The sequence below is a fragment of the Neovison vison genome, chromosome 1 (assembly GCF_020171115.1).
Source record: "Neovison vison isolate M4711 chromosome 1, ASM_NN_V1, whole genome shotgun sequence".
Taxonomy (NCBI): Eukaryota; Metazoa; Chordata; class Mammalia; order Carnivora; family Mustelidae; genus Neogale; species Neogale vison.
In genome coordinates, this window is record NC_058091.1 from 31,197,355 (window position 1) to 31,269,443 (window position 72,089).

Consider the following 72,089-nt stretch of genomic DNA (forward strand, 5'->3'; position numbering starts at 1 on the left):
GTGGTGCTCTCCTTGCAAACAGGGAACACGGGAGAAAGAGCAGTATATGGAGGATGATTAAGTTTAATTCTTAATGTATATTATTTGAGGTGCCTGTGGGAAATCCGAGGGTGATATTCAGGAACAAAGACAGAACTCTAGAATTGAAACACGCAGTGCAGGGTGCTGGCTGACAGTGCACGATTCAAGGCCAGACTCTTTGGCCAGTTCCTGACTCTGCACTTATCTGTAAAATAAGATCAATAATAGTTCTACCTCACAGGCTCACGGTGATGATTAAACCACTTAATTCCAATTAAAATTCTTAAAGTGCAGGACGTGTAGTAAGACCTCAGTCCATATCTTCTTCAACACCATGATTATCTTTTAGCAGCAATACACACATATGCATGCGAACACACACAAAATTATTGAAATCAGGAAAAGATAAGATCTTAGAGAGGAGGAGGAGGGGTAAGAGGTAAGAGGTAGTGGCTTAGGACCAAACATTAAGGTGTGTCAACACCTTAAGGACTGAGGGAAGAGAAACAAGCAAAGGAGACTGAGCAGAAGATGGAGACAGTAACAAGAAAACTAAGCAAGGTGGTGTTAAGGAAGTCAACAGAAAAGAGTGTTTTAAGGAGGAATTATGCAATAATGTTAGCTATTGCCAGGAAATCAACTAAAATAAGAATTCACTGTTTGTAGTCAACCATCAAATTATATAAGCTTGACAAGGACCGTTTCACTGGAGTGATGAGACAAAAGCTAGACTGTGACCATCTCAGATTTTCTGTTTGGGGTGGCCTGGGTGGCTCAGTTGGTTAAGCATCTGCCTTCAGCGCAGGGTCATGATCCCAGGGTGCTAAAATCGAGTTCCACATTAGACTCCCCACTCAACCTGCTTCTCCCTCTAACTCTGCCTGCCATTCCCCCTGCTTGTGCTCTCTCTCTCTCCATCAAATAAATAAATAAAATATAGTTTTTAAAATAACAAAAAAATTCTCTTTTTGGAACAATTAGGAGAAGGCTTGCTTCTAAAAGTTCAGAGTTGCAGACAATGATAATAAAAGAGGAGAGGGCTCTAGTTACAGGAAGGACAATTGTCACATGTATTCTGCTGCTGTGGATAGTACTTTGAGACATAATTCTCTACTCATGACATCTTCTATGAATAAACATCTAAGCATGAGGACTCAGAAGCAAGAAAAATCCTTTTCTAAAAGGGGTCTCTAACATCATGGCTGGCACCAGCTACATACACCTTGAGGAAGACCACTCTCCCTACAAATTATCTCACTACAAAGTACCTTTTGAGATGCAACATTTGTAACATGCGTTGGTACTGTTACATTCCTGAGCAGTCAGCCTGAGTAGAACTGTTGAAGAGGTGAGCTGATGTGTGTCATTAAGGTTTCCCTAGGAGGCAGCTCTGACATGGACTAGGAAACACTGAGGAGCAATTTTATTGTGGTGGGAGAGGAAGGGCCTAACCAAAGCAAGAAGAGGGACTAAGAGAAGGAGAACCCAAAAAAGGCCCATCTGAAAGGAACACAAAGATGGTTGGGGAGCAAGGGGTCTCCCGCACCAAGAAATCACAGTCCAGGATGTGGAATTAGATGCAAGGTATATGGGAAGTTGTCAGGGGGAACATGGGTTGGAGAGAGAAGCTATCTGTTAATTCAGTCAAAAAGCAGATGTTGAACATATGCCACATGTTTACAGTAACTCACAGGTTGGGGGAAGAGGATTGTGAACATAGCACTAAAAATCACAAGATCTGTACAAAACCTGAAAGCAAAGAGGCAGGTAAGACTTACAGCCCTCAGAGGAAAAAAAATGGAGGGTATTTCTCCAAGAAGGTGAGGCATTCCTAAAAAGAGACATTCTCCACATCACCAAGGAGGGACAGGTACTTTCATGCAGAGAGAACATGAGCAACGGCATAGATAGAAAATTAACAATGACAACAGCAATCGCCAGCACTTATTTCACGCTTCCTGCATGCCAGGTGCTCCCCTATTCCAACTCATGTCCTCAAAACAGCCTTAGGAAATGGGCTCTGTCATTCTCATTAAACAGGTCGGAAACTGAATTTACAAGACATTGAGAAATTTACCCACTTCTCAGTCCTGGCAGGGTAGAACCTGGATTCACTCCCTGCATCCCCAGTGGTTTTTTTTGGGGGGGGGGTTAAGATTTTATTTTTTTGGGGGGGGAGAGAGCATGAGAGAAGAGAGGTCAGCAGGAGAAGCAGAATCCCTGGGACTCCAGGATCATGACCCGAGACAGTCACTTAACCAACTGAGCCAGCCAGGTGCCCCCAGCATCCTCAGTCTTATACCCATACTCCACTGGCCAGGTCCCCTTTGAGGACAAGGCTTTTCCCAGAGGCCAGACTTTAGTTTTGAAGAAAACAGCTCAGGTCATAGGCTGATGCCCAGGATTAGATTGTCTTTTCTTTATGGCCACCCTTTTCATTTTTCTTGAAACTCTTACCTGTCCACAAAGAAGGGGTGGCTTATTTTCCAGTCTTTGTGCAGAAAAATACCAATTATTTTTATCTCAATTCTAGTAAATAAAATATCTATAAAACCTCATATACTGCCCTTTAGTTCCACAACAATCTCCTAGATACACAGAAGAAGAAGGAATTATAGAATATGGAGTTGGGGTAGGAGAAGTGTCCCTCTCCATCTACAAACACTTATTTAATTGACTAGTCTTTTTTTTCCCTCTGAAACCTTTTTTTTTTTTTTAAAGATTTATTTATCTTAGAGAGAGAGAGAGCACACGTAGGAGGACCAAGAAGAGGAAGAGAGAATCTCAAGCAGGTTCCACACTGAGTGTGGAACCCGACATGGGTTTCGATCTGAGAACCCTGAGATCATGATCTGAACCAAAACCAAGAGTGACGTAATTGACTGTGCCTCTGAGGCACCCGGCCCTCTGAAATCCTAAAGCAGCACAGGGAACTTGTGTAGAGGCAATTCTGAGTGAGAGAGAGATAGTGCCAGCAAAAGGAAGGCAGAACCACAAAGTTTGGGGAAAAGAAAAGAGGCCATTATAGCAACAGATATCTTCCTATCATTGGAAATTCAGTGGGCTAAGAGGATGCTAAGGAAATATATTAAATAAACTAATAGTTGTCAATTTCATTTTCTACATCAACACTTTAAAGATTGCGGGCATAGAGCCATGAGGAGAATTAAATTATTCACTTAATATTTATGAACACTAACTCTACATCTGTCATGATGCTTTAAATGCATCATTTCTTATAATCCTCAAAACAACCCTTATGGGGTAGGTACTAATATTATTCCCCAATTTACAGGTGAGGATTCTGAGGCATAGAAAAATGAAATGACCTGCCCAAGGTCACAGATAGTGTCAGAGCCAGGATTTAGTCTCAGGCACTCAGGCTCCAGAGCTTACACTCTTAATCATGAGACAAATCTCTAAGCCCTCTTACCTTTGTGAAATTATTTTAATAATTTAGTGGCTTCAGAAATGTTTCCTAGGCTATGGCTGGGTTCATATTAGGCATTCTTTCCCATAAGCACTCCTTATCAGGGGGCACCATTCAATTCAGGAGAGAGAGAGAGAGAAGGGCCACATCCTAAAAAGCCTGGGATGAAAACCAAATGTGTCCTCCCAAAAAAATGTTTTAAAAGGCACTAAGTTCACATGAGACTACTTAAATAATGCTAACAGAGTTTCAGCAACAATCTTTTTTTTCCTTTCCAGGATATGGGCTCAGGTGCCTGAAATGAGGAAGTTAGGTGCCCATGATTATTTTTTTAAGATTTTATTTATTAAAAAGAGCGAGAGAGAGAGCACAGCGGGGGAGAAGAGCAGAGGGAGAGTATGTCAAGGAGACCCCCTGCTGAGCACAGAGCCCAACACCCAGCTCGATCTCACCAAGTCAAGAGTCAGACACTCAACCCGCTGAGCCACCCAAGTGACCCGGTAATTTTTTATTATTAAATAAAACATCTTTATTTTTTGTCTTCCGTATTGAATAGGAAGTGATAAATGTATGAATTCATAACTTTTTATTTGGACCATGGCTTAGAATAGTCTGTACTTTTGAAATTAAAAATAATAACAATAATAAAAATAAACAAGCTGATGAATCATTATCTTTGATGACCAAGTTAAGAATTAGCAGTGAGGAAGACCCTTGTTTTTTTACTGTAGTAGATTTCTCATTGTCAACTAAGATGACTCTTATTTTATAAGCATTGACCTATTTGAAAGAAGTGTAACTTAGCTAAGTTTCTTTTGTTATTCACTACCCCATCCTGACATCTATTCAAATATGTAATAACTTTTTATCAAAAAACCTGCATACTAACACTAACGAGTACTAATATTTCATGCATCCATTCTGGGATTATACCGTCTGAATGAATACATCTTTTCTTTGACGTTTTGGAAATTAGTTTTATGTGAGCAGTACCTGCAGGTGGACCACTGAATATCAACAGAATAAAGGATTCTTCCACGCTGTCATTGCTGTTATATATCTCACTTCCACTTTTTAGGAGAGCTGGTGTTTGATTCAACCCTGAAAATCCCAATATGGATGCTGTTTTATTGGCGGTAATGTCTAGCCCTTAGAAAGATTATGTTTTAAAGTTCCCTCTCTCTCTCTCCCTCTCCCTTCTTCTCTCTCTTTCTCTCTCCATCTCTCTCTCTCTGCCTCTCTCTCTCTCTCTCTCTCTCTCTCTCACACACACACACACACACACACACACACACACACCAAGCAGCTTCAATCTCAGCCTGCCCTCCCTGACCTGGCAACCAGATGCCCCCAGGTAAGCTTGTCTCTCTTTAGCATGAGAACAGTCCAGATTCAAAAGAGTATATTGACCTTCCTTTGGTCCATCTCACTCATGCCCAAAGGAGAGTCTGCAGTGGGAAAAGTCATATATCTAGAAACCTGTATTTAGCATAGGTCCCTAGCTGGTTGAATAAAGCTTGCTAGTGTACTTTTAGAATGCTTACTTTCTTATTAGTTTATAGATAAACTACAAAACAATAAACTATTACAAAATAATAAAGCTCTAAAACCATAGTCATTATATAAATTGAAATGATCAAATTAAACAAAAATCTGTACCAAACATGAGTCACTATGTTCATATAAGGCTACTTAAATAATGCTACCAGATTTTCAGGAGCAAACAACATTCTTCTCCAAATAAAAACTTGCAGATCATCGGGCAAAGTGCCAACCCATAAAACAAAAAATTATTTTTTCTTTTTAACTTAATATCTTCACCATGAAGAAGCATCTATTTTTCAGAAATTTTCTTCTTTAACCCTATTTAAGATTATGCCTCATATCATTCCTAAAGATAATATGAAGTAGATCAGAATTATACTAACGAAAGGGTATTAAACTGGTGATAATGTAAATGATTATTGTATAAATTATTATCAAGGTTTTTTTTCTAGTCAGATTTCTAAGGAAGAGCTCTGTTCAGCAGAAATATGAGCCACCAACGCAAGCCACATGTTAAAGTTTTCCAGCAGCCACATTTAAAAAGTAAAAAGAAACAGGTGGAATTAACTTTAATAACATATTTTATAATAGTATACTTCAGTTAGCCCATTATATAAAAAAATTATTATTTCCATATATAATCAATATAAACTAGTTATTGAGGAGTTATTTTCTATTTTTTCACACGTTGTCTTAAAATTCCAATGGATTTGACAATTACAGTGCATCTCAATTCAAACAAGCCATGTTTCAAGTGCTCAGCAGTCACATGTAGTCAGTGGCTACTTTGGTTCTGGGGAAAGTTCAGTTTCATATGTAAACTACACTACTATATTAGGTGATAGGAAAAAATGATGTCAAAAAACATGACTCCTGCCCTCAGTGAGGACAAAATGCAGGAATTCTTTCAGGCTGAGGAATTTTCTGAAAGGATACAGGACTACTAGCATAAATATGCCTTTCTGCAATTTATAGACTTCCCCAAGACACTTGACATCCATCTGTCAGAAAGTGGATAAAATATGCCAATTTTATTAAAACAAAGCACTCTAATACCATCAGCCAGAAAACTGTTTTAATAAATATATAAACCTATGCTGTCTACAAAGTAAATAAACCACCCCCCCCTTAGATGTGGCGCCCTTGGGCAGTGCATGACCTGCACAATTGTAGCAGGAGCACTACTGGTTCTCTTGGCCCAATTCTAGCCATGGCACCTTCTCCTCTCCCCAAACTCTCCCTGCTCACACTCCAACCAACATCAGAAGAGCAGGACTCTCTAACACTGCTTCAGAAAGTCCACTGCCCCCTCATTCTTTTTTTTTTTTTTTTAAAGATTTTATTTATTTATTTGACAGAGAGAAATAACAAGTAGTCGGAGAGGCAGGCAGAGAGAGAGAGGAGGAAGCAGGCTCCCTGCTGAGCAAAGAGCCCGATGCGGGACTCGATCCCAGGACCCTGAGACCATGACCTGAGCCGAAGGCAGCGGCTTAACCCACTGAGCCACCCAGGCGCCCTGCCCCCTCATTCTGATGATAGTACAAGTTACGAAGAAGGGTACCTGGCTTCCTTTATCTGTATCCCCCACCCCACCCTCAACATGCCATTCCTCCTTCAAGGAAGGTCAATGGATGACCTATACTTCTACTGTCTTGACTTCCCATAGCCTCTGCCAGAGTCTAAAAGCTAGGCAAAACTGGAACATTCCCCCTTAATGCAACCTGCTTCCTGAGAAAGTTCAGATGGCAATCCTTAATTCTGCATCCTGCATTTAGTCCAATACTTTGTTTTCTCAGGGGTGTTCACGTGATAAGCAATATTTGCGCTGTGGATATGAAAGTCGACATTCTCAGTTAAGTTTGTTTCAAGATTCATCAAGCATTCATGGAGGGTCATCTTCCGGGAGCTGCTGAATGCTTGTCTTTGGGTGGGGTCCTGGCAGACAGGCTGCTCAGTTGTACTTTCTTCCTTCACGTTTCTCCATGCCTTTGCCACCCAACACTAGACCCTCCGCTGAGTTGACTCTGAGAGCGCTTTCTTTTTTCTAGCCTACTTAATTTGTGGGTATGATTATTGAGCTTACCGCACATTAAAAGTATTTACATTCAGTTTATATTTATTTCCAGAAATAAACATATGATATGGCCCAAGACTGAATGTTAGCATGATAAAGTATACTCATCATCTAGACTTCACTGTGGTTCCACTGACTGGTAATAATAGTCTTTCTTCTAAGTAAGTGAGTCATCTTCGCTCAAAGCTGAGGGAACAGCATGACATTTTGAGTTTCTAAGTCAACACTTTGTTGTACTTTTTTAAATATAAGGATAAGTGGAATTGACTTACCTAATTGCACACAGAAGCCACAAAGCCCTAGGGCCCAGAAAATTTGTAGAGGCCAAAGAAAATGTTTTAATTTTTTCTAAACTCAAAAGGGAAAAGGAAATAGAATCCAACCTGGATTATATCTGTATTTATACCAAGGCAATTATAAAATATAACTTTTAAGTTTTAATGGAGGAAGAGGCTTAGGAAAGCAAAACTCTCTAGGACCCAGCAGAATACTGGCACTTCCCTACTCTGGCTGATACCACAACTCCTGTGAACAATCTCGTGGACACTCTGTTCTTCATAAATGAAGAGTATATTTCCTTCAAAATTTATTTCCAACTACTGTTTAAAAAAAAAAAATTTTCTTTAGCAAAATGATAAGCTGGGGTTTTCCAAAGCATCCGAAGAGTTTAGAAAAAGAAGGCCTAGAATGTGAGAGTCTAGACTCTCTAACCTGTTTTGAAATCTGCAGAAAACATTCCCTTCCAGCTATACAGTTCAAGGTCAAAGGAGATTTTGAACGTGCTAATTAAAATGTTAGATAATGCTTGAGCAGAAGAAGACTCATTCTTATTCACACATTTTGAGAGTGATTCATGAATGAGTGGGTAACATGTCAGACTGTATCCCAGACCTTAATCGCTTATCAAAAGTTAAGCATTTACTTACATCAAACCAAATTTACTAAATATAACTTCATAATAAAAGTGAAATTAAACTTAGAACAAAATCAGTAAGTCAGGTAGGTGTTAGCATTATGGTCTCTATAAGCTTAAGATTGCTCTTGATGTGGAATGTGTGAGTAGCTGACAGAGAAATGTGTGCGGCAAGAGGCCAGCAAGCATATGAGGCAAGAACTCCAGCAAAGGATGCAAATCCCTCAAATTAAAGGTAAAACAAATTTGAGCAGCAGGCCTTGGATTCCAGCCAACGCTCCTTTCCTTAGCAAGGCCTGAGCAGTCCAGATGCAGAGACTGAAAGGTGCTGGTACAAAAGCAGCTGCCAGAAAGTGAGCTGAGAGGACCCAGGGTCTCTAAGACCCTAGGTTCATCAATAAATATGAGGTAGTTGGGGAGAGCTGTCAAAAAGCTATAGGTGATGTTTCATGAAAGATGAAAGGCTTGGCGAGCCTGCAGCAGCCAGAGCTAAGGTAGCATTTTGGAACAACAGCATGGGCAGCTGTTGGTTTGAAGGACTGAGCTGTGGAGCAGCTGAGCCCCACAAGCAGTGCCTACCACAGCCAGACTCCTTCACACCATTCCTCACCGCTGGCTTCATCTCCTAGAGCAATAATGCCAACCACAGATGCCCTAAATCCATGCAGAACTGGTGTACCAGACTATAAGTGGTTTTCACTTAGGCTAAAAAAAATTCAGACATTAAAACGTTGAGACTTGGGGCGCCTGGGTGGCTCAGTGGGTTAAGCCACTGCCTTCGACTCAGGTCATGATCCCAGGGTCCTGGGATCAAGCCCCACATCTGGCTCTCTGCTCAGCAGGGAGCCTGCTTCATCCCCACTCCACCCCCCCCCGCCTACTTGTGATCTCTGTCTGTCAAATAAATAAATAAATAATAAAATCTTAAAAAAAAAGAAAAAAAGAAAGTTGAGACTTGTGCAAAATCACATAGTTAACAAAATGCTTAGGTGGCTCAGTTGGCTAAGTGTCTAACTCTCATTTCAGCTCAGGTTATGGTCTCAGAATCCTGGGGACAGCTCAGGTCATGATCTCAGGGTCGTGGGTTCAAACCCTGTATCAGGCTCCACACACTATGGATCCTGCTTATCCCTCTCCCTTTACTCCTCCGCCCTCTCTCTCTCTCTCAAATAAATAATTAAAATCTTTTAAAAAAGAAAAAAGAAAAAGGTTGAGACGTGCAAAATCACAAAGTTTTCTAAGGCTATAGATTCTGAACTGTAACAGAGACAATATTTTGTAATTGTTGTTATTTGTAGAGATAATTAAGGATTATGCAACCAAAACATGTAGGAAACAGGTAGTTGTTAAGCAATTAATGAAAACAGTATGCTGTTTTCCTGGATTTTGTGTTTAGGGTATTTTCACCTTTTAAAAAATTTGCGAAGTGTCATGCCTTCTCTCATTCTAAAGAAACATCTACACTGAAATGTGTATTGTGACTTTGTTTTTACTTAAAGAGTACCCCCCATTGAATAAGCTAAATCACCCACAAATCTGCATGTGTTCCTGACCATCTGCATACCCACCACCAGATGTAAGGTCCAATTCCTTCATCATCCCAATGAAGAGAACCTTCTCTCTGGTTAAGTTGGGAAAAGAATCCAAATGAAGGGTGGTGTACATATTTGAACTAAAAAGTGAAATGTCTTTGTATCAATCAAGGGTGAACATAAAGTTTGGTTGGTTAGGCTGCATTGATTACAGTGTTGAGCTACTACTTACCCAAAGGAGACAGGTGAGAGGGAGAAATGAAGTGGTGTGTATGCTGAAAACACAATCCCAGCCAATCTGGCCATATTTGTTCATCATCATCACCAACTCGTGATATAGTCATCATCAGGCTAAACTCTGTTAGTCCCTTCTCTCCAGCTTCTCCTTGTCACTTAGAGATATATGGGAAGCTCAGAAGTGAGAGTAATCCCTAGAAAGTTTTCTTTCTAGATGTGAGAGGTCACCAAGCCTGGCTTCCCATGCTTAGATCAGGTCATTGTAGCTACTATCTAGGCAATAATGACAGGGTCAAGGGAGTGAGCCCTTTTCTTCTGGTTCTCTTTATTGTTTGAAGTGTTTGAGCTAAAATTACTGGTGCTATGTCTTGTTAAAGTGATTAAACAAGGAGGCCATTTGACCGAGGTGGTCCTAATGTCTTGGTAGCTTATATAATAAACTTCAGCCCTAAGCTGAAGTCAATGCACTTGAATCCACAAAAATAACACTTAAGAATCAACAATCAAAAACAACCAATGAGGCTTTCCCAAATAAAACAACCACAAGCTACAGCCAATTAAATAATTTTCTTGTGTTGCTTCTGCATCTTCTCTAGAAAAACCTTTCCCCTTGCCCCCGTCAGTGGGGCACTTCTAACCACTTTCAGTTTGGTGTTCCTTGATTCCAATTGATGTCTGCTCAAATAAACTCTAGAAAAAAAATTTAAATGTACCTCAGTTTATACCTTTAAAGAGTTTCTAAAGCCACTCACTGTAGATTAAAGTTTAAAAAGGGTGGGGGGGAACACCTGGGTGGCTCAGTCAGTAAGTGTCCAACTCTTGATTTTGGCTCAGGTCATGATCTCAGGGTCTGGAACCAAGCCCAGGGTTGGGCTCTGCACTGGGTGTGGAGCCTGCCTAAGTTTCTCTCTCTCCCTCTCCCCACACCACCCTTATTCTCTTGCTCTCCTTCTCTCTTTCACCCTCTCTTCAAAAAAAAAAAAAAAAAAAAAAGGGTTGATCCTTAACCACAGCCCTGCCTTGGTTCACAAATCTTTTTTTTTTTTTTTAAAGATTTTATTTATTTATTTGACAGAGAGAGATCACAAGTAGGCAGAGAGGCAGGCAGAGAGAGAGGGAAGCAGGCTCCCTGCTGAGCAGAGAGCCCGATGCGGGACTCGATCCCAGGACCCTGAGATCATGACCTGAGCCAAAGGCAGCGGCTTAACCCACTGAGCCACCCAGGCACCCACTTGGTTCACAAATCTTAATCCTACAACTCTTATCACTCCATTCCGTGCTCAGGTTCTACACTCTCATAAGGAAGCTCTACTGAATTTGATGATGATGATGATGATGACTAGTTTAACAGAACACTTACTAGAACTCAATATGCTTAACACTTTTTCATATGATCACATTAATCATCACAACCATACTTTGTGATAGATACTATTATTATTACTGTTGTACCAGTGGGGGAACTGAGACTTAGAGAAATTACTTCAACAAAGTTACAGATTGCAAGTGGCAGGATTCAGTAAATTTTAATAAACCTTAAACCTTTATATATTAGAAAAATTCCAGGAGGTGGAAATTTTGTTGATCTTGTTCTTTGCTATTAGACATCATAAAATTTTTTGAAAAAATAAGTGAGCATGCCTGGAGATAATTAAAAGAGAGATTCTCCAAGATGCCCGGGGGGCTCAGTCAATTAAGCGTCTGACTCTTGATTTCAGTTCAGGTCATGATCTCAGGATCTGAGATCATGGAACTGAGTTCTGCAACAGCCTTCTTGCTTAGCAGGAAGTCTGCTCAAAGATTATCTCTCCTCCCCTTCTGCCCCATGCCCCATTTGCACTCTCTTTCTCTCTCTCTCTCTCTCTAAAATAAATAAATAAACCTTTAAATAAAATAAAATAAAATAAAGATTCTCCAAAGAGAGGTTTTAATAGAATGGAGGGAGATATTTGAATTAGGTGAAAAATAAAGAACCCTGATGAGTTGGGCCATAACTTGGAAAATAATTCTATATAACTTGGACCTATAGGTGATGTGGGGAGGGTCAGGGCTATAGTAGGTAAATGTATGTGTTATATTTTGTGCCTCATGACCACTGAAACATCCTTATTGATGTAGCTAGTTAGTAGAAGCAGAACTTTTTCCCATATAATTGTTTTTTCTGATATTTAACCTGAAAGGAATGACAAGACAAACAGCCATAAAGCTGGTTCATCGGATTCACTTAATCCCATCAACATGATTATGTTCATTGAAAAATTGTCAAGGATTATTATTTTAGGATTCATTTTTTAAAATAGTTGAAATTGTGTGAAATATCACTGCAATGTACGTGAATTCATCATCCGTTGATTTATTCTCTGCGTCACGCTCTTCTTTGCCATGTACGTTTTCCTACCACTTTTTCAGACTTAACACTCTCGCTTTTTCTTAAAAAAAAATCTAATTTCCTTTCTGTCCATTCCTCCTTTTGCTTGTCCTAGTCATCATGAATAAATTGTGTATGTATGAAGATGTCAGTGTACATAGATGAACGATGTGAATCAGAATACATTAAACTGACACTGTCAGTCTTCTCTCAACACCAACCTCACAAGCATAAATTTCCCCCTTTTATTTTTTTAAGAAGAAAATCTTCCTACAAAAAGATGTCTTCAACTAGTTAGGACCAGATTTCTGGAGTTTTATTCCACATAAGTGTCAAAACTTGCAATTTAATAAATGAGAAAGAGTTTTACATCTAAAAGTTTCAAGGGGAAAGTACTTTCACTTAATACCTGGGTGGAAGGATTTACCCTCGAGGTACCACATGAGGACCAACAGTGGCCATACAGATAGTTTTCTGCAAAGGAGTATTTATAAGTTAATCTTTTTTTAAATTTTTATTATTATTTCTTTTGAGAGAGAGAGAGAGAACTCAAGCATGTGAAGGTGGCGGGGAGGGACTGACGGAGATGGAGAGAAATTCTTAGGCAGGCTCCATGCTAGCTCAGATTCCAATGCAGAGGCTCAATCTCATGCCCTTGAGATCATGACCTGAGCCAAAATCAAGAGTCAGACATTTAACCAAATGAGCCACCCAGGCGCCCCAAAGTTAATCTTATTTAAGTACTGATTTTCCTTTTTTTTTTTTTTTAAATTTGTATTTAAATTCCAGTTGGTTAACATATAATGTAATGTTAAGTTCAGGTGTACATTTTAGTGATTCAACACTGGGGTATAACATCTGTTACTCATCACAACAAGTGCACGCCTTCATCCCATCAACTGTTTTATTGATTCCCCCCACCCACCTTCCCTCTGGTAACCATCAGTTCATCCTCTCTAGTTAAGAGTCTGTTTCTTGGTCTGCCTCTCTTTTCTTCCCCCTATGATCATTTGTTTTGTTTCCTAAATTCCACATATAAATGAAATGCACCCTGATATTTATAGCAGCATTACTAATAATAGCCAAAGTATGGAAAGAGCCCAAATGTCTCTCAACTGATGAATGGATAAAGAACTTGTGGTAAGTATCTATGTATGTACACACACACACACACACACACACACACACACACATACAAAGAACTATTACTCAACCATAAAAAAAGAATGAAATTTTTCCATTTGCAATGATGTGGCTGGAGCTTGAATTTTAATGCTAAGCAAACTAAGTCAATCAGAGAAAGCACTGGTTTTCATGATAAAATTAGAAGGCATTGTCCTGGATGAAAATGGCCATTAGATATAATGAATTCTTACCTAAGAATTGAGAGATTCTTACCTAAGAATTAAGAGATTTTACACAGATTCTTTTTGTAAAAGATTTTTTAAAAATAACCTTCTGAGTACATATTAACAATATTTAAAATATGAACATAATTTAAATAAATAATGCTTAAAACTTTTTCAACAACTAATATTCCACAATAATCAGTGAATTAATATTTCATTTCTGTATATTTAACTAGTGAGCAGTGTCTATAAGGATTAGATAAGAATACCGTATAAGGATAAGAAATAAGGATAAGAAAGATAAGAATATGGTACTTGCTGAGCCTGGTGAAGCACCAAATATTGTTGACCAGTAGCTTTTCATGTTTAGCTTTCCTCATGCTCATATACTAGAGGGAAAGCAGGCCACTGCCTGTCACAGGTAACAAGACAAGGTAAAGGACAAGAAGGTTATTTTCCTTGACATAGGTTTATTATTCAATTGATGCATTTCTCAAATTTGAAATTAGGTGAGTTGGTAAAGCAAGAAATTTTTTATAAATATGACAGAAGGACTCATAAAATTTTAATTGCATAGAACTTTTACAGATTCAGCAATTTGAATTCCAACATTTATAGGAAATGCTATACAATGGTTTTAATTCGCATCAGGAGAAAAACACTAACTGCCAGAGTAACAGGGCTCTTCACCTTGTCAGGTTTTTAATGACATGAGCAAAGATTATAGATTAAAGGTTATGGTTTACATTCAGGGTTCTTTCTACATATGGTGTTCTTTCACAGATAACTTTTTCCCCATTCTCTGATGTTCCTTTCTTCCTCAGAGAACTTGAGAACTGGGATAAATAAAGGAAGAGGTACAGAGAGATGGAAAGGTGAGGCTGAAGAGATTTGGGCTGAGATTTTAATAGCTCAAAAGCTGTTGATCACAGGTGAGCCTTCTGACTTTGCAATTTTTTTATTAAATGCTAAAAAAAAAAAAAACCACACACTTATATCAATTATACTCCCAAATCTTAGACATGAGATCATTAGTCTTAGAAACATTTATTAGCATGACTGTTGGCTAAAACTTGGGGAGTCATATTCCTGTAAATTATATTTGGAGAAGAGATAATTAAATACATAAATGATTTGGGAGATAATAGATAATGCTCTACATAATTCATTATGTAGGAAAATGTTTACCTACATCTTAAATTTTAATCATTTCTATAAAATACATTTATGTTCCCCAAATCTATTATTTTGAATGTATAATCCATATCTTCTTTATCAAACTTGCTGAAATGCTTAAAACAATTGTTATAAAAGTTCATTTTCACCTATTAAACACTAGATTTTTGTGTATCCCCCAGAATCTTTCTTAAGGATTGGTTTTTCATGATCTAAATAACAGAATGAAGACTGAAATAAATTAGTCATCTTGGCTTTTTCAAATAGCCACATTTGTTGCTTTTAAAACAACATGAGGTACCTGACTGTGAATATGTTTCTCTGTATGAGATCATTTAATGAGTTCAGCCAGTCGGTCATATATAACTGTTTTGCTTGAAAATGGCTTTTTTGCAAAATTTTTGCATATGTTTTGACATGAAATTTCAGCATAACAGAAACTCAATCAAAGTTAACATTTATATTTGCTGATTTTTAATGTTTGAAATAACAGGAAAGAAATACGGAACAGCACAGAGGCAAGGTAGAAAAATTAAGCATAAGATAAGTATTAATAAAGAAGAAAAACAAAGATTCAGATTACTGCTTTGAAACTGTATGGTTAGGTATTAGACTGCATTTTAAAAGCTCTTTTTACTGTTAATATAACCTGCAGAGCCATACATAGAACCCTCCCATCAATCTGACTTTTCTAGTTATCACTCCTTTGCTTTTCTTTATATTTTCACTATTATATCTATCTCTAATTATGTAGATTTGTTTTGCCTGTATTTCTAAATTCTGTGTAAATGAAATCATACTGTATGAATTGTTGCCTTTGCCTAACTTTAAGTCATTAGATTCAACCATGCTATTGTGTGTACTGGTAGTCTGTCCCCTCTAGTACTCAAAGTGTTTCATTGTGTGAGTCTATCACACTTGATTTCTCCATCCCGTTGTTAAGGGCATTTTAACTATTTTCAGTTTAGGACATTTAAAACAAATATTTCTATGAGCACATGAGAGCACTCATTCTGATACATATAAACCTATCTCTAGGTATGTCCCATCTCGAGGGAAGTTTCTGGGTCATGGAATAATACATATATATTCAACTATGATGATTAATGCCTCCTTGTTTTCCAAAGCAGTTTATCAATTTATACTCCTACAGTGGGGGTTGTTTCTGTGGCTCTGTATCCTCACCAGCACTTGGAACTCTCAGACTTGAAAGTTTGTACCAGTCTGATAGTTATATGCAGATATCCCATTGTGGTTTCTATTTGCCTTTTCTTTTTTTTTTTTAATTTTTATTTTTTATAACATATAATATATTTTTATCCCCAGGGGTACAGGTCTGTGAATCGCCAGGTTTACACACTTCACAGCACTCACCATATAACACACCCTCCCCAATGTCCATAACCCCACCCCCCTTCTCCCACCCCCCTCCCCCCAGCAACCCTCAGTTTGTTTTGTGAGATTAAGAGTCACTTATGGTTTGTCTCCCTCCCAATCCCATCCTGTTTCATTTATTCTTCTCCTATCCCCTTAAGCCCCCATGTTGCATCTCCACTTCCTCGTATCAGGGAGATCATATGATAGTTGTCTTTCTCCTATTGACTTATTTCGCTAAGCATGATACGCTCTAGTTCCATCCACGTCGATCTATTTGCTTTTTCTTTATCACCAATGATACTGAATACCTTACAAAATGTTTATTGACCATTGGATACCTGTTTTGTAATTGCCTGTTGAAGTCTATGGCCATTTTTCTGCTGAGTTGTCTATATTTATCTAATTGGTTCTAATATTCAGAACAAGAGCCTTTTGTTGGTTGTATGTTTTAGAAATACACTGTGAGGCTTACATTTTTGGCTATCTTAATAATATCTTTTTTCCCAATTTCCATGTTACCTTTTATTTTTTGTTAACATATTTTACCAATAGGTCACTGACTGAATTATTCCATCTAGAAAATGAAATAGTCACTCTGCCCCATTTTTCAAATATCCATTTTGTCCTTTCACATACATTTTTTATTATTGAGGTACCAATCCTTTTAACAAGTTTTTAAATGAATGGTAGTGTTGAATATTGAATAAGCACAATGTAATACAGCAGACCTCTAGCACTTTTTCATCTTGCACAACTAAAACTTTATACCCATTAAACAGCAACTCACCATTGTCTCTTTCTACTACCATTGGCCATCATTGTTTCTCTGAGTTCAGCTTTTTTAAGTTCCATATATAAATGAGAACATACTGTATTTGCCTTTGTCTGACTTACTTCACTTAGCATAATACTCTCAAATTCCATCCATGTTGTCACAAAAAGCAGGATTTCCTTCTTTTTCATGGCTGAATAATATTTCTCTCTCTCTCTGTGTGTGTGTGTGTGTGTGTGTTTGGTGTTTTCTTTATTCATTCATCCATTAGGTTGTTTCCATATCTTGGCAATTGCAAATAATCATACCATAAACATGGGAATACATATATATCTTTAAGATACTGATTTCCTTTCCTTCAGATATATACACAGGATTGTGATTGCTGGATCTTATGGTAATTCTTTTTCTAATTTAGTAAGGAAACTCCATATTGTTTCCAATAGTGGCTGTACTAATTTACATTTCTTCCAATAGTGCAAAAAAAATTCCCTTTCCTCCACATCCTCACCAACACTTATTTCTTGTCTTTTTTATTTTAGCCATTTTAACAAGTGTGAGGTGATCTCATTGTGGTTTTAATTTGCATTTCCCTGATGATTAGTGATGTTGAGCATCTTTTCATGTGTTTATTGGCCATTCAGGTGTCTTCTTTGGAAAGGTGTCTATTCAAATCCTTTGTCCATTTTTTAATTGTACTATCTGTATCTTACTACTGAGTTGTATGAGTTCCTTATTTTTTTGATATAAACTGCTTATCAGATGAAATGTTTGCAAATATTTTCTGCCATTCCATATGTTGCCTTTTCATTTTGCTGATAGTTTCTTTTGCTGCTCAGAAGCTTGTTAGTTTGATGTAGTCTCATTACTTATTTTTACTCTTGTTCCTTGCACTTCTGGTATCATTTCCAAAAAACTTGTTGTCAAGACCAGTGTTGAGGCACTTTTTCCCTGCATTTTCTTCTTGTAGTTTTACAATTTAGGGTCTTACTTTTAAGTTTAATCCATTTCAAGCAGTATATAAGTAATGCTTATATCTTTGACTGCTTGCTGCCATTAACCTCAAAAAATATTTTGAGAGTTCCCTGGGGCCTTGGGATAACTGCTTTCCCCTTCAAAAAGAATTTGCATTTGCATCTGCCCAAAACTAGGGGCCTCATACTCCTGGACCATAAATTCAAGTCCTGAGAGTCCCTGGGCTAATTTGAGTACTCAGAGTACAAATCTGAGAGAGGATTCTTCTGGACCCTCCTAATGAAGGGTCTCTGGAAGCCACAACCCCAGAGATCCATTTTCTCCTCCATTCCGAATATAGCAAGGCAACCATCTGAGCAGTTTCCAGTGGTGGCAGAGGTAGGAGAGAATAATCTAAATCCAGTTCATCCATACCTGAGGATGTAATGTCTGGGGCTCCAGCTCAGGAGAAGCATTCTTCTGCAAAATCTTCCACCTTTGTAAGCTGTGGGCCTTGACCTCTCTCTGGACATGATTACAGACATGGAACCAGAGCTCAAACGGCTGTGGCAACAATACATGCCTTCTGGATAAAGACAGCCATGGTGCTTTAATATTCTGCTTACCTCCCAGTTACAGGATCTCATCCAACACTGGTCAGATCTTGAACATTTTTAAACTGCTGTATACACACACATACACATATTCATACATATACATATCAACTTTTGTCCAGCATACTATATTGTTTTCAGTGGGAGGGTTAATCCGAGTTAGCCAATTTACCATTACCAGAAACAAGACTTAGAAGCAAATAATTTTCCAGATCTATTTCAGTTTCTTTACTTGTTTTTTAGCACACTTTTCCTGTGCCATAATTATACTTTGTATGTGATACTCCCCTAGCTATAATACTTTTTCCTTCCCGCATTGTCCTTTACTGATCTGTTTTTTAAACGTATGAATTTATTTTATTTATTTATTTATTTATTTATTTATCTTGAGAGAGAGAGAGCGCGCCCTGGTGGTGGGGTGGGTGCAGAGGGAGAGGAAGAGAGACAATCTTAGAGAGTCTCCACACCCAGCACAGGGCCCCACACAGCGCTCGATCTCAGGACCTGAGCCAAGATCAAGACTCAGACACTCCACCAACTGAGCCACCCAGTTACCCCTAATGAGCTGACTCTTACTCATCCTTGAAGATAGCCCAGGAATCATCTCAGGAAATCTTGTTGCATTCCATTCCCAAATCATCAGAGTTGGTGTCCCCAGCACTTTACTGCAGACAGAGAAGAGATGTTTAACAGTGTAAGTATTGCAGGGGTTCTAGTCAATACTAGTAGATACGCAGACAAATAAGAACAGATGCCAGCTGTAAATGACCAGTACCAATGTGTACTGAGTAAGTATCAGCAGTGTTCAAAGAATGTACAATAAGGTGTGATAACATATGCATATTATCACAGTGCACTGCTCTGTAACCTGCTGTTTACATATCCCCTTTGATAATCTGTGAGGCCAGAATGCACAGAGAACAGTCCTATTCACCTGGAATCTTATGTTGCGTGGGTTATTAATACAAAGAAGGCCCCAATAAATACTTTTTTCAATGAAGTTAAAGAAATGTTATTTTCGTGGAACTGCTTAAAAAACTCATTAAATAAATCACTTCTTATCCTTTCACAGCTTTAACCACTGGAAGTTCATAAACAATGAATTCACTTCAGTCATCCTGTTGGAACACCTCTGCTGAACTTTTGAACAAATCCTGCAATAAAGAGTCTGCTTATCAAACCCTCAGAATTGTGGATACAATTATCCTCCCTTCTATGATTGGGATTATCTGTTCAATGGGGCTAGTTGGCAATGTCCTCATTGTATTCACTATAATAAGGTAAGAGCTTCTATTGTTTTCCAGAATTTAGGCACATTCCATACTCACTAAATGAATCCTTTTCCCTCTATAGGATTTTTCTTAATGAAATCGGTTTTGGAAAGATTTGGTTAAGAGCATTAAAGAAGGTTCTACAGATATTAGCATCACATATTAAGTAACATCTGAGTTGCAAAACTCAAATTGAAAAGACGGAAACAATGCTTCCTGCTGGGTTGGTAAATTTTTAGAGCCATGATTCTCAATCTTAGCCCCTTATAGGATTACCTGGGGAGCTTTCAAAAACCCTAATACATAGTTTCATCTCAGACCAATTAATTCAGAATCTCTAGAGCTGGAGCCCAGGCATGGAGTAAAACTACAACACAACCATTTTATTTTCAACTTTCAACAATAGGAGTTATCCTGTGTACAGCTCAGAGATGGTTATACAGCCAATAAAGATGGAATTTCGATATTTATTCTTAAAAAAAAAAAAAAAAACTCTGCCCCCCCCCATCCCAGTTAGTTAAAGAGATTATTTTGCACTCATTTGGGCAAGAGAAAGATTCCACCTGATCACCCAAAGATTCGGGCAGTCACCAAGGGTGAGCTGTTCCCCTCAGTGTAGACCAGCCCTATGTAGGCCAAACTGAGAGCCATCTGTTCCCAACACCTGCTGGCTTTGCTTCACATCTCCCACCTCACTCAGGTAATTCCCTCCGTCCTCTCAACCCTGTGGCATAAAGCTCAACCTGGAAAATAATAATACATTTACTTGTTTCCCATGGGTTCAGAGGTAGTGTGCAGAGTCAGTGTGCCCCATCACTGCTTGATATCTTTGCTATCCTGATAATTTTTACATTTAAGCTTTACTTGTTTTAATCAACATAAGATCTTAAATGTTATTGCCCTAGTCTCTAATCATGCTTATAATCATCATTAAAGAAAATTTCATCCATGCTTCTATATAAGAAAACACAGTTGAGAGTACCTCCTAGTAGGTCAATATTAACACATAACTACAACAGTCTTTTGCGTATCATATTACACTTACAAAGCAGATTGCAACTCTGTTGCAATCTCATTTAATCCTGAAAAGAGCAGTACTATTATTATACCCATTTAGGGAAAGAGACTTAGGAAAGAGAATAACTTGTCCAGCATCACACAGCTAGAAAGTGATAGTCCTGGAATTGAACTCGGATCCCATGATTGAGAATCCCAGGCTATTTTCTCCACACTAATAAAAACAAACAAATTGGGGCACTTGGGTAGCTCAGTTGGTTAAGCATCTGCCTACCACTCAGGTCATGATCCCAGGGTCCTGGAATAGAACCCCACATTGGGCTCCCTGCTCAGTGGGAGCCTGCTTTTTCCACTGCTCTTCCCTGCCTGCTTTCTCAAATAAATAAATAAAAATCGTTTTTTAAAAATCATCAAAACTAGAAAGATGGGTGTATCTACCATGTGGATAAAAGAATCATCACAGAAGCAATTAAGAACAAGAGCAGCCATCATGATGGTGATAGAGATGACACTCACCCTCCCTGAGAAAGCTCATAACTGGTCGCTTTCCCCAGGTGGCTTCTCATCAGCATGCCCACTTTCAAATTTTTATTGTCATTATCTCTGCAGCTAAGTGTAGCATTATGAATGGCATTTTTTACATCATCCATTACTGAAGATTTATTTAATATATTAGAATTTTACTGTCAATGAATTCAAGGCATTTTGTATTGTATTCTGTAAAGTCATTTGTGAACATCAAGCACTTTATTTTTTTTTATTTAAATTTTAGGTAGTTAACATATGGTGCAATATTGGTTTCTGGAATATCAAGCATTTTACATTAATTTTTTTAAGTGCTAGAAGTAGTTCAACGCAGTATGTATTACTAATACCTATTGCAAGCCCAGCACCAAGGGTTATGAAAATATCAAAGAAATGTGGCAGCATCTGACTCTAAAAAGTTCCCACTTAGTGGAAAAGATAAGATTTAAACACATAATCAGGGTGCCTGGGTGGCTCATTTGTTAAGCATCTGCCTTTGGTTTAGGTCATGATCCCAGGGTCCTGGGATCCAGCCCCACATCGAGCTCCCTGCTTGGCAGGAAGCCTGCTTCTCCTCTCCCACTCTCCCTGCTTGTGTTCCCTCTCTTGCTGTCTCTCTCTCTCTCTCTCTCTCTGTCAAATAAATAAATAAAAATCTTTTTTAAAAAAGATTTAAACACATAAAATTGAAAAATAATATAAGACATCAGAAACAATCAAGTGGAAAAAAAAAAAAGATGGCTCAAATAATGAGTTCCAGGAAGGAAAATAGAGGTAATCAGATATTCTCAGGAAGGTTCAAGGAGGAAATAATACCAAGTAGAGGGTTAATAGTCAGAAACATGAGAATGTTTCTAGCTCTCTCTTGTTTGCCTGTTGCTCCTGCTCACTTCTCCTTCCATCTTCCTCTCATACTCCTTGGTATTTTTGCTGTCCTCTCCTAGAGATACATGCAGCGTACCTCACACCCATAGATCTAGCCTTGGCCTCCCTGGGGAGAAATCAAGTTCTTTGCAGAACTGGTTGCATTTTTTACAGGCAACATTTATATGCAAAGACTCTTCAATGTTAAATTTCAGACACTGTGAAAAGCTATTGAAGAGGTATATGGGGACACAGAAAATTCTTGGTTCCCCTCAAATTACACCAATAGATAATGGTCTGACCCTATCTACCCATCTGGAGACAAAGCTGGAAAAAAAGAAGAAATGTGGAGTATGAACTCTTCCAAAAGTCGATACTGAGCTATAATTCCTGGAAACAGATTCTCAGCATAAAACAAATAACCATTTAACTAGAAAAAAGAAAACCTGTGCCATCATACTGACCAATTTATTTGCAATGACTGTGAAAAATCTGTCCTTTGTATCATTACCATTTTATAGATAATATGTGAGAAGATATATGTTAACAGAGCATTTAAGATGAATCTTTTAGTCTCACAAAAAACATTTGGAAGCAACTTAATTTTAACTTTCATTACTAGGACTTTAATATTTTTCTTTGCAAATTGCTCTCCAAAAATGTATTCATCTTTTAAAAGTCATGTGGAAGCAAATTAATTTTAATTTCTTTTTTGGCTTGGAATTAATCTAACACTTTTTTTAAAAATTGCTCTCCAAAAATTTTAAGGCAATTTGATATTAATATTTTCAACATGTCTTGCCATGATCTTTTACTTGTTGCCTTCTTAACAGATGGGTGGCCTAATTAGAATACTAAAACTACACTAAAAATAAGGAGAAATAGATACATTTAAAGATTTAGGGACTCTCCTATTTATGATGAATATTTATCTCAGAAAATGAATAGAACTAAAATCAGTAAGATCATTAGTGATACTGGGAAGAAAGCAATGAACTAACTTCTAACTTTGCACAGGAAAACTAGAAACATGTATAAAAAAACAGATTTGAGGAAGACGGAGTTTCCAGAATAAGAGGTTCTGTGTGGCTATTTTTAAGAGTAAGAAGCAATTTGTGCATTAGGAAGGTGACTATAAAGTAGTGAGGCCAGATCATTACTAGTCTGTCACACGTTAAATTCACAGCTAGTCAAAAGGAAGCTAGATTAGAAAATGTAGGAGGGAAATTGGGCCAATTATAACATAATCATTTCTCCCTTTTAGTCTTCAGAGAGAGACTAGCGAACTTAACCCCATTACATAACTATATTTCCACAGTCTTCAGTGGGCCCTGGGAAGCTACTTCCACAAAGAAGAGGATGTTCTTCTCCATCAGTCCCTCATCACTACCTCCTGAACACATCATTCACCTGTCTGCTGACAGACAGCTTCATGTAGGCAAAGACTCTGAGGGATGCTCTTCTTCCCGATAAATAAAAAGTCCTGTTCTGTCATTCCCTAACCTCAACTCCCTATAAAGTCAACAAATTCACACTAAACCATGAATTATTAAAACACCTTACTTTAAACCCTCCTAACGACGTCTACATTTTATACAGAGATTACAAGAGGGTCAATGCTTTAACCTGAAGGAACACTAATAATCTGATGGTGGAAGACCATTTGCTAAGACAGATGGGGAGGGGAAATACTTAGAAAAAGGCTTCTTTCTTTCTCCAAGCCAGCTTAAATCCTAACTACTGGCTCCCTGTGACCCAGCCCTCAGCCATTCTCAGAGTATCAGTCATACGTAAGCTCTTGCTGGGATAGACCGTACCCTTGCTGCACACATACCTTATGTTTTAGATACTGCAGAACTTTTCAGTCACATCTATTCACCTGAAATGGAAAGTTGTTCAGAGAGCCTCCTTGCGGTGGTGCACCAAGTGCACCAAAACAACTCTGGAATGTAAAGGGGTTGAATGCCTTGCCCAAGGACACTATGAGGGCATAGAAATGAAAATGGAATTCCCAGGCAGATTCTCTTTCAACTGTATTACACTATGTATCTAGAGCAAGGCTGACAAATATGTCCCTTGACCCTAAACTTTCCCATCCATGCCAGTCATCTCCAATCTGAGCACAGGTTTGTCCTGTAAGTAGTACCTGGGTGAAGATGAGGAATTCTTTCCAGCACAGTGTGCTCCACAAAATCACTACTAATCCATTGGAGTTGGTTGGTTCACAATAGGAATTTAATTCAATTAGAGTTAAAAACCTAACAGGGGTTGGTAAGAAAACCCAGAGATACACAAAAGCAGAAAGCTTCTACCCTGTCCTACCACCATCTCCCACCCCAACACCACTTCCCTTCTCCTGGCTCCTGAGCTGGATGGAGAAAAAAAGGCAGGTGGTTTTACGGACCTCAGGAGTGTGGGCTGCCTAATGGGAGCTACAGCCAGAATGGGGTCTGGGGCCATGGAACAGGGACTACGGGATGAAGGTGGAACCATAGATGGAATGCAGCCACTGCCCAGAGATGCCAACAGTAGAAAGAACAAGGAATTGCCCTGGCTTCTCCTCTCCTCCATCTTCCAGTTTCCCCCCAGTAGTGCTTCCTATTGGCCAAAACCAACCAAAAACCAGTTGGCAAGGACACCTAGGAACACAGTTGGAGGAGGTGGGGAATGGATTTGAGAGCAAACTGACCAGTGAAACGGCCTCCTGTGTGTGTGGTATTGTATGTTTCAGCAGTTTTCTTTAATCCATAGCATATATTCTCATTTCTGACTGTAAAATGTAAACACATATTTAATAAAAAAAAATTTTTTTTAAGATTTTTATTTATTTATTTGACGGACAGAGATCACAAGTAGGCAGAAAGGCAGACAGAGAGAGAAGGAGGGGGAAGCAGGCTCCCTGCTGAGCAGAGAGCCTGATGCGGGGCTCGATCCCATGACCTGAGCTGAAGGCAGAGGCTTTAAACCACTGAGCCACCCAGGCACCCCTTAATAGAAAAATTTTAAAGTCAAAATCAGTCCTATTACTATTACCCAATAGGTAATCACTGTAACCAATAGATAAATGATTGCAACATATTTTTAAACACATGTTGCCATACATTATTTAGATGTTACATAAATGTATGCTATATACATAATTAGGAATTTTTTACTGAATCAGTATGTTTCCCTTTTGATTAAATATCCTTGCAAACTATGATTTATAACAACTATATAATTTATTGCAGGGTAATGAGGAAAACCATAATTTGTTTTATCATTCTCCAAATTAGTGAACATTAGATATGGCCATGTTAACCATATGGAAAACATGTTAGCTAAAATGATCACGCTAGTCTACATTTTTTATTTTAAAAGTTACATGAGAGATAGAAATCTAATGAAGCCTGGCAATGGAAAATCTGGAAATAAATTAGACCTAAAAAAAGAATGCAAGTTATATAGGTAGAGATTTTACAATTTCTCTTTATTTGTGTTTTAATTTCTATGCTGTCACTTTGAGTAAAGAAAGCAGTAATAGATATAATGTGTTATTTTTGTTGCCCTATTATCTTATGCCCAGATCATCTTTTGCTTCAGAATTCTCCTTTTCTATACAGAATATCATTTAGAAACACTTAATTTTTTTAATTGCCAGTTAATGGCCTGAACTGTCCTCAACAATGGAATTACCATAATTCATTATCAGTAAATGATGGGTCCTGTCTGGAGAAGAGTAAGGGCCGTGAATCTAATTGCTGTAATTAGACCCTAAGCAAGCACTTTATATCCCAATTCAAATGGAAATAACATCTGCTTATAGGCTAAGATTTATGGGAGTTTTTGTGGTGTTTCTGCTTTGTTTTTTTGTTTTTTGTTTTTCAATGTGGAAATTTTTCTACCTGACCTCTAGGGTCTATCCTTCATCCCTGCCCATCTCCCATTGCCACAGGCCTGGAGAAGACAGGATGAGAGACCAAGGACAATCCTTGGCTGCTCTTCTGGTTGACAACAAGATCTTTTCCTCAAATCTCGTCTCATTTGGGGTCTTTCTGATATGAGTCACCACCTGCTGGGGACAAGGAGTCAACATAATTTATAGTGGCATCGCCAACGCCCAGAGCGTGGTTGCTGAGTTAAGTACTCAACGGCAGTAACTTCCCACACAACGTGGACTTGCCAGGGCCTGGGTAAAATATCCTCGCTGACTAGTATCACAAGAGGATTCACTGGCTTAGAAATAAAATTCACGGGCTGTAGAATTTTTAGCCAATGAATAATAAAGACGCACACTAGCCTCCAAGCAAGGAGCAAAGCCCTGAACTAGCAACTGTGACATAATCTTAGGGCTAATTTTTTATATGCTCTTAAAAGTCATATTTGTCCTCAGTTCAGATGCCACTTCTTCCAAGAAAACTGCTTTGACTGTCCCCAAGGGAGGGACAGAGGCCTGTTTTGTGTGGTCCCTGTGCTTGTGCTAGCTTTCTCTCATCACCCTACGGGATCGTGTATTTAGATGTATCTACAGTACAAACTCTTTGATGCTCTGGTTTATAGATTATTTAGCTTTGCAGCCCCAGAGCACAATATTATGCTTGACCTAAAATTGTATTCAATAAAATATTTGTTGAATTAACGAATATCATCTCCCAGATAAAGATGTTACCTGTTTATTATTGTATGTCACAACTCCTTGAACACAGGGACCAAGTGAATTTTTAATATAAATTTCTGCTCTTAGGAAATTCTTTTGCCTATGAAGAAGAGTGCCATATCTAGGTAGCATTGAAATCACTCCCCTCAGCAGAAGCCATGAGATCATCCTCCCTGCCTCTACCTGTTTACCCTTTTCAGATTTCTTCTCTTACGTTGTCTGGATTTTGACACCTTAATTTATAGTCTTTGCTAGTGGGTTAAAGTTTCTTAGGATATTTCTAAGTAAAGGTTGAAATTTCTTTAGCAATGACCGGTTAGGATTGACTTCCACTTCAGTGGGGGAAAAAAAATGCATTATACGATGGAAACCATTTGTTTTCCCTGTTCTGCTATCTTTGGTGATAGGCATAAGCAAGGACTTAGCCTTTCCCTGGAGTAAGCTTCAAGTTGGTATAATTTGTTGCTATGTAGAAACTACCTCCAAAACTTAGTGGCTTAAAACAATAAACATTTATTATCTCACACCATTTCAAGGGGTGAGAATCCAGGAACAACTTAACTGGGTGGTTCCTGCTTGGAGTCTCTCACCAAACAGCAATTACACTCCCCTCCAAGGCAACAGGAGCATCTACTTCCAAAGTAGCTCACTCACACACCTGGAAGACTGGTGCTGGCTGTTGACAGCATGTGGACCTCTCCATGTGGACATCCCCAAAGAGTTGCTTGAGTATCTTCCCAAGATGGCAGCTGGCTACCCCAGAGAAAGTGATCCAAGAGAGAGCAAGGAGGAACCCTATAATGTCTTTATGTTCTATGTCACACATTGTCATGTGTGACATATTCCATGTGTGAAAAGTGGGTTACTAAGCCCAACCACCCTCAAAGTGACGGAACTAGGTTCCACCTTTCAAAAGCAGTATCAGAGACTTTGTGGCCATATTTTTAAGCTACCACAGTTAGTTATTAGATATATAGTTCATATATATATATTAGATTCAATATTAGATTCAATATATATATATTAGATATATATATTATTAGATATATAGTTCAGAATGTTTAAATATGCACAAGACTAAGCATTTGTATGTGCATTTGGGCAGGTGTTCCTTTAACTTCTTTTTAAAATTCATTTTTACAATCAACAATTTGCAACAGGTGGCATAAATTGAAGAAGGTGCATACGGTCAATATCAATCCTTAGTTTCCATGCTTTTCTTTCAGGTCCAGGAAAAAAACCATTCCTGACATTTATATCTGCAACCTGGCTGTAGCTGATCTGGTTCACATCATTGGAATGCCTTTTCTTATTCATCAGTGGGCCCGGGGAGGAGAGTGGGTGTTTGGGGGGCCCCTCTGCACCATTATCACGTCGCTGGATACCTGCAACCAGTTTGCTTGTAGCGCCATCATGACCGTGATGAGTGTGGACAGGTAAGTAAAGAAACTTTGAAATAGCTTAACATAATTCAGAAGTGCCTGTTATTTCCCACTGTCATCCCAACTTAAGCAACATTGGTGCTGGTTTGTAACAGCCAAGTTCCTCTTCCTTTGCTAGTTTCATTGGGGGACTTAAAAATCTTTCCAACTTTCATAGAAATACATTTTTTAATGGAAAACTTAAGACACTAAAATCTCCTTTTTGAAAATCATTCTTTTTAACTTTAGTTTTATTTATAATTCACTGAAAGATTAAAAAATAATATCTGGAAATCATGAAAAGCTGGAAGCCAGAATGAGTGCATCGTTCTTTCAATAAGGAAGCTGAGGTCGCAACAAGTGAGCGGCTTTTCTGAAGGCACTTGGCAAGTCAGTGGCAGAGTTGAGAACTAAAGTAGGTCTCCTCACTCTGTTCAGGGCTCTTTCTGGTATGTTCACTATCTCACTGGTATGTTCAATATCTCACAGACTCCTGTGATCACCTAGCAGCTTGAAGGAATCTGGGGAATAGATCTGGGCTCCTGAATAGCTATAAAGAGATGTTCCAGTACCAGGAAGACCATACTTTACAATTTTTATACCCCTTGTTATGACTGGTTAATGCAAATGCTACCATTTTACATCATTAGAAGTGCATTTGACTGTGACCTGGAATGTAAAAAATTAGTTTACAACAATGTAAACTAATGTTATTAAAGGAGACAATAGTGATGGTGGGTATTTGTGAAGCCAGTGAGTGGTGGAGCCCAGTCCAGGACAAAGCTGTCTTTAGAGAGTGCAGGTTGCTAGTAATTACCTCCTTAACTGGCCTCTGTAGGAAGCAGGCAAACTAGGATGTCCCTGCATCATTCAGAAGCTAGGACCTCCAGACTAGGTCTTAGCAGCTTTCTCCAAATAGAAACAAGCCCTAAAGATCAATAATATGCATAACGGGAATTGTCTCAGAGACCAACCCACATAAAATCTCCATCCATCTTCCCATCCCTACCCCAAGCCAGCACACTTAACCGCCCCACCACGATCTGCTTTATCTGTCTCCCTTGTTGCCAATATATCACATAGTTTAGTTTATTTTGTGTGTGCATGTATGTGTGTACTGTTTATTGTTCAGCTTCCCCTGCCCCTCAGACGTAAATTCCACAAAGGCAGGGTCTTTGATCATTAATATATCCCAAGTATCTGTGTGACAGTGCCTGGCACAGGGGTACTCAGAAAATATTGATGAATGAATGACTCTCAGTCTTGAGGGCTATGTTAAATTTCCCTGGGTCCATCTGCAACTCCTTTCTCAACTCTGTCTCTTTTACCCTTCCACATGTGCCTTTGGGGTGGAGAAGTGATGAACAGTTTTTCAAACGAATTAACGAAGGAATAGCAAGGTTTAAAGAAATCATTCACTGAATCATTATTATTCAGACATGAATAATGATGGTGATGTTCAATGTACTTTTTATAACCTGTTGCTTTCCTGTAAAAGAATTCTCAAAATATAGAGTATGCTTCTCAATTTATAATTAACACTGCATTTTTAAAATCAATGTACTGTGTAGGTCTGGTTAGTTCAGCTGATGCCAGCCAAGGCTGAAAGTGTCTTGAGTAAAGGCTGGTGAGCCTGCCAGCATCCCAACACAGGGAGAGGGCTCCGCACAGGGCAGGCCCACTGCAAGAAAGTTAAGTACAAGTCTTACCAACTGTAATCCCATTCTCAGAGATAATAAAATTTCTTGCAACCCTAAACCCTGAAAGCAGGAGAGTATTGGCTTTTTCTTTAAATAAGGGAAATCGTACGTCTTCTGTAAACCTCTTACGCAAACAAAGAGAACGGACATTGTCCTCATTGGAACAGACCGGCTATACACATTTCCTAAGGCTCACAGGTTCTTTTACTGTGAGTGAATGTGTGCATGTGCATGTGTGTCTTATACACCTGAATTTCATTGTTTTTAAATCTAGTGGACACACTATGCTAAAATTTTACTTCAGAATTGACACTAGGACCCTTATCCTTCTCTCTGCCCTCACTCGATTACATGACCAGAGAAAAATGAAGTTTCTATAAAACTGAACCTTTTCCTCTTCAGCATTTCTTTGAGTTCCAACTGTACTATATGCATAAAACTTCAACAATATCTGCAATTTTTTAAAAAGAAATGTACTTCTCTTTGCAAGGCCCTAACCATGGCCTTGACCATGTCAGTGCCATCAGCAAGCCTTATTGCTTATACATTAAGTGTTTTATTTTTTTTTTTTTAAAGATTTTATTTATTTATTTGAGAGAGATAGACAGTGAGAGAGAGCATGAGCGAGGAGAAGGTCAGAGAGCGAAGCAGACTTCCTATGGAGCTGGGAGCCTGATGTGGGACTCGATCCCGGGACTCCAGGATCACGCCCTGAGCCGGAGGCAGTCGTCCAACCAACTGCGCCACCCAGGCGTCCTACATTAAGTGTTTTAATTGTGAATTCAATAGAGCCCAAGTTTCAAGTGTTTCTGATCATTTTCATCCTTCTTTCTCTGATAAGTAATATCCACATGTATGTGTAGTGTTTCCAAAATGGGTGCCTACCTCCCAATCAATACCAAAAAAGTTCTGTAAACATCCAAAATATTAAAAATATATACCTCCAAATGAAAGCTGCCTAGACTACTTTTGTAAATAAATTCTCTAGAATTTCAAAAGTCAGTAAGCAGAAGCCAAACCCCCTATTCATTTATTCACTCATCCAGCAAATTTTTGAGTATGTCTATAGGCCAGGAACTATGCTGGATATAGGAGAAACAGCAGCATTAAACTAACAGTCAAAGTTCCTTCCTTCGTGGGGCTTCCACTCCTGAGATATAGACAGATATTAAGTGAAGAGTCACATAGGTGAATCTGTATTTCCACACAATGATAGGTACTAGGAAGGGAAAGGAGAGTTCCCCTACAATCTGCATATATAGTCATGGGCCCTTGTATAGAGTGAGTGGTCAGGCTTCTCTGAGACACAGACTGTTAAACAGAGACTCCAAGGAAGAGCAAGAGCAATCAGACGGAGCCAGGCAGGTAGGATAGCATACACCTGGCCCTGAAAGGGAAGAGAGCTTGAAGGAAGGCCAAGGAGAGACTGACACAAGCTACAGCCTGAGGGACGGGCAGTACCAGGTGAAGAAAGTCTTTGCAAGCCATGGTAAGAATTCTGAATTTTATCTCAAAGGCAATGGAAAACCAGGGAGGGGTTTTCAGCTGGAGGAAGGAAGGTGTTGAGGTGAGGATACAATCAGAGAAGATTCCCTAATCTATTGATGCCGTGACTCCTTCACCCTTTAATCCCCGACAGAATGATGGCTGGGCATCTGTACAATCACTGCTTCATTCCCTTCCCCAGCAAGGGGGTGGGGGGAGGAGTCCTTCTTTCCTTAGCCACAGGTAATGAAGGTGCCGTGTGCAGAAGGAGGAGTGGCTAAGGTACCATGGGCCTCAAAAGTCTCCCTTCATGCCAAATGGTCCCTTAATAAGTATCCCTTAGAAAGTTCTGCCTTTTATGCACAATTGAAAGAACAGGGGAAAATATTTTTTTTTTCTTTTTATAAATCTTCCTTAAGAAGATTCCTTAAATCTTCTTTAAATCTTCCTTAAATATTAAATGACCATCAAAACATATTTTATGTTAATGTAATGTCTACAAATACTGCCTTCCAACACCTGCACCTCCAGCAGAAGTGCGCGTTCACAAACACTCTTTCTTCTGGGTCTAGCCTCTTTAGTTTTCAGTTGGGTCTGAAAAATTCTTCTTGGATTTCCTAGAGAACCAAATACATATGGTATGTCAGGACTTCATGTTTAATTCATGATTATCCTTTTTTTCTGAATCAGAAATGGGAAAAAAAAAAAGAGAGAGAGAGAGAAGAAACAAAACACCTTTCCCCATGAAATTAGCCCCCATCCCCTCTCTGGGCTCCAGCCTAAGTTCCTCGAGGAATTTGCATTGTCTGTACTAGTCACGTTTGTGTATCCTCACTGTGATTTCTGTGAACTGAACCTCCAGGAGCCTGTGGCCCCCACTGGAAATCCATCTGGGCAAAATATCTGTCCCAGTGGGCCAGAGCCTCATCCCGCCAACAGAGTCTCCTACCGGCCAGAGCACTTGCCTCCTTCCTGCCTCCGCATCAGTAAAGAGGGCTTCTCCCTCCTGGAGGAAACCCCCACTCACAGACAACGTTTTCCCAGAGCCTAGCCTGCATGGGAAGCACCTTTGTAGAGAGAGAGTTTGCACAGGGCTAAATTTCACCATTATCAGTGTGTTCGTGGAAACGACAGCTAGTTCAGTGAGTGGTTTATTCAGACTTGCGGGGTCAGGAGTTGTTTTCTCTACAGGTACCAGCCAGCTCTTAAAAAATATAACTTTCTTCTACCCTGATAGAGGTGTGCTTCAGGGAGGATAATAATACTAATAATTTACTCTTGTCATGAACCTTTCATCCTTGGAGCTCAGTGCTTTTATTGATTGTTCCTAAACCCTTCTTAACGGGCTTTGCAGGTACTTGGCTCTCGTCCAACCATTTCGACTTACAAGTTGGAGAACGAGGTACAAGACCATCCGCATCAATTTGGGCCTTTGGGCAGCTTCCTTCATTCTGGCGTTGCCTGTCTGGGTCTACTCGAAGGTCATCAAATTTAAAGACGGCGTGGAGAGTTGTGCTTTTGATTTAACATCCCCTGACGATGTACTCCGGTAGGTTGTTAAAACTTAAGAAAAATAGAGTTGAATTAAATTGTGGAGTGCTTCATCCTCCTTGTCAACGTGTGAGCAGCCGTGCAGAGTGTCCTTGGGGACCCTCCAAGGGGCAGTCTCCCCGCTTACTTTTCTGCTTTCCGCAATCAGGTTGGTAGTTTGATTTTAAGGGGAGGGTAACCCTTAGAGAAAGATTTGGAGTTTAATTACGTAGCTTCAGTGGACAAAAATATATTTAAATATGGATTTTAAAGTCCATGGCAACCAGGTACAACAGAAACACAAAAATCAAGGCAGAGGCAAAATTTCCAAAAGGGTCTAGGAGTTACTGAAACTCAGACCTTATCGGTATGCCACTGGAGTTTGGTTGAATGGTGTTCCTCCCAAAAAGAGATAGTCAAGTCCTAATTCTCAGGACCTGTGAATGTGACCTTATTTAGAAATAGGGTCTTTGCAGATATCATTAAATTAAATGAAGTCACGCTGGATTAGAGCCAGGCCCAAATCCAGGGATTTGTGTCCTCCTGAGAAGTGAGATTTGAAGGGACTCACACAGGAGAAAGCTTGTGGATACTGAGGCAGAAACTGGGGTGATGCATCTACAGGTGAAATAACACCAAGGACTGCCCAAAACTAGCAAAGGCGAGGGGAAAGGCATGGAACCGATTCTCCCTCAGAGCTTCCCAAAGAAGCCAGCCCCGCCAACACCTTAGTTTCAGACTTCAGTCATCATAATGGACACGATAAATTTCTGTTGTTTCAAGCCATCCAGCTTGTGGAAATTTGTTACAGCAGCTCTCAGCAGCTAATACAGCAGCCAACCCAGGGATTTCTCACATTTTAACTTGAAAAGAAAAATTAAATGAAAAATTTTATTTGAAATTTTGAACACAACATTGGAGTCTATAACTAAAATTTTCTGATGGCCTACTAAGTGCCACGTATTGTGTTAGGTGCTTTTTGCATAGATTATCTCAAGTCGTTCTGGAGGATTCCTTTTTCCCATACACCACTTGTTGAATAGATGAGTGATTTCTGCATCATATAGTCATGGCCTGAGAGAGATGGTGGTAGAGGCCCTTGCAAGGCTACAAATCCAGTAATGAAAATCTCCAGAGGACTGCAACATATGGAGGATCTATTGTTTATTCGTTATTTCTCCCACCAGCACTGGCTGCACTTACAGGTAAAAGCCATCTACCAATCTAAAGGGAAATGATATTTATTTATTTGACAGAGAGAAAGATCACAAGCAGGCAGAGAAGCAGGCAGAGAGTGAGGGGGAAGCAGGCTCCCTACTGAGCAGAGAGCCCGATGCGGGGCTTGATCCCAGGACCCTGAGATCATGACCCCAGCCGAAGGCAGAGGCTTAACCCACTGAGCCACTCAGGCGCCCCGGGGAAATGATATTTAATCACCAGTGGCTGATACATTAATATGGACCCCAACATATCTAAAGAGGAGCCCAATCTGAAATGACTGTATGACTTCAGCCTTTGCCAAAGAAATAATTCACAGTTTTGCGCCAGAACCTGCTTCTGTTCTTTTTGGTTAGTTGTCATAAAGGATATTCTGAAGTTCTAGCCTCTGTGGATCCTCCTAGAGTTAAGTTCTTATGGGGAACTGAGACTGGAACCACTGTACAGCTTTCAGAGTCCCTTGGGTCCCAGGTGCTCTCTCTCCCTGTCACCCTGTCCACACCCACCCAACGTGGGCTGCCTGCTTCCACCAACGCCAGGCTTCTTCCCAGAAAGGAGGACACCTGGCATCTGTACAGAAATGGAGTTGGTCTACCTGAAAATTTCCCCTGAGGGAGCATGGAGGAAAAGACTGGCCTATTTCACAACAGGCCCTTTGAGAGACCATCTGGAGCCTTGATTACAAGCGTGGGTTGTGCAGCTCAACTGTCGGTCTGGGTTCATCCTACCCAGATGCTCATTACTAACTAGCTGGATGACCTTGGGCAAGCCACTTCACACCACTGTGCCTTAGTTTGTTCCTCTGTAACAGAATACTAATGGCAATTGTACTCATGGGGTTGTAGTAATTCAGTGGTTTAAAGTATGTAAAGTACTCATATCCGTGCCTACTCTATAATATATGCTACCTGCTGTTCATTATTGTTGTTAACAACACTAAAAGGTAATGGCAATACATATTCTCTCCTGTTCGTCGTAGCCTCGGGCTTGGCTAGAGAAGGGATAAGCACTGTTGCTAGCAGACAATGGAAAGCAAGACCTTTTTTTTTCTTTCAAGATTTTAAATTCAAGTTAGCTAACATATAATGTAGTATTAGTTTCAGGACTAGAATTTAAGGATTCATCATTTGCATACTAACACCCAGTGCTCATTCCATCAAGTGCCCTCCTTAATGCCCATCCCCCAGTTACCCCATCTCCCCCCACCACCTCCCCTCCAGTGAACCTGTTTGTTCTCTATAGTTAAGAGTCTCTTATGGTTTACCCCCCTCTCTGTTTTTATCTTATTTTATTTTTTTCTATGTAAAAGCAACAAAAATCCTTAACTTTTCCCCAAAGACTTTTATCTTAAGCCCCCAAAAATTAGAGAATCATGCCTCATAAACTGTAAAAGTTCCTGGCATTGGGAATATGACAGTTATGTCTTCTCTCTTTCTCTCTCTCATTTTACAGGTATACACTTTATTTGACGATAACAACTTTTTTTTTTCCTTTGCCTTTGATTTTGGTGTGCTATATTTTAATTTTATGCTACACTTGGGAAATGTATCAACAGAATAAGGATGCCAGATGGTAAGTGTTTACCCTATTTTGCTTTACTTGTTGAAAGAACAATTCAGAGATCCTAAAGCATCTACAACAGAAATTTAAACAACAATCACTTGAAACATTCATTTAGACGTATGGGCATTAATGTCTACGTGAGTGATTTCTGAAAACAGGACAAGTTCCGAAGCAGCTATTTGAGTATCTCTCAGTGATAAATGTCACAATCACTGATGTAATGGTTTCATAAAAATGTAAACAGAACTCAAGATACTATTTAAAGAATATCTTTATGTTCGTCATCAAAAATGTTATTTAAATGTTTTATTTGTACATTTTGCAGAGTTGTGTACATATATGAATATCTTAGATGCCATGTATAACTTTCTAACTTCTATGTTTTAAATTTTTAATTTGGAGGATAGGGGTTTCATTAACACATGAATACTTAGGACAAGATTAATTAGTACTAAGTAAAGCCAAAGACTTACTAAGACAATAGACTTGGGAAGAAACGTTAAAGATATTTGTCTATAAAACTCTATGAATAAATCTAAATTATTTTCTAGGGGGCCCTGGGTGGCTCAGTCCATTAAGCATCTGACTCTTGACTTTGGTTCAGCTCATGATCTCAGGGTCCTGAGATAGAGCCCTGCCTGGGCTCCATGCTCACTGAGGGGTAGGGGGTTGGGGAGGGTCTGCTAAGGATTCGCTCTCCATTCCTCTCCCTCTGCCCCTCCCTCCCATGCACACGTGCTCTCTCTTTCTCTAAAAACAAACAAACAAATCTTTTTAAAAAATTATTTTCTACTTGAAATTATCTATGCCAAGTTGTTTGAGTGAGTCAGTGAATATATAACATGTTGGGTTTTTAAAATATTATTAAAATGTGTTGTCCTTAGACTGGACTACTGTATTTATTTTTGACAGACAAAATCACTAGATTTCCCACCCATAACTTCCTCTTAATTAATCCCCTCTTAATCCCCTTCACGTATTTTAACCTTCCCTCCACCCACATCCCTCTGCCAACCAGTTTCTTCTCTAGTTTTAGTCTATTTTTTGTCTCTCTCTCTTTTTTTTTTTTTTTTTGCTTTCTTCATTTGTTTAGTTTCTTCTACGTATGAGTGAAATCATATGGTATTTGTCTTTCTCTAACTTAGTTCCTTCAGCATTATACTCTCTAGCTCATCCCATGTTGTTGCAAGTGATAAACTTTTATTCTTTTTATGGCTGAATAATATTCCATTATATGTATATATCACGCATTCTTTATCTATGTTTATCGATGGACACTGCAGTTGCTTCCATATCTTGGCTATTATAAATAATGCTGCAATAAACACAGAGTTACATCTATCTTTTTCAAATTAGTGTTTTTGTATTTTGGGAGTAATTACCCAGTGGTACATTACTGGATCATATGGTAATTCTATTATGGTATGTCATTGCAAATACCTTCTCTCATTTAGTAGGTGGTCCTTTTGTTCTGTTGATAGTTTCTTTTGATGTGAAGAAGCTTTTTATTTTGATATAGTTCCAATAGTTTATTTATGCTTTTGTTTCCTTTGCCTCAGAAGACCTAGATAGAAAAATCTTGCCATGGTTGATGTTAGAGAAATTACTGCCGGTGCTCTCTTCTGGGATTTTGTGGTTTCAGAGCTCACATTTAGGTTGTTAATCCATTTTGAGTTTATTTTTATTCATGGTGTGATAAAGCGGCCCAGTTTCATTCTTTTGCATGTAGTTGTCCAGTCTCCCAACACCATTTGTTGAAGAGAATGTCTTTTTCCCATAGCACATTCTTGCCTCTTTTGCCAAAGATTAATTGACTATATATATATATATATATATATATATATATATATATATATATGGTGGGTTTATTTTTGGACATCCCAGTGATAATCCCAATTGTGGTGAATGATTTTAATGTATTGTTGGTTTCGGTTTGCTAATATTTTTTGAGGATTTTTGCATCTGTGTTCATCATAGATATTGGCCTATAGTTCTTTTTTTGTAGTGTCTTTATCTGGTTTGGTATCAGGGTTATGCTGACCTCAAACAATAAGCTTTCCTCCCTCTTCTATTTTTTGGAATAGGTTGAGAACAGGTATTAACTCTTCTTTAAATGGTTGGCACAATTCACCTGTGAAGCCCTCTGATCTGGACTTTTGTTTGTTGGGAACTTTTTGATACTAATTCATTGCTTGTAATCAGTCCATTTCAAATTTTCTGTTTCTTTCTGATTAAGTTTTAGGAAATTATATGTTCCTTGGAATTTATTCATTTCTTTCAGGCTGTCTAATTTGTTGGTATATAATTTTTCATAATATTTTATTATCTTTTCCATTTCTGTAGTGTTGGTTGTTATTTTTTTCTCTTTCTGATTTTATTTGAGCCCTTTTTTTTTTTTAAATGAGTTTAGCTAATGTTTTATCAATTTTATTTATCTCCTCACAGAACCATTTCTTGGTTTCATTGATCTGTTCTATTATGGGGTTTTTTTGTTTGTTTCTGTTTCATTTGTTCTGCTATATTATTTACTATTTATTTCCTTTTATTGATTTTGGGTTTGTTTGTTCTTGTTCTAGCTCTTTTATATATAAGAGTAGGATGTTTATTTGAGATTTTTCTGCTTTTTGATGTACGCCTGTATTGCTATAAACTTCCCTCATAGAACAGCTTTTGGTGCATCTGAAGGATTTGGGACCATTTTGTTATCATTTTCATTTGTGTCTATTTTTTAAACTTCCTCTTTGATTTCTTGATTGACCCATTCATTATTTAGTAGCATGTTATTAAACGTCCATGTATTTGTGTTCTTTCCAGATTGTTTTTCTTGTGGTTGATTTCTAGTTTCATAGCATATGGTCAGAAAAACATATATGATATGACTTCGATCTTCTTTAATTTTTTAAGACTTGTTTTGTGGCCCAACATGTGATCTGTTTTGGAGAATGTTCCGTGTGCACTTGAAAGAACGTGTATTCCACTCTTCAAACAGAATGTTGTGAATGTATCTCTTGTATCTATCTGGTCCAATGTGTCATTCAAAGCCACTGTTTCTCTGTTGATTTTCTATCTGATCTATCTTTTGATACAAGTGGAGTATTAAAATCTCCTACTATTAGTGTATTAGTATCAATTACTTCCTTCATTTTTGTTTATATCTGCTTTATGTATTTGGGTGTTCCCATATTGTTTCCATAAATATTTACAATTGTTACATGTTCTTGTTGGATGGTTCCCTTTATGACTATGTAGTATCTATCCTTTGTCTCTTGTACAGTCTTTTTTTTTTTAGTCTATTTTGTCCAATATAAGTAATGCTACCCCAGCTTTTTTTTTTTTTTTTAACCTCCATTTGCATGATGAATGTTTTCTATCCCTTCACTTTCAAACTGCATGTGTCTTTAGGAATGAAATGAGTCTCTGGTATGCAACATATAGATGGGTCTTACTTGTTTATCCATTCAGTCACCCTACCTTTGATTGGAGCATTTAGTCCATTTACATTAAAATTAATTATTGATAGGTATATACTTATTGTCATTTTAAAAATTATTTTATGGTTGTTTTTATAGTTCTTTTTTTTTTTTTCTCTTACCCTCTTCTCTCATGGTTTGATAGCTTTCTTTGGTGATATACCTGGATTCCTTTCTCTTTATATTGTGCTAATCTATTACTGGTTTTTGGTTTGTGGTTATAATTAGGTTATATATGACATTTTATGCATATACTAGTCTGTGGTCTCTTAAGTTTGAACCCTAGATCTAAAAGCACTAAATTTTTACTTCTCTCCTCTCAATATCTTAAGTATATGATGTTATACTTTACATCCTTTTATCTTATGAATCCCTAGGCTGATTTTTATAGATACATCTATTTTTGCAGCTTTTGTGCTTTCTGCTTTTCTTACTCCTGCTTATGGTCTTTCCTCTCCACTTAAAGAATTCCCTTTAATATTTCTTCTGAGGTTGGTTTAGAGGTGATGAATTTCTTTAATTTTTACTTGTCTGAGGGACTCTTTATCCCTCCTTCTATTCTGAATGATAGCCTTGCTGAATAGAGCATTCTTGGTTGCAGGGTTTTTTTTCTTTCAGCACTTTGAAAATATCATGCCACTCCCTTCTTGCCTGCAAAATCAATTGAAAGTCTTAAGGAGTTTCCTTGTTTGTAAATGCTTTCTTTTCTCTTGCTGCTTTTAAAATTCTCTCTTTATCACTGTTTCTTGTTACTCTAATTATTATTATCTTGTTACTCTTGCTGTGGATCTCCTTAGGTTGGTTTTATTGGGAGCTCTCTGTGCCTCCTGGATCTAGAGGTCTTTTTCCTTCCTCCAATTAGGAAAGTTTTCAGCTATTATTTCTTCAAATAAATTTTCTGCCCCCTTTTCTCTCTCTTCTCTTTCTGGAATCCTTGTGATGCAAATATTATTATGCTTGATTGTGTTACTGAATTCCCTTAATCTATTTTAATTTTTTAATTTTTTCTTTTCTCTCCTGTTCAGTTTGATTGCTTTCCATTATTCTGTCTTGTAGGTCACTGATCCATTCTTCTGTTTCCTCTATTATACTATTTTGCGCTCACTTTGCCAGCACACATACCTCTAATCTACTATTAATTTTCTCTAGTGTATTTTTACTCTCAGTAATTTCTCCAGTCCACTGAGTATCTTTATGATCATTACTTTAAATTCCCTAACATTCCCTAACAGGCATTTTGCTTATCTCCATTTCATTTGGCTCTCTTTCTGTGACTTTGTCCTGTTCTTTCCTTTGGGGCCCATTCCTCTGATTCTCATCTTATCTAACTCTGTGTCTGTTTCTATGTGTTAGGAATATCAGCTACATCTTCTGCTCTTGAAAGTAGTGGCCTTCTGAAAAAGAGGTCCTTTATTTCATCAGAACCTGACACTTCAGGGGTCTCTCCCATACATGTTGCATGTCCTTACTATTATGGCTGAACTGCATTTCCCTTTAGTCCAGTCATCAGTAATGGCTCTCTTTGCCTCCTATGGGCAAGGTTTTATTTCTGTGTTGTTAATGGATCAGTATGGGGTTGCCTTGGGCTTAAGTTGGGTCAAACCAGGCATCTGCCAGAGTTGCAGTCACACTGAACTATAAGGCACTCTCCCTGAGTTGTCCCCTGAGAAGCTTTCATTGATGGTCAGTGCATAGCACTTTTCTCAGAAATGCAAAGAGCATAACTCATACTGTCCAGTTATGCCTCAAAATGGAAGAAGTTAGAAGAATGATGGTGCCTGCTGTGATAAACTACAGAGGAATCATTACCTTACAACAATTCTCAGTTGCTGTGCTTTTTTTATATTATTCCCCAGGCTTATTCATCTGCTTCAACTATGTCCCTGGAACATTTCTATTAAATGTCTAAATATAATATAACATGATGGGACGCCTGGGTGGCGCAGTTGGTTGGACGACTGCCTCCGGCTCAGGGCGTGATCCTGGAGTCCCGGGATCGAGTCCCACATCAGGCTCCCAGCTCCATGGGGAGTCTGCTTCGCTCTCTGACCTTCTCCTCGCTCATTCTCTCTCTCACTGTCTCTCTCTCTCAAATAAATAAAAAAAAATAAAATAAAATCTTTAAAAAAAATAAAATAAAATAAATATAATATAACATGATAAAGCTTGGGAATTTTGAAATATTTTTTATTTTAGAATCATTTTAAATTAATAGAAAAGTGACATAAACAGTAGCAAGAGTTCCTATATATGCCTCACTTCGTTTCTCCATTAATATTCTACCTTACCATGATACATTTGTCAGAGCAAAGAATATTGCATTAGGACATTACTACTAACTAAACTCTATCCCTTATTGGATTTCTCCAGTTTTTCCATTAAAGTCCTTTTTCTGGTCTAGGAGTCAATGCAGAATACCATATTGCATTTGGTTGTCATATCTACCCAGTCTCTTCTGGTCTATGACAGTTTCCTAATTTTTCTTTATTTTTCATGACCTCAAGAGTATTAAGGAGTAATGGTCATCTTGTAGAATGTTCCCAATCTGGATTTGTCTGATATTATATCACAGTTAGACTGTAGATCTGTGTTTTGGAGCAAAATCTGTTCTTCTCATCACAACACATCTGGGAGCACATGGTAACTGCATTACATCTCTGTTGATGAAGTTCTAAGAAATCATTGCCCACAATTTCTATGGTGGTTTATATTCTGTCTATCCTAATGTTTCCTTTGTAGTTACAACCCCAGTGTTCCAAAAGAGAGAGTGATGAAGCTGACAAAGATGGTGCTGGTGTTGGTGGCAGTCTTTATCCTGAGTGCTGCCCCCTACCATGTGATACAACTGGTGAATTTACAGATGGAGCAGCCCACACTGGCCTTCCATGTAGGCTATTATCTCTCCATCTGTTTCAGCTATGCCAGCAGCAGCATTAATCCTTTCCTCTACATCATGCTGAGTGGAAATTTCCGGAAACGCCTGCCTCAAGTGCCAAGAAGAGTGACTGAGAGGGAAATCAACAATATAGAAAATACCTTGAAATCAAGCTTTTAGGAAACTGTATGGATCACCAAAAGTCTAGATAGACTTGCCTATGTTATTGGTATTATTAGAAAGGGCAGGTGAAGCAGTGTGCTTGTGTCCATCCTTCCTGTGCACTTGTGACTCTTAGGAGCATGGAATGGACAAGTAACCATTCAAATGCAATGATTTTAATATGCTAACTTTACTAAAATGTAAATATTTGTCTGCATTGGAAGTGAGGAATGGGATGGTCTAAGATACCTGAACTCCATGGTTGTGGATGTCATTTCAGTGTATTATAAACTAGTCATTGATAAAAAGATCATCCCATGACTATTAACTGAAAACTCACAAAGGAATCCTTTGCCAAGGTCACAAAGGACCTTGCCATCCATACTTGGCTCACTGCAACAGTGCTCTTGAGGTTCCTAGGAGGGGAACATTGTACAATGAGGTCTGAAATTTGGCCACTTTTTATCTACAAATTTTCATATGGTCCCATCTAATGCCTTTGATAATCAACTCCACTTGTTAGCGTAATAGTCACCATGTATTGAAAATATGCAATATGTAAGATCACAGGTAACAAACCCATAAGGTATGTATTACCTCAATTTACTTAGCCTCAGAAAGGTTAAGTGATAGATTGATGCTACGCAGTACAAAGAGCTGGACTAAAATCCAGGTCTTCCTGTTTCTGTCCTTTGAAAGCACCATCTTGGCAACTTATAACTATCATTCTGGAAAGTCAATAATTTGGGGAGTTTTGCTTTCTTGTATAGCCCCATAAGGAAATAACTAATGTCTATAAGAAGTTAGTCAATGGTTTAAGCATATTTTGCATTTAGCTTTGTTCTCATGCTTATGAATTACAGAAACCAGCATCTGCATATTAATGATAGTACTCTTCAGGATGTTAAGCACGTACTCTATACATTCTCTTTAGGTACAGTATATGTTTGTTCAGGAGTACAAAAGTAATACCCCTAAATTTGTAGATATTCACCACATCTGTCTCTTCCTCTTTGGGCTTATATAAAACATGTGCTTTGTATAGAAAGAAAAAAAAAAAAGACTTTTATAGCCTGTATTCTCAACAAAGGTTAAACTGTTATTTTGTTTGTGGATGAAATCTATAAATCCACCTCCTTCATCTAAATCATAAAATCACTTGCTCCGTGGATGTCTTAAACTGATTTTTAATCTACCCTTTATAGAAAAGAGTCACAGAGACCACCTTTTTTTAACAATGTAATGTCAAGTTTTACATCTCAATTGTCAAGACACATGACTTTTGACGCAAAGTACTTGGTTCTGGATCTTCTAAAGACCATTTTGAAACAAGGTAATATGTAAACACATATCTGGGTTAAAGGTCATGTAAGCAACATGAGACTGATATAGGTCAGTTCTCTAACTGAACTCTACAGAGCTACACCCAGAGCCTAGGTGCTCCTTTACAAGGTCAGAAGAAGCTGGGTCACAGCTACAGTAAAGCCCTTCCTTCTCACTTCCCTAAGGTGCATAGTCGGGGTTCAGTGAGTAACCCTGATATCTGAAGACCCACCACCATGGGTCATACACAGATGTTGTCATCTGGTAATTGAAAAATAGCTGAAGACTTTACCTCCATTGTCTTTTCTAATACAGACAATATTATGAATTTAAAGATTTAAATGACTTTAAACCAACAGACATTTTTCTAATAGCATTTCCAACAGGCCTCAAAAATTCCAGTATATAAATTGATTAGTGATTTAATTTGTATGTATTAAGACTTGTAAAGAACTTTAACATTTAATTAAACTAAAAATAAAAAGGGTGACTATTAAACTCATTTCGGTGCCTCTATACAGTTTTTCTATACATAAATGTATACACACACACACATGCACAGATGGAAATTTGCTGAGGTGGTTTGATAGAGATCCTCTGTTTTGTATTTTTGCCCATGATATGTGTACATGTTTACTTTCAAGACAAGTTAATGATCAGTTTCCCATGTCTAATTAATACTTGGGAATTGGTCATTACTTACAATCAGAACTATATGCTTATTCAATTTAAGGTACCTCATTTAAATTTTGACCAATAATATGAATCAATGAATAATGCTTGTATAATTATTTACTTATGGCTTGTAGCTTGTATTTGTAAGGCTTTCTTATATAAAGGATTTCACATTTCCTTAATATAGCTTCTTCTGAACAAAACATAAAGCATTCAGAATTAGTAAAATGTGTCCTAAATATGGCTAATCGTCGAACAGTACTATCACATTGACTTCTCAGAAATTGAGGCACTTGTATTATACGTGAAGTCTTAGAAATTACTGCTTTTCATGGGTTACGGTATCACAGAAGTCATGGAATCTTGGACTTGAAAGATAGTTTAGAGATTAAGAGATGCTACAGATGAGAAAAATAACACTCAGAAAGATCATTATTTTTACACATTCAGAGACTCTTCTCTAGTAACAAACTATAGAAATGATCCCTGATATAGTTTTAAGATAGAGTTATTTTTAACACAGTCTAGTGTGTGTTGAGAGAGCCACTCTTAATGGGCAGTTAAAAATCAGTCCTGAGTTCTTTCCACCAAACTTTCCTCCCTTTTGGGACAGTGAGAAACAATTAATAAGAAAATTAAAGATGATACTTAATGACTATAACAAATTCCTGAGAGTTCAGTGAGTAAATCAAGATTGTGTAAGTATGTATTAAAAGCTACAGAATTGGGGAAAAAAAAAAAACTGATTCATCATAATTTGCTTGGGGTTCTATTCCGGATGGCAGAGATGAATTTTTCATTGATTCCCCAGAGTCTATACAATAAGCTCAAAGCAAAATATAGAAAATAACAATATTTTCTTTTACCATCCCCAGTTTTTTCATTGACACTTTTCAATACCAAAAATTTAGTTCCTTCTACAGGTAGCCTCTTCCTTGCCTATTGCTTAGGAATAGCCCAGAGCTGTGACTCCTTTATGACTTCACCCAGGAAGGATAGTATTAAATTATTTCATTTGCCCTTTCAGCAATTAGCTCAAATACAGCAATGTCCATCCAAAAAACTATGCTAAATTGGTATCTTGATTTTTGGTGTTTGTATATTCATTATTTAACAGATATCTACATAAGAATTTACCCCTAGGATACTATGCTGGACTCCACTGGGTGGAAAAAAATTAATGCCTAAAACATTACCCAATCTCAAGAACTGAAAATCCAGTGTCTCCTGTTTCCTATAGATCAATTCTACCTACTTGGGTGATGAAAAAAACAATCTCCAGTGAGTTCTCAATTCTAAAATACAATTCATGCTTAAAATGCACCATTAATTTAATAACCGCCTTTGGGAAATAAATATACAACATTAAATATTCACATTAATAGTAAGAATCATATAAAAAATCTAGATTAATTAAACACCTCACAAAATGTTTTACTTTTTTTCAGGCACAGGATTGAGAAAAAGATGTAAATAATTTTGAAATAAATTTTATTTCTATAACAACAAAGTCACAAATACTTGCTACTTTAACAACTGAAAAACTTAACATGGCATCCTTAAAATAAAACTTGGAGTTTCTTGAGAATAAAATTTATCTTGGGCTCCATTACTCCTTACTGGGAATATAATTCTGGTAGATCTTCTTCTCGAGACTGCTTCAAAGGTATATCAGAAGCCTATTCAAAAGTGTAGAGTAACATCCAAATCAAAAGCAAAAAAAAAAATTTCTAAAATGCATGATTTTTACTGAGAATACAATTGTTTTTCTAACACATATAATAAAATATGTTCTTCTTCTTAATTTAATACAATATACTTGTTATGTCTGTGGGGAAAAAACATCCAAGGCAATATCTCTTTTATGAAAAGATTTAAGTAAGAGAAGACACTTTAATAACAGCTCCCTAGGGATGCTTGGGTGGCTCAGTTGGTTAAGCTTCTGACTTCAGCTCCAGTCATGATCCCCAGATCCTGGGACTGAGCCCTGCACTGGGCTCCCTGCTCAGCAGAAGGCCTGCTTCTCCTTCTGCCTGCAGCTTTCCCTACTTGTGCTCTCCCTCACTCTATCTCTTTGTAATAAATAGATGAATAAAATCTTTAAAAAAAAAAAAAAAACCTCTCTGAAATATCATATGTAGATTAATTCCTGTTAAGTAACAAAAATTCAACTGAGTAAATTTTAAAAATCTAATTGACGTCATTAAAGGAGTCATGAATCCAGTAGTATCCCATCTAGCAAACAGAAGGGCTCTCAGAGGAGTTGTACAAAATGCAAGGTCCTTACAGAGGAGATGGGGCAAGAAAGCTCCTAACAAAAGAAAAGGATTCTCCCAGGCAAGACCACTTTCCCTTAGGGGTCAAGGCAAGAGGTCTGCCCAAAGAGATGATCTCATTTCCCTTTGGGGGATGGAGAGGGCCCATGCAGCAGACCTGTTGGCAGTGATCAAAAAATTCCTGACTGACTAAACTTATTTCCAGGAATAAGACATTAGCAATGAGGTCCTGTCCTCAGTTTTCAATATTTGTGCAAAACTCTGGAATTCCTAGTGTACAGTAGAGCTGGTTTCAGCTCCAGCCTCCTCAATCACTGGATGTAAAAGACCTTGGTAAAACTATTAACCAAACTACTTAATTGTCGGAATTGGGAAAATTGGAGCCCAAAGAAGGGTAGACAAGTCAAACAGCTTTTTCTTGTTAAAACAAGGGCACAATTCTGAAGTTCCCACCTCGGGCCTTTCCATGTTTTTCTCTGGGAGGTACTCGGACAGTAGGAGGCTATAAATTTCCTGCAAAGAAGTTTGGCTCACAAATGTAGTAAAATGCTAATGAATGCAGTGAGAGGCCCTGAAGTTTTTTGAGGAGAGCAGTATCACTATCAGCTATTTGCTGGTGGAAATAACTGTCACTGGAGTAGAGGATGGGATGAATGGGGAGAGCCTAAAACTAGAAAAGCAGGCAGGAAATTATCACAATGGTCCAATGGGAGAAAAAGTTGCTGTCAACTGGACAATGACAATAGTAGCTTATGCTGAACTAACATTTGTTGAGTACACCAAATGTGCCAGATATTGAGCATAATCTTATCTAACCCTCACGCCAACCCTCAAAGCTACATACTGTTATTGTCATTACTGTCACCATTTTATAGATGAGGAACTCAGAGCTTGAGGTAGCCAGCCTCAGATTACATAGCCGGCAAGGGGCACTCAGAATTCAAACCCAGATCTGATGCTCTCATCCATTCACTATGCCACTGCTTCTCAAAATGTAACACAGGCCTATCGCTTGGGGATACTGTTAAAATACAGATCTCTTTCTTGCCCAAGTTTTAACAAAGGATTTTTTCCAGATATATTAAAGTGTAATTGACAAATAGGGATACTATTTTTTAAGGTATACAACTTGAAGTTTTGATATATGTATCAATTGTGAAATGATTACCACAATCAAGTTAATTAACATACCATACCCATCACCTTGTTTGTTTATTTATTTGGTTATGAGAACACTTAAGATCTACCCACTTCGCAAACTTCAAGGATACAATACAATATTGTTAACTATAACCAGCATACTCGACATTAGATCTCCAGAATTTACTCATGTTGTAGAGCTGAAACTTCGTACTCTGACCAACATCTCCCCCATTCACCCCACCTCCTAGCCCTTGGCAACCACAATGTCACTCCTTGCTTCTATAAATATGACTATTGTAGATTCCACCTAAGTGAGATCATGCAGTATTTATCCTTCTGTGTCTGGCTTATTTCAGTTGCCATAATGTCCTCCACATTCATCCATGTAGTCATAAATGGCAGGATTTCCTTCTTTAAAAAGCTGAATAATATTCTTGTGTGAATGTGTGCATAGCCTGTGTCTGTGTGTCATCTGTGTGTATTACATTTTCTTTATCCATACATCTGTTGATGGACATTTAGGTTGTTTCCATATCTTGACTATTGGGAATAATGCTGCAAAAACATGGAAGTGCAGATACCGCTTCCAGATTTCATTTATTTTGGATATATACTCAGAAGTGTGATTGCTAAGACGTATGGGTGCTCTATTTTTAATTTTTTGAAGAATCACCATGCCATTTTTCATAATGGCTATACCAATTTACATCTCACTAATGGTGTACAAAGGTTCCCCTTTTCTCCACATCCTTGACAACATTCATCTTTTGTCTTTGTGATAACAGCTATTCTAACAGATGTGAGGCAATAACTCCTTGTGGTTTCAATGTGCATTTCCCTGATGACTAGTGAAGTTGAGCAACTTTTCCTCTGCCTATTGGCCATTTGTATATCTTCTTTGGAGAGATACCTATTTAGGTCCTTCACCCACTTTGTAATCAAGTTATTTGTTTCCTATTAAGCTGAGTTCCTTATATTTTTTGGATATTAACCTCTTATAAGATTTATGGTTTGAAAATATTTCTCCCATTCTGTAAGTTGTTTCTTCATTCTGTTTGTTTCCTTCAGAAGCAGGAGCATTTTTCTTTGATACAATACCATTTGTCTATTTTTGCTTTGGTTACCTGTGCACTTAGTGTCATCTCCATGAAATCAATGCCAAGACCAATGTCAAAAGATTTTTCCCTATGTTTTCCTCTTGTCGTTTTGTATCTCAGGTCTTACATTTAAGTCTTTAATCTATTTTGCGGTGATTTTGTATCAATTATCTCTTATTTCTACATGGTATGAGAGGAGTCCAATTTCCTTCTCCATATGGATATCCAATTTCTCCAACAGTATATTAAAGAGATTATTCATTCTCCACTGTGTTTATGGCACACTTGTCAAAGATCATTTGGCCATAAATGCATGTATTTGTATTTATTTCTGGCCTTTCTATCCTGTTCCATTGGTCTACATGTCTATCTTTATGCAAGTACCATACTATTTTAATTACTGTGGTTTTTAAAATATAGTTTGAATCAGGAAGTATGATGCCCTCCAGCTTTGTTCCTCTTGCTCAACATTGCCATGGCTATTTGGAGTCTTTTGTATTTCCATATAAATTCTAGAATTGTTTTTTCTATTTCTGAAAAGATTGCCATTGGGATTTTGACAGTGATTTCACTGAATGGACATTTTGACAATATTATTTATAATCCATGTACAAAGGATATATTTCTATTTGTCTGTGTTTTCTTTAATATCCCTCATCAATATTTTATATTTTCAGTGGATAAGCTCTTCAGCCCTTTTGTTTTATTCTTTTAGTTGTTATTGTGAATGAGATCATTTTCTTAATTTTCTTTTCAGATAGTTAGTCATTCCTGTATAGAAATGCCACTGATTTTTGTATATTGATTTTGTATCCTGCAACTTTATTAAATTTATTTATTAGTTCTAACAGTTTTTTGCTGAGTCTTCAGGATTTTCCACATAAATGATCATGTCATCTGCAAATAGTGATAATTTGACTTCTTTCCAATTTGGTGTTTTTTATTTCTTTTTCTTGCCTAATTGCTCTGGCTAGGACTTTAAGTACTGTGTTGAACAAAAGCAGCAAGAGTGGGTATCCTTGGTTCTTGATAAATCTTAAAGGAAAATGTTTAAATTATTCACCATTAAGTATGATGCTAACTGCCAACCTTTCATATATGGACCTGATTGTGTTGTGGTAAGACCCTTCCAATCCTATCTTGTTGAAAATTTTTATCTTAAATGGATGTTGAATATTGTCAAATTTTTTTTTTGCATTAAGACATTCATGTGGTTTTTATCTTTCAGTCTGTTTATGTAATATATCACATCAATCAGTTTACATATGTTGAACCATCTTTGCATCCCAGGGATAAATTCCACTGAATTGTGGTATATGACCTTTTTAATGTACTGTTGAATTCAGTTTATTAGCATTTTATTGAAGACTTTAGCATCTAAATTTATTAGAAATATTGGCCCATATTTTTCTTTTTTTAAGATTTTATTTATTTATTTACTTGACAAAGAGAGAATAAGCAGGGTAGTGCCAGGCACAGGGAGAAGCAGGCTCCCCACTGAGCATGGAGCTTAATGTGTCACTCCATCTCACCACCCTGGGATGATGACCTAAGCTGAAGGCAGATGGCTGACAACTGAGCCACCTAGGTGTCCCAGCCTGTGGCTTTTTTGTTGTATCTTTGGTATCTGGGGATACTAGCCTCATAAGATAGTTTGGAAGTGTTCTTTCCACTTATAATTTCGGAAGAGTTTAAGAAAGATTGATATTAATTCTTCTTTGACTGGTGCAATTCACCAGTAAGGCCACTTGGTTCTGGGCTTTTCTTTGTTTTATTGTTGTTATTGTTGCTTAACTGACTCAGTCTCTTTCCTCATTATTGGCTTATTCAGGCTTTCTATTTCCTCTTGATTCAATCTTGAAAGGTTGTATGTTTCTAAGAATTTAACTCTTTCTTTTAGATTATATAATTTTTTCACATAGGATTGTTCATTGTTCTTATGGTTCTTTGTATTTTTGTGGTATCAGTTGTAATGTCTCCTCTTTCATTTCTAATTTTATTTGTCTTCTCTCTTTTTAAATGCAGATTCTGATTTAGCAGTTCTAGGTGCAATCTGAGATTCTGCATATCTAACAAGTTCCCAGTTGATGCCAATATTGCTGGTCCATAGACCAAACTTTGAGCTGCAACAAGTTATGCCTAATGGAAGTGTGAAGGAGGAGACAGATAGGAGAAACCTTCCAAAAAAATAAAGCTAGTTATGCAGACTGAAGAAGACTAGAGAAAGAAAAATTTTTTGAGATGTCTAGCCTATGAGAAAGTTACCAGTTGAAATAGTAACCCAAAAGGAAGACCAGTTGCAATCTGTATTAACTAAATAATTGCTGCCTGTTCTTTAACCAATTTTATTATTTTTTAAAGATTTATTTATTTATCTGAGAGAGAGAGAATGAGAAGGTAGTGTCAATTACAACCTCACAACAAGTGAGGTTGTGTCAATTCCAAATGAGAGCACATGAGCAGGGTAGGGGCAGATAGAATCTTTAGCAGATTCCCCACTGAGCATGGAGCCAGACATGGGGCTTGGTCTTACAACCCTGAGATCATGACCTGAACCAAAATCAAGAGTTAGATGTTTAACTGACAGAGCCACCCAGGTGCCCATTAAATCAACTTTTTAAAGGGTTAAATAACACTCATAACAATAATAATAAAGATAAAAATAAATAAAAAGGACTGAACCTACTCTCTAACATTATCAAAATCAGGCTACCAGTAGTAGTTAACAGTGCCGACAAATAAACTTATTTATTCAACTCTATTGTTTATTAGCAACCCAGCCAAAACAATAATCTGTGCTTACTTAAATCAGGATTGATGGTGACATGCAGAGGCATAATCCAGATAGCAGGGATTAGTTTCTTCATAAAAAAAGAGTACAGAGAAAGGGAAGGAGGGGAAAACTATAGGCTAAAGTTAGTCAACCTATGTTTCCATATCTAAATTTGTATAACACTTTGAGCAAGTTCTTTAACTGTTCTAACCCTGTTCCCTATCTATAAATTGAGGATGATGATATCACCCAATTCATACTACTTTTGTGAGTTGTAAATACTTAAATCACTTTGAACACTGCTTATTGTAAATACTTGGTATTTTAGTATCATCATCACCCTCATCATCTTCATTATCATCACTTTAAAATACTGAACAAATTGAAAAATGTATGAACAACATTTTATAATCCCTCTGACTGAGAAGTAGAATCTTTTCCCCCATCCCTTGAAGCTATGCTGACCTCGTGACTTCCTTTGACCAATAGATTATGGCAGAAGTGAGGTTATGTCAATTCCAAAGTATAGGCCTCAAGAGAGCTTGTAGCTTCTATCTGTGCCCTCTTAGAATCCTGCACTTAGACACCATGTAAAAAGCCAATGCAGCCTACTAGAAAATGAGAGGCCATGCATTTGTAAGCACCCAACACCAACTCCCAGATGTGAGTGAGACCATCTTGGACTTGAGTGAGCTGACTTTCCAGCACTCACAGTCATATGAGTGACCCAAATGAAAGCCAAAGAGGAACCACCCAACCAATCCACAGGATCGTGAAAAATAATAAATTGCTGTTGTTTTAGTCATAGCTTTGGGGCAACTTGTTCCACAGCAATAGGTAACTGAAATAGCACCCATAAAAGTAAAATTAATAAAATGGCCCTTGGTGATTTAAAAAATTGTGATCCTCTGAAGTATTATAGTTATTATAAACGTTGATTCCTTTCTTTCTTCATTCTATAAAGATTTGCTGAGCACCTAGCAGTCTCCAGATAATATACTAACATATATATATATATACATACACATATGTATATATATATATATATATATAAACATAATATATAAATTGATAAACAAAACATTTTCCTGCCCTTACAGAGTTTATGGTCCATTGGCATTACAAATGGAACATGGAAATACATATATAATTATAAATTGTGGTAAGTACCTAGATAAAAGACTAGCAGAGACATACCTTAGTTGTACTGGACAGTTTTTTTCAGTGTTTAGACATAGAGATACTGTGAAGTAAATTCTCTCCCATTGATTTTATTTTAAAAGAAATGGCTATTACATCAAACTCAAAACGTTTAAAGTATGAGGAAACTGTTGTTCCATCTCTTTTCTATTTAAAATAGTAGATATAAATAAACTATCTCCAGAGATGGAGAAAGCAGATGGATTTGAAAATTCAAGCTCACACTGAATATAATTAACTTGGAAAGGGAGAGAAGCTAATGACGCCTGAGATTATAGGTGCCCAGGAGACAGGCAAAGGGCTAACTTATTTTTAACACTACACTAGTCTCAGCAGTGAGGAAAATTCAAACTTGATTAAAGTCTCTGAGGAGGTGAAAAAGCAAATGAAGAGAGAAAAAAAAATGTGGCTATTGGAGAGTAATTAACATTTTGACCCAGTTGCCAGACTGAGTAGGTGTTCAGTGCTTATTAACAAAGCTGGGTTTCTTGGGTCATTGCAAATGAGAAAGTCTTGTGAAAGCACTCTGGGCATTGTTTACTATTTGATTCTGAAGAAGGTATACCTGGAAAGAAAAATGGGCTTAGGCAAAGCACTTCCTCAGCGGGAATGGAGGATTGTTTTCTGTTCCTAGGAGGCCTTATTTGCATTTCCAAATAGAACCCTCCGGGATATTAGATCAGGCAAAGGAGAAGATGACTCTTGGCCTTGAAGCTTGATAATGGTCAGGTCCCAGGTCACTGTGATTGAGACTTAAATAAAGCCTGGTCTACAAAGCCCTTCACAATTGAACCCCAAGGGCCATTCCGCATTACTCACCTTACAATTTGGTCAGTCCCATACAAGGAATACGCATTCACAAACCCGAGTTTTTTTATGTGCCATTCCTGCTACCTGGAATACTTTTTTCTTCTCCACCTAAGAAGCTCCTGCCCTTCACCCCAGTATAATTGTTATTTCTTTACACTCTCACCTTCAAAGCAAGACAAATTAGTCATTTCCTTGTTGGTACATACTACTCTGTGGCATCCTCTGTTATAACAGCATTATGTACTTACCCACTACATTTGTAAGCTCCTCAAACCAAAACATATCTAACCCATCTAGGTATTGGTTATACTTAAGTATCTATCAGATAACAAATGTCCGGGAAACAATCAATTGATGTAATAAATAAATAAATAAGAAAAGGAGACAAAGAATACTTGAAGAGATGCTGGGGTGTCTGTGTGGTGTGTGTGTTTCTGTATCCATAGTCATATGTGGGCATGGAAAGATATATATCTAAATGTTAACATATAGGAAGATTTCTCATATAAACTATGAAAAGACTTGTGATTGAAATATGCTACTAATCTCTTTAAACTTCTTTTCATTTTTTATTTTGAATGTAGCGATAAAACACTGGTATACCACTTGTGTATTAAAATGCTTGCAGACATTTTGCCTTAGTTAGGTTTTAGCTGGGATTTTCTAAAAGGCATCTGATTTGCACTTCTTAAGATTTATTGTGAAAAAATGTAAGTAAATGAGATAAAAGGATTTAATGTGGTTTCAAATGCCTTACTGTGAAGCTATGAGAACAGTATTTGATAAATGTTGCAAGTGCTTAACTTAAAGCTTAGACCTCTGTAAACCAATTTCTAAACTTCAAAACCGCCTAGTACATTTAAGAACATTTGAAAGTTCAAAGTATAACCTTTTCAAAATTACATAGTAACATCAGATATCAAGCAGAAAATACTCAATTCTGTCTTCTTTTCCAATGAATCAAAATCCCATAAATGTTATCAAGCAAATAACTACATGTTCTAAAGATGGCTGGTTCCACCAAGTGTCTTCTCTACATGAATATTCTTTCTTGCCTCCATAGAATTATTATAACTTGACAGGCATTTGAATATATTCTTGCTGTCAAGATCTGCTTTTAAATAATGCTTTTTTCTTCTCTGAATTTAGAAAAAATATAAAACTGCTCAATACAGAGCATTTGAGAAGCAAATAAGTAATTTTCTTTAAAAGAAAATAAAAATCATCCTAAATTCAGCAGCCCAAGATAATTATTGCTAATATTTTATTATAATAATATTTCATTAGAAAAATAATATAGAGGGGCACCTGAGGGCTCAATTGGTTAAGCATCCAACTCTTGATTTCTGCTCAGGTCATGATCTCAGTGTTGTGAGATCGAGCCCTGTGCAAGGCTCTGCGCTTAACCCAGCATCTGCTTGAGATTTTCTCTCCCAACCCCCCACCCCCACCATGAAGTTTTAGAATATAAGTGAGGTTCAGTGGGGTGAGGTCTGGAGCTGTTGACCAAGAAAGAATTCTTGAGACATCTTGAGGCAAAATGGTGGTTTATTAAAGCACAGGACAGGACCCGTGGGCAGAAAGAGCTGCTGCCCCTGGGTTGTGAGGGGTGACAGGTTCTGTAGTTGGGGTTGGGGTGGTAAGGAAAAGGGAGGTTTCAATAGAACTTTCATATGCTAAAGAGGACCTATAAGATATCAAGACATGGAGGCCATTTTTCCCTCTAGCAAGATATTAACATTAAGATGGGTGGGAGATGCCTAAAGAATGTCGCATGTGTCCCAGGCAGGAGTGGGGGTGGGGGAAGGTTTCAGGGTGTCAGCTTTTGCTTTGTCCTCAGCCAGCCTTCTGTTCCCTCATCACCTCCCCCACTGCACTTTCTCTCTAAAGTAAATAAATAAATCTTAAAAAAAAAAAATAGAAAACTTAGAAATATAAAATCAAAAAATAGAATGAAAATCACAGTGTTTTCTAGAGTGGTTTTTCCTAAGTATATGTTATTTTAACACCTATTGGACCATGGTGTATATTTTTAAATAGAATTTAGGTCACGCCTAGGGTTTGGTTTGGTTTTGTATTTTTTAGTTATAACTAATACTGCAGTGGAATTTGTGTGTAGGAATTTAAATTTTTAACTACTTTTTGATTCCAAAATTGTTAAGAATCATGAGATGTTCTTCAAGGATTTTTCACATTTGACACTATCTGGATTCCCCAGTCTCTAAACTTTAAAAACTTTTCTTCAAATCCAGAGTTTGACATCCCACAAAGAAGAAATGGCTGAAGAATAGTGATTGGTGTTTATAAGTTAAAGAATAATTCTAGCACAAGCTTTTCTAAAGATGCTGTCATGCTGAACCCAAACTTTACCACTGATAACTTAGAACACTGGGTGCCAGGCTTACATAGGTACCAACCCATGTGTATGTCATTGAAAATTCAATAGATCCTAAGGCCTAGAATGTCAATCTTTTCACATAATTTAAACTCATATAAGCTCCCAATTGGATATGACTATTTAAGCCCACAAGCCTTAAAATCCTACATCACCATCCTCTCCAAAATACCTCCAACAGCAGTCACCAAATCAATGATTAAAGATTTCTAGGGATAAGAAGCTCTTTGCTTCTTAAGACAGTTCACTGCAGAATTTCTCCCTCCAGCCCCTATTTCATGAAGATCTAAGTTTTCCATTTATCTTTCTGAAACAGTGGAGCCCAGGTAATCAGGCACACCTGCAGGAAATCTGCTGAAACAACTTCTCAGCCTTCTTAAAAGGATGAGCTGAGACATAATCAAAACAGCATGTCACTGCTTTGTACAGATTTCTTGCTGAAACAGTGTGAGATTTTGAATACAGAGTGCTACCTAAAAATGAAGGCAGCATTTACTTTTTAAAAAGTACATAGTAATTCTCCTAATTTGGGGAAACAGAGATGGTAGTTAGTTTCCATGTAGACAATCATTAGAGTATAACGTCAGCCTACTTCCACAAAACTGGCCAATCATTTTGACAAAGCTAAGCAAATGAGCAGAGATATTGTCAATGGGAAGAGGGTGTAGAACTGAGTGTATGGTTGTTTTCTAGGGGAAAAAATGTGCATATGAATGCAAAAACACATGTGAGATAACTTCAATATGTATAAATACTTATTTTTTAAAATAATCTTATTATTCATCAAAAATAGCACATGGACTAGATATGGGAATTAGCCTGCTAATTTATACATCACTCACAGCAATAAAGAAAGTTCAATTAGAAACCCATGGAGAAGACAGGGCTCAATTAGGATGAACTCAAAGGTAACATATTATAGACTCTTATCACTACCTCTAGATCCCTGAAGAAAAGAATTCTACTTTTTTGAGACTCGTGCTCTGTTTTAAATAATTACTATAAAGGGTTTTTGGCATATGGCTTTTTTATTGCTTATCTGTTTATATAAAATACTACTAATAGTGTTTTTCAAGGCACAGGTCACAACCAGAGAGCAATGAAACCAAGTTAGTGGCTCTCAACCAGCTGTTTTTCCTCTCCCCTGAATTAAAAGAACATAAAGAGTTTGCGTATATGTGTGTATGTTGTGTGCAATAGTATAAATTGTATTTCTTATTCTAGGTCAAAATCAAGTATATTTGAAAGACATTCTTTTATAGATTAGAGAATAGATAGAGATCAATAAATGATAGATTCCCATTTATTTAAGAAAAATATTATGTCCCTATCACCAAAATCAGGACATGATAATATTTTTTAAAGTTTTTTTCTACCATATTCTACCAAAGAAATTTTTTTTTAAGATTATTTATTTGTTTATTTGACAGAGACAGAGACCACAAGTAGGCAGAGAGGCAGAAGGAAAGCAGGCTCCCCGCTGAGCAGAGAGCCTAATGCAGGCTGATCCCAGGACCCTGAGATCATGACCTGAGCCCCCAGGCAGAGACTTTAACCCATTGAGCCACCCAGGCACCCCCAAAAAATTGTTTTTAAATTACTTCATTCATCTTTACAACTCTCCTGTGTGGAAAAAATTGCACTTAATTAAATGGTGCTGTCAACTTCACTTTAAAGGAATGGATTTCTATAGATAGTAGCTGCCAATTTTTATTTGCCAAACCAAAGATTTTTCAAGAACACAGAATAAGATTTCTGAATTTTGACAAAGCATGAAATGTCAATGGTAATTTATTTCTGATGACAACAATTTAGACCAGTTCAAAATACATACTCAGGAAACTTAAAATAACACATATACAGCATGCCTTCTCAACTTCTCTCAACAGCCAAGTCCCACTTATCTAGAAATGGACTACCTAAAGTGTGAATTATTCATGTAAAACGCTCACAGATAAAACAAGGGCATGCACATATATTCTCTATTGCCATGTTTGTCTTGCCTTTTTGTCTTAGACACAAGGTGCCAAATGCTTGCCTAAAGCACAGCTGGGAATCTAAGCTCCTAGGTCACCATCCCAGACTTGCCTGACTGAGTCTCTGATGTTAGCCAACTGTGCTCCCCACTCTACCTCTGCCTGTCCGTCCCGAGTAAAGAGATTTCTGCCAAACCCTGCAACCCCCTTCTTGATTATCTTCTTTGTTCATATCACACCATTTCTCAACAATAAATTCCCATGCATCATGGCCATACATTTAATTTGGAGTCTTATGGTAAATTACAAACTTCACAGACTAACCTGTGAGATGCATCAACTACAGTAAACTTCATCTTGTACATTGGCCCCAGTGTAGCTGGAATTTTTCCTCAGAACATTCAGCCACTCAGACAATTCCTAAGAGACTTAGTAGGGGGGAAAATATTGTGATCATTTACTGGAAGGTGGAATGCTAACTATACAAAAGTAAGAGCTCTTAATTGGGAATCATGAGACTAAGACACTTCCTCTTTTCTCTAATGATAAACCCTAAGTCCTATTCCTCCACCATTGAAAGAATGCAAAACAGATCTAGGTGTTCACAGGTAGGCACTGTAATCATCCTACTGAACCAAAGTAGAACCAAGCAAAAGTAAGGAGAAGACTGACACATTATGAGGGACAAATACTGGGAAAAGATTGAACTTAGAAGAGTTGGTAAGAAGTGACTGATTAAGGGAAGGGCATAAAGAAAATTCTAAATGTCAATGACTGCATTTTAAGCCTTATATCTTGGATAATCTTTCGAAAAATATTAAGCTCTAGTGGTTATCTTGTCATACAAAGCAAACTATTTCTAAACTGGTATTCAGTAATTCACTGGTTGTAATAAAAATACATTTCAAATAACTAAGAGAGGTAGAATGAAGTGCTCAAATAGACATTTTTATTTAATTAATTACTCCATTCTGTCAAAGAGCTGGTCAATTTAGTGAAGGGGAAAATAGACAAATAGCTATGTGGCTTAACTGCTTAATCAAACCAGTTTCAATGGTTGATTCCTGCATTTTACACAGATCCAGCTCCCAGTCACCTGTTCCCTTCCCAAAAGAAGAAAACAAGGATTCAATTTCATAGCATTAGGTTCAATTCTACCATGAATGTTCAGTTCTACCATGAGATGGCCTATATGTGGCATTCTGCCCATTTTTCAGGACCAATACATAGGATAAAACAGAAAAAGGATAGTCCAAGAAGGAAGGATTTCCAGAAAACAAGGGCAAGAGGCAGAAGGGCCCAGCAGAAAGAACTGGCCTTCAGGTGTGTGGACTTCAAGGATGTGATGGTCTCCAAAAATGCCAGAGTTCCTTCTTTCCTAAACACTTGCAGCAGATAAATAACAAGGGCTAATTCATAACCCAGTAAGTGATGCTTTGAATTATAAAGAGAAACTCCAAGAAAAGTTTTGACTTCGGGCATGTGAGAGGGCTTGCATTTTATAACTGAAGTAAATATAACTGGTGAATAGAACATCCATCCTGATTATAGTATCAAAATAAATTAATTCCCCAAGTTCTTGAGGTGGGCTACAATGTCCTTGATTCAACAAATTTCTGTAAAAATGTATTATGTCCCGGTCATCACTGAGTCTACCTCCTTCAAGATTTCTCATGTACAAGAAATTACAGAGCCATCATTTCCCAGTCCATCTTCAGAGTCTTCTTCTATCCCTCTCTGCACACCTTTCTCACCCCTGGATTTCTGGCTACTCAATGAAAACATCTCACCTCTTCTTATCTTCTAGTATAGTAAGAACTTCTGGAAGCAAGAGCAGGGCTCCAACAGCAGCAGCGGCCATGGCAGCACCAGGGGTGGCAGCTGATGTCTGGGTAACATATTCTTTTCTGATTTGCTTCTCCATCCTTCCAACAAATTATCAATCAGCTCCCTGCACTGATCCCTCTCTGCTTGAAATACCTAGTGCTTTCTATTTTCCTGACTGAATCCTGACTAATAGAGACTATCTTTATCTTCATTGCCCATGTTTCTCCACTTCTTCCTTGTATTTTAGTAATTTACAGATAAATACTACAAATGAAATGCTGTAAATGTATTTATAAATATTTTACTTTTTACAGGTAAAGAAACTTTAACCAAATAAATTACTCCTGAGTTTTAGAACTCTCAGATAGCTACACAAGAAGATTTAACCAATAGGCCTAAAAATTGACTGGAGTCTGTTTTGATCTTCTGATGATAGAGTAGCCACTTAACAAAATAAGACCTTTATTTTTACCAGCCCAATATCGTCTAAAGAACCTACAAAGAGACCAGCTGGCAGAAGGAGGTAAGAGTGTTTGAAGATTAACTCTTCTGAATCAATTTAGAACAAAGTGTGGCAAAAAACAGACCATGTAAGTGAACATTAAATGAAATATGGTATTAAATTACCTCTGAGACACATGTGGGTCCTGAAACTATTGAAACCAAGTCTAAATGTGTTTGGAGTTGAGAACAAAATGCTCAATTTGGTAAATATAATACAAAAAAGATTCTTTTAATTTTGATAAAATGATAATACTACCTTGTCCAAAGGTATCTTTTTAATCTACTCTGATTTAAACTAGGAATTAATAATATTATTGCCTGAGCAATCAGAGATTTTGCTAAGAGTCTTGAGAATCCAGTAATGTCTTTTTTTGAACTGTTAGATATAGTTGGAAGCTGTCAGTTAAAGCAGAACCATGTGACAGAACCATGGCCTCTTTCTCTGTAAGTGAGTGAGTTGGTTCTACTCAGTTTTGTGGCATTGGGCTGCTCTCAAACCCCAAACAACTACCCTTTGAATATATTCTGTGGTCCTAAGAAAATGAAAGAATCAAAGAATTATGGCATTTTAGAACTTCATCAGACCTCAGAAAACTTTTCAAGATATCACAACATTTATACAAAGGTTTCTCCAAAGACTTATCCACATCGATGAGTTGAGCAGTCAGCATAAGACCTTGAGCCCCTATACAGGTCATTTTGCCTCTAGTGCATGGACAGAGATCTTGGGAATGGGTCACCATGTGCAGGAAACTCAGAGCACATTTTGCTTAAAGTCAGTGAATCAATCACACATTCATTCACCCTTCCTAGGACTTCAGAATCTATTCCACTCCAAAAACAAATTCTGAGTTTTGGCTAAAAACCAGTTTGTAAGAAGCTGCATTCTATTTGTGAATTTGTTTTCAAGGGAAATATATGCCTTCTATCTGTCTATTAAGAAAATTTCCACAGAGCTTTTATCCAGGTTGAGTTATCAAAGCTAAACCATAGTAAAGCAGCTAATTCTATAGTAAATCAATAAAGGCCCAAGTTGGTATATTGATATAGCTCATAACCTTAAGAGAACACAATTTTTTATAGCAATGTTCTTGTAAATGTCACTTCTTACAATAAACATTCTAATCTAAAGGTTATGTGTGTACAGTTTGGAGAACTATTTAAATTTTTTCTTTGTTGTAAGAAAAGTCTTCCCTTAACTAGCAAAGAGTCTTAGAATTATAACTTCACAGTGAGAGGATACAAATAAATATTTATCAAATAAAATTTTTAGTGACAGGTATTCAAATATTACTATTTTTGTTATCTAACAATAAATAATGGCTAGGTGCATGCTTGTCCTCCCAAAGCACCTATGTCTATAGTCCCCCTTTTTCCAAGGTTCTTAATTTATAGCCATTAGCCAAGGATAGTAATTTCTGCTCTTTATGTTTTTGATTAAGCTGAGGTTAAGTATGCAAGGCTGATAATTTAATGTTTCCACAACCTCTCTTTTCATTTTCACTTTTCTAGATCATCATCACCACAAGATGTGGACATAGGAAGGAGGCAGTAGCAATAAACTCCTTCAGGCATCTCTCCACTCACCTGCTCCAGGAAAAAATCCACTCTCTCACCGATGTCAGGTTAATCCTCGAGAACCACATCACACCCCCACTCACCTCCCTTGTAATTTTACTTGCCCAAATCCTGTGGTTTCCCTCCAGGATGAATCAATGAAGTCTGTCCTTATTCCTCAATGATAACTCCTTCCACTGACTTTTCCTGACATACAATGTCTTTGCTGCTTGCATGGCTTTTGTACCCTATTTTAAATTGTTATTCATCATCATTTCCATTCATATTCCCAGATCCTTATTTTATATTTTGATACCTTGCATAGTAACCTGCTTATGGTAGGCAATTAATCAACTACTTGCTGATTTTGGCAGTCAGTTGGTGAAAAATAGGAGGTCAGACTGATTGTTGCAAACCTTAGCTCTACCCGTTTGAGTCACAGTTCTCCTCAACATAAAAGTAATAAGACTACTCTGATGGTTGTTGTTTAAAAAAAAAATTGAGAAATACCAAAGTGGTATTTACTAGAATAGTAGCTGACCTTTTTTAGTGCTCAACAGCAGTAGCTTTAGTAATGAACAAAAGCCTGTGTAGCATTATTAATAACCATATAGTTTTGAGCAGCGCTATCAATTAGTCATTACCAATAACAAACCAGAGCTTGAATCTCTTTAATTCTATTCCCACTACCCAATACTTCCATTGCTACCAAAACAAAATGTTCAACTTTTCAAGCTTCTTCAGACAGTATCTATGTTTATGCACTTTATCTATGGAATCTATAAAGCAAGTATTTTTAATATTTTTATTTACCATATTGTTTGTTTGATTTTCCCTTACATTTATCATAAGCTTACTTTATTTTTGTGCAGCAAAGTAACAGGTGACTATAGCTTGACAACTGTTTTCTACCTTTGATATGCCAAGTTGTAGTAGGGTCATTTTTTTAATCTTAGTCTTACCACCTACATGACATTTCACTAAGGTGCAGAGAAAACCATCGATTTTTCATGATGGAATTTTATTTTCCCTTCAAAAGTTGGCAGATTAAGTGATCTACTGTCAATGACCTTTATAAATGAAAAATATAAATTAGAACAACTTTGGAATCTTTTCATGCAGAAAAATGGCAAACAGACCTTATGACAACTGAGGCATTCAAATAACAAGTTGGTCTATCAGCAGAAGACTCCATTTCCCTATCCCAAGCAAGTTTCCAGTAGGGACAAAAACACATTCAAAGGCAGTTCTACTCATCGTGTTCTAAACATCTCAAACCAGTCCGTAGGACCATGGAAATATTAGCAAACCCACTGGCTCGCATGCATAATATAGCCATAGCCCTATCCATCTCCTTGATTGCATTCAAGATATTCACAGCATTCACATCTCTCCCTCAGGATATCCTCCCTGACCTCACTTCCATCTCTTAACACTCATCCTGTATTAGCCCATCATTTGGCCTCTAATCTTCCCCAATCTGATAGCTCTGCATTTAGTTACAGAGCATCAGGCTATGCGTTGTATTTCAAAGCTCCCAAGATTTCCCAGTCAAAAGTATCACTTGGGTAATAGATAATTAAATAGTAGATAGAGATAAATAGATGATAGATTATAGATAATGAAAAGATAGGTATGTAGGTAGGTAGATAGATATTCACAGAACCCTTTTCTGAAGATTCTGGCTTAGAAGTTCTGCGGCTATCCCTGGGATTCCTGCTTTTAACCAGACCTCACTAATACTTACCACATGCCTGATTGGACGGCATCATCTTAGTTCAGAAATCCCACCCTCATAGACTATGGGCTATAGCCCACTAAGTGCTTTTCAAAAGTTTGAATTGTATGTCTTTAAGTGAAACACTCACCAATTCCCTCAGAGTCCACCCCTTGCTAGTATCATTCCTTGGGACTTCACGCCTTTAAGTTGCTTGTCTGTCATGTCTGTCATCTGAAGACATCTGAGTTTGTGAATTCTGCTTTAGTTACTATCTACATTCATGTCTCCTCTTTCACACAAAACTTTAATTCATTAAGAATAAGTAGAATAGGGGAGCCTGGGTGGCTCAGTGGGTTAAAGCCTCTGCCTTCGGCTCAGGTCATGATCCCAGAGTCCTGGGATGGAGCCCTGCATCAGGCTCTCTGCTCAGCAGGGATCCTGCTTCCCACCCCCTCTCTCTGCCTGCCTCTGTGCCTACTTGTGATCTCTGTCAAATAAATAAATAAAATCTTAAAAAAAAAGTAAGTAGAATATAATCATCAGGGAAATGCAAATCAAAACCACAATGAGATACTGCCTCGCACCTGTTAGAACGAAGATCATCGAAAAGATGAGAAATAACAAGTGTTGGTGAGGATGCGGAGAAAAGGGAACTTTCATGCACTGTTGGTGGGAATGTAAATTGGTGCAACCTCTATGGAAAACAGTATGAAAGTTCCTCAAAAAATTAAAAATAGAAATATCTCATAATCCAGTAATTCTACTAGTGAGTATTTAGTCAAAAAGCCAAAACTACTAATTCAAAATGATATATGCACCCCTGTGTTTACTGCAGCATTATTTACAATAGTGAAGATGTGGAAGCAACCTATGTCCATCAATAGATGAATGAATACAGAAGATGTGAGATAGGGGTGCCTGGCTAGCTCAGTGGGTTAAATCCTCTGCCTTCAGCTCAGGTCATGATCTCAGGGTCCTGGGATCGAGACCCACATTGGGCTGTCTGCTCAGCAGGGAAAAGACCCTTCCTCTTTCTCTGTGGGTTTCTCTGCCTACTTGTGATCTCTGTCTGTCAAATAAATAAATAAAATCTTTAAAAAAAAAAAAAAAGAAGATGTGAGATACACATGTACACACACACACACACACACACACACATACGAATATTACTCAGCCATAAAAAGGAATGAGATTTTTGTCATTTGCAACAATATGGATGGGCCTGACAGTATTATGCTAAGCAAAGTAACTCAGACAAAGACAGACACCATATGATTTCACTTATATATAGACTCTAAAACACAAAACAAATAAACAGAAAAAGACCCATAAATACAGAGAACAAACTGGTGGTTCCCAGGAGGAGGATGGTGGGAAAAATAGTTGAAATAGAGGGGAATTATAGACTTCCGGTTATGGAATAAATAAGTCATGGGGATGAAAGGCACAGCATAGGAATACAGTTAATGGCATTGTATTAGGGTTGTACGGTGACAGACAGCAGCTACACTTGTGGTGAGCACAGCACAATATGTGCAGTTGTCCAGTCACTATACTGTACACCTGAAAATAATGTGATGTTGAGTGTCAACTATACTTCAGTTTAAAAAATAAATTTAAAAAGCCATTAAAAGGGTTTGTATATTAAGGCCCATTTTTAGGTATTATTATTAACACAAAGTATATTATTCTGATTTACTTTCTCATGTTATTTAAAAGTATAAACTGAAAGTTATCCATTCAAGTTTCAAGTGCATTTTGTATATATGGTTATAATAAATTTGTAATCATATGCTCTTAGTAGGGTTTAAGTGTTTGTTTTATACCTTATGCTATTAAAAATTAAGGATAAAAAAGATTAAGTAGAATAGATAAAATAGAATCTTCTCTTTTTGCAATACATTTAGCATTCAAGGAGGGTTTTTTTGTTTTGTCTTTTGCTTTGTTTTGATTTATTTTGTTTTTTGTTTTTTTTAAAGAGTGGCCCTCTCTAATATATTCACTGACATTCACTTAAACACCAAAAGCAAGCTGTCAGGCACAAGATCCTGATTTCACCTTGACTCAGGTTTAGAGTAGCTGAGTTTATATCTGCAATATTTAATCTCTCTGGCTTGAACTATCAGACATTGTTCTCCGAAGCAAAGAAGAAGACCTAGCAGGTATGCTGAAGCCCTTAGCATCCTGCTGAGACAACGTCCCCTCTGCACTCATTTGGAGTATTTACTTTGGGAAAAAGTGCCATCCACTATTCTCTATGCTAGTCAAGAGACTGGGTAATCCCCTTAACCTGCATAAAGCTCAGAGGATTGAGGCCAGTGTTAGATAGACACAGCCATTTCTCCAACAAGAGAGAGGATCAGGTTCGCTTTTTTTTATTTTTTTAAACTCACCTTAACAGTGCTATTTTATAGGGTTTGGAAAATAAAGAAAAGAAAGGGAAAAAGGAAGAGGAGGAAGAAGCATGGAGAAGGGGAAATGTGCTTCAGGAGAATATTTTAAGGTTGGAATATATATTCCTTTCAGCTTGAGAGAATTTAGTTAATCAGGGGAAATTTGCCAGTTGAGAATAAATTGCTTCTAATGAGAATCACAATTTCTCCTTTCCCAGAACTCTCCAAGAGAAATGCCAAGAGACCTGGGTTCTGGATATTTCAGACTTCCTAAAATAGCAGAAGAATGGAGGGGAAAATATCCTGAGTGCTTTCAGCAAAGATGTTCTGAGTGCTTATTGTGTGGCAAGGACAATTCTAACCACTGGGATGCAAAGATACATAACTCACTGCCCTTAAAGTCAAAACAGACCAGTAAAAAGTAATCAGTCAATCAGTGCTATATACTGGAAATGAGTGCAAGGTGATTTGGGGCATAGAAGATAAATTCTGCCTCTACCTAAGGGTAAGAGCAGGAAAGCCATCAGCAAAACAAAACAAGTGCAAACACTTGCGTTAGTCTTGACAGCTGAGTAAAAGCTCACCAGGTATATAAAATAGAGCAAGACATGCCAGGCAGAGGGTATTTCATGCCCATGGAAGTTTTGGAAAGTATTTTGTGTCAGATTTACTAGGCTATGGACCAGAAAAGTTAGAGAGAGCTCAGAGAGATGCTGGACCAATAGGCAGATGTTGGGATGTTGGGCGATACAAAGCTCAGAGGCTAGGCCATCACACTCAACAGGATAGTCTTTCCCAGATACATCTGATTGGCAAGAGATACATACGTTTAAGCATCAGAATTTGTCGAAGACTTGAAAGTTATCATGAGGGTCAGTAATAGCCACAAAGATCACCAGAAATACGATATATAGACCAAGAAGTCCCATCTGAAACCAAAAAATGGTAACCTGGGTATTGAAAATGAAAGCAAACTTCCAGATAAATATGATTAATTCAGCATGCATTTTTATAGTCTCTCTCTTCTGTACTTGCACCAAAAAGTCGGTAAAAGGGGGAAAAAGTGTAATCCATAAAGGCAAAGAGAATACAAATGTAAGTGAGCAATACCCAAATAAGGAAAATGGAAAGAGAAGAGAAAAGTGGTAACTGGCGGAAGAGTAGAAGTTGAAATCTAAGTGCTTATACGGAGAGATGACAAAGAGAAGCAAACCCAGCAGAACACAGAGAAGGTCAAATACTGGGGATAATAAGAAGCATGAGACTAAATAAAAGAGGTGATGCGCACCTTTACACTACATAATTACACACCTCTACACCCCCTTTGTCACCTTTGAAGCAAGAGAAGATCTCTTTCCTATTCCTCCACACTCTTGTTATCAAATGCTAGCAACGAGGCATATTCAACTTAGGGAACTAAATGGTTATTTGCTGGAGATATTGGGTCTATGTTAATCAGGAAAGGGTAGACCTTGCTGCCATAATTAATGAATACTTTAAATAGTGTACTTCTCACTCATCACTTTCTGAAACATGCCAAGTTGTTTTTCTCTATATTGTGTCTAATCATAGAGAATCTACAGCATCCAAGAGCCACAATAAAGGCTTTTGTTCACATTCCCCTCTCATTAATTCTGCCTCCTGGCTGATACTTGTAATTCTTCTTGTGGCCCTACATGCCGTGGCATGCCCCCTCCTCTTGGAAATTATGAATAACCACTATCTTTTCAATGGTAATTATCTCCTGCTCTGTTACAATTCACCATATCTGAATAAAAACAAAATCATGGGTACATTTTAAAACAATTTCTAGGAAAATCTTCCAACATGGAAAACAGAGACAATGTGACTATACAGGCAAAAATACCAAAAAAATAGAGAGAGAGAGACAATACAGGAAAAAGAAAAAAAAATGTAAATACCTATAAATACTATCCTCAAATAAAAGTGAAAATATTTTTATACAAAAATAGACTATTAGTATAAAAGCAGATCAACAAATGAGAAAGACCACTTAGAAATTAAAATGATGATGCTCCAGCTAAAATTCAAAAGAATTGATGTTGAATGATAAAAGTCAAAAATCTTCAAGAAATGGAAAAAAATAAAAATCAGAGGATCCATCTAAGAGATCCAATATCTGAGGAATAGCTGTTTCTGGGGGGAAAAGAAAAAGGGAAGTAAATTATCAAAAGAATTACAAAACTTATTTCTCAAAACTGATGTACATGAATTTCGAAACTGAAAGGACCTCCTAAGGTCCAGTACAATAAATGAATAAAGATCTACACCAGGACACATCATCGTGAATTTTCATAGTATTAGAGATAAAGAAAAATCCCAACAGATTCCAAATTAGAGAGGAAAAAGATGAAGAATCATACCGGTATTAAATTTTTTTTTTAGTTTTTAATATATAGCAGTGTATCCTAAATATTAAGGAAAAATTATTTTTAATTCATAATCTTGTACCTAATCACCGATCAACTATGACAGAAGAATAAAATAAAAGATAGTTTAAAACTTGCAGTGACGCACAAATTTTATCTCCTATGTGCCATTTCCCAGGAAGATTCTGGAGAATCTACTTTACCAAAATTGAGAGAGTAAATCAAGAAAAAATAAGACATAGGAACCAAAAGAAAAACATCTAATGAAGAAAGGGCAAAGGAAATCTCCTTATGGTAAAGGCAATAGACAACAAAACTGAAGTAGACCTTAGACTGTTTCAGTCTGGATAATGGAAGATTCAGGAAGGAGGTTTCCAGGGAAAAAATTAATTAATTAATTATTAATAATAATAATTACTATTATTATTATTGATGGATTACTAGATGTATTTGAACACATAGAAAATAGTGGTACAAGACATTCTATAATTTGAATTCTATAATTTGACATGTACAGAGCTTAGCAGTCATCACTCCCACCCTTACAATAAGGAAAATGCTGATAATTTGAAAATCAATTACTCTTCTTAGATCATGCAGAAAATCGAAATCACAGGACAAACCACCACCCCCAAAACTGGAGAGAGAAGTGAATACAGAGAATATAGACTGGTAAGGCTATAAGGAATATAGACTGCTAAGGCAGGAGCCACCAGTACCAGAAGCCGTTCAAACACTTAAATGATAACTTCAGTGAATGCTGGGAGCTAAGAATAGACTAGTTTGAGAGTTTTAAATTACTAGGAGCCCAATGTTGGCAGAGTCACACTTACATGGGTTTTACCTCCAGGAGCTTCACCAGGTTCCTATGGTAAAGAGCAGAGAAAAATCCCATATTTACCCGGGAATGGAAAAGTAACCATTTTGAAATAAACCATGAGCATTTTCCACAACAAAGGCCTACCTGGCAGGGAATATATTTCATCAGAACTTTATCAGAGTTGGATAAGGGAAACTACCCAATTCTAGCCCCCTCTAGGCTTTCTGTCTTATCTAAGGCAGGAGGAGGTAGTAAAAGCTGAAAAATACTGTGAAAGTCCCATCCCAGAGGTACAGGCCTACTAAAAACCTGTGACTTAATCACAAATATAGAATGCTTCCCCTTCCTCCTATATCTTACCAGCATATCAATCAGGATTCTTCATAAGGAGTCTCTAGGGAAAACCAAAAAGAAGAGAAGAGACAAAAATTAGGACACCAGAGGAAACTAAAGCCTCTTTAACTTAACAGCGAAAGCAAACAATAAACATAGCCTAACTCCTAGCCAAATAAACATAAAACATTGCACTAAAGTCCTATCTCAGCTCCTATCACACACTACATCATGTCCAGTTTTCAATGAAAGAAAAAAAAAGGCAAGTCATGGTAAAATGCAAAACAAAAACATAAAAATCCAAGACATGTTTAATAATACAAGGAAAAAACATAATCTGAAGGGACAAACATCAAAACCAGACTCAAATATGTTAGTGATTTTGGAATTATCAAACCATTAATTTAAAATAACCATGATTAATATACCAAGAGATCTAATGCTAAAACACAAGAACAGATGGGCAGAGCTAGAAACTCTAAGAACAAGTCAAAAAGAAATGCTAGAAATCCACTGTAACAGAAATGAAAAAATACTTTTGTTGGCTCATCAGTAATATGATATTACTGATATTGTTATGTTTCCATAAACAAGGAAAGAATCAGTGATCATGACACTAAGACAATAGAAACCTCCCAAACTCAAAGGCAAAGAGAAAAGGGATGGAAAAGTAGGGAACTAAATATCCAAGAACTGTGGGACAACTACAAGGAAGTATAACATAATATAATGGCACTACCAGAAGCAGTAGAAGCAGAGAAGAAAGCAGAAGAAACACTGAAGTAATTATGGCTGAGAATTTTCCATAATAAAGGCAGTTATCAAATCACAGATCCCAGAGGAAGCACAGAGACCACCACATAGGATTGATATCCATAAAAATCTATACTTAGACATACAGTATTCAAAATGCAGAAAATCAAAGGTAAAGAGAAAATCTTAAAAGAAGCCATAGAAGAAAAACACCTTAACTTTATAGAAATAAGGGTAGGAATTACACAGGACTTCTTGTCAAAATACATGCAAGTGAGAAGAGACTAAAGTGAAATATTCAAAATGTTAGTTAAAAAAAAAAAAAGAAAGAAAAAGAAACCTAAAATTCTGTACCAAGTTGACCTGTCTTGAAAAAAAAAAAAAAAACCTTAAATGTAGTTCTTCAGAGAAAAGAAAAATGACATAGTTTGAAAAATCAGATCTACAGGGTCGCCTGGGTGGCTCAGTGGGTTAGGCCGCTGCCTTTGGCTCATGTCATGATCTCAGGGTCCTGGGATCGAGCCCCACATCAGGCTCTCTGCTCAGCAGGGAGCCTGCTTCCTCCTCTCTCTCTACCTGCCTCTCTGCCTACTTGTGATCTCTCTCTGTCAAATAAATAAATAAAATCTTAAAAAAAAAAATCAGATCTACATAAATAAAGGAAGAGTACCAAAGGTGTAAGTGAAAGTAAAATAAATTTTTAATTTTTTCTTCCTCCCTAATCTAATAAATATTTTTTCAAAGTAATAACAACCATTATATAAGTGAGATGAATGCAGCGATGTTATACATCATGAGATGAAGAAATTGGGAATCTTTCATTTTAAGGTACATGTCCTACCCATGAGGAGTTAAGAGTTATTTGAAAGTCAATTTAGAATTATTGAAAAATGTATAGTGCAAACTCTAGAGCAACCACTACAAGAATAATTTTAAAGGAGTATAATTAATATGTTAAAAGAGGAGAAAAAGGAATCATATAAAATTGTCAATTAAAAGCAGACAATGCAGGGAAAGAGAGGAAGGCATCCCATAAAAGAAAACAAACAACAAGTACAACAAATACAAAACAGTTACAGAAATACTAGAATATACTAGAATATCTGGGGGGAAATCATCAACGTCTTCAAGGACACCCAAAAAATAAAACATGAGACAGAGAGATGTCAGCAAGATGGTGGAATAGGAAGCACTGGACTCTTCTTTACCCAATGGGCACACAAGTTCAACATCAAAAATGGATGCATTTCCTTTGTGAAAAAGCCAGGAACTAGTTAGGAGTTCACTACATCCTGTACAAGTACAAAATCAGCCACACTGAAACTGGTAGAAAAATTGGAGATGCCCTCTTTCCATAATTCCCCTTCCCAGCACAGTGCATGATCAGGAGGAGAACTTCAGTTCCCAGTTTCCCACTGAGGAGTGAAAAGTTTAGACCACACAACCAACACCCCAACTTCTCTGAGTACTGCCCAAGGGACTGGCTTCTATTTCACCTATTTCAGAGCACCTAGGAGCACTCATAGGACCTAGCATATGCCAGACCCTGGCAACTGTACATACAGAAGCAACAGTTTGAACTAGCATGTGAGCACTCACCACATCTTCTCCCCATCAGCTCACTGCAGCACAAGTGGGTAAGGGAAAAAGCAACTTCCAACTTCACTATGCAGGGGGAATGAGTTGGACCACACATAACATTCCCAATATTCTAGGGGGTGCCCAAAAGACTGACTTCTTTCTTGCATACCTCAGAGTACTTTTGGAACCAGGAGTACTCTAGATTCTTAGGGGCAACTAAGAGCAAAGATGGTGCTTTGTACTATGACACACCATAATTAGATTATCAAAAGTTGAAGACGGAGAGTTTTAAAATTGCCAAAAGAAAAGCAACTCCTCATACACAAAGGAATCCACATAAAACCCTCAGTGGACTTTCAGCAGAAGGCTTTCAGTTCAAAAGAGAGTGAGATGATCTTCAAAGTGCTGAAAAACAAAGACAAAAAACAAAACCCCTGCTAACCA

General features: G+C 37.5%; 1 protein-coding gene across 1 annotated transcript; it reads left to right on the forward strand.

The window, feature by feature from the left end:
* The first annotated feature begins 19,460 nt into the window (after positions 1 to 19,460).
* MCHR2 (melanin concentrating hormone receptor 2) lies at positions 19,461 to 42,117 on the forward strand. Its single transcript, XM_044236297.1, has 5 exons — positions 19,461 to 19,642; positions 27,902 to 28,111; positions 32,636 to 32,830; positions 35,482 to 35,601; positions 41,802 to 42,117. Exons 1-5 carry the CDS (start codon positions 19,461 to 19,463, stop codon positions 42,115 to 42,117), a joined length of 1,023 nt encoding a protein of 340 aa, XP_044092232.1.
* The last annotated feature ends 29,972 nt before the right edge of the window (positions 42,118 to 72,089 follow it).

Bases quoted from the DNA above. Each gene is read 5' to 3' on its own strand.
- MCHR2 (XM_044236297.1), top strand. From the start codon at position 19,461: ATGAATTCACTTCAGTCATCCTGTTGGAACACCTCTGCTGAACTTTTG. The intron at 19,643-27,901 runs GTAAGAGCTTCT...CTTTTCTTTCAG, and splicing joins ATTGTATTCACTATAATAAG to GTCCAGGAAAAAAACCATTC. The intron at 35,602-41,801 runs GTAAGTGTTTAC...TTTCCTTTGTAG, and splicing joins CAGAATAAGGATGCCAGATG to TTACAACCCCAGTGTTCCAA.